Source organism: Callospermophilus lateralis, chromosome 7, assembly GCF_048772815.1.
Source record: "Callospermophilus lateralis isolate mCalLat2 chromosome 7, mCalLat2.hap1, whole genome shotgun sequence".
Taxonomy (NCBI): Eukaryota; Metazoa; Chordata; class Mammalia; order Rodentia; family Sciuridae; genus Callospermophilus; species Callospermophilus lateralis.
Genome location: NC_135311.1, coordinates 127,451,010 through 127,520,102, shown reverse-complemented (window position 1 = coordinate 127,520,102; position 69,093 = coordinate 127,451,010). Strand labels below are relative to the sequence as shown.

Genomic DNA, 69,093 nt, shown 5'->3' with positions numbered 1-69,093 from the left:
AGCAAAGAAAATAATTAATGCATACTTATTTAAAGTAATTACAGTCAGAAATGGGTTTAATTTTAAAAGGTAGCATGCATCCTTTAGCAGTTTAACCTAGACAGACTGGCTAAATCAGCGTGTTTTATTTCCATACTTGATTACGTTTAGTTTCTCTGGTTGAAAGGAAAATAACAAAAAGCTTTCAAAAGTCCTAAGGGTATAATAGGAAATGGATTATTTTGAATTTCCTTTCCTGTTATTTGGTGGATCTGGCCAGCCAATTAAAAGCTTTGGAGTTGGGGTGTATACATTAATGGGGGTGTGTATGACCAATGTGATTCTGCAAACTGTACAATCAGAAAAATGAGAAATTATACTCCATTTGATTCAAACGTATGAAATGTCAAGATCATTGTACTGTCACGTGTATCTAATAAAAATAAAATAAATAAAAAATAAATTAATGGGGGTGTTATTTTATACTACTTTGCATTGACTTGTAATGGATTTATGGGGGGAAAACCTCTTGAGCTGTGAACTTTGATTATAAACATAACGTCTATCCATTTCAAAAGCTTTCCTTGCTTTTAGCAGAGAGCCTGTGTACACTTACACGCGACGAACAATGGTTTAAAAGATTTATTTCAAAAAGTTATTGCATGTTTTCATGCAATTTGGAAAATTGTTTACTTCAAAACTACAGATTCACAAGGAAAAAAGACCCCATAAAAGTGTATGTTTCAGGATTTTCATAATCGCAATAAATATTCAGCATTTTTTCTAAGGAAAATGAATTTTGTTTATGAGTAAAAGTATGCATTTTTAAAAACTTCCAGATTAATGCTTCTTATGTGAAGCTGCTGAACTAAAAGTAAAAGGAAGGAACCAAGTCTAGGCAGTCCGGAGGGGTGGGGTCGAGGGAGGCAGTTAAGTACACTAAGTTACCTCCTCCAGAGGCTGCAGGCTCCCACAGTAGACGGTAAGCCCTTTGAGGACAGGCTATTGGATTTATCTTTGTATCTTCCCCAGCACTTAGCATAGTGCCTTGCACATGATAGGCACCCAATAAGTATTGATAATGAAAAAAAAATTACATTTAACAAGCCTATTTCTGTTAATAGAAATAACATTTTTTTGAAAAATACATTAATAGAAAATAACTCTGAATCTCTTTCTTGCCTGGCTTAGGAGAAGGCAGCTAGATTCTGCTTCTGCGTTCAACTCTTTTTTTTTCTTTTTTCTTTTTTTTAAAGACTGAAAGAGAATTTTTTTAATATTTATTTTTTAGTTCTCGGCGGACACAACATCTTTGTATGTGGTGCTGAGGATTGAACCGGGGCCGCATGCATGCCAGGCGAGCGCACTACCGCTTGAGGCACATCCCCAGCCCTGTGTTCGACTCTTGTTGTGGTTAAAGTATAAGAAGAAATTGAGTCTGCCACTGTGAGTAGGAGTTTCCTCTGTGACAGGTACCTCTGCAACATGCTTATTACACACTTTGTCTCTCTTCTCTCCTGTTCAAATCTATATTATATGTTCTTTAATTTTTTTAAAATTTTACTTGTAATTGATAAATGATAATTATCTCTCTGGAGTACCAGGTGATGTTATGATACGTTTATCAAAGTTGACAAAAGAGGACTGAGCACAGGTAGTTTATGAGTAAAAGTATGCATTTTAAAAATGCCTGAGCGGGGCTGGGGATGTGGCTCAAGCGGTAGCCCGCTCGCCTGGCATGCGTGCGGCCCGGGTTCGATCCTCAGCACCACATACAAACAAAGATGCTGTGTCCGCCGATAAATAAAAAATAAAATTCTCTTTAAAAAAAAAAAATGCCTGAGCGCAGGCTTAGCACACTCCAGACTCAATTCCCCAGGAAAAAAAAAAAAAAAGAATGCTCAAAGTTTTTAAAAATCTTTTTCTAGTTGTAGTTGGACACGATACCTTTATTTTATTTATTTTTATTCGGTGCTGAGGTTTGATCCCAGCCTCACATTAGCTGGGCAAGCACTCTACCGCTCAGCCCCAGCCCCAGCCCAGCGGTGGCCTTTCTTAATGGCCTGTGGTTTCCCTTCAGGCTGATCTGCCTCTTCCTGGCTTGGCCAGATCCCCACCTCAGTCACGATCCTGCTTTGTTGTAGGGTTGCAGGGGGAGGGGGAGGTTGTAAGTCAGGCTGGCTCCCCCCACAGAAGTGGACAGTGGGGAAGCCATGTGCAGAGCCCTGGAGGGAGACTCACCCTGAAACAGCCTGGTGACAATGACCTAGTAGCAGCTGGATGAGTGTTCACTGTGCACTAGCTCAAAATCTTCACTGCAGGACAGGGAGGGCTTGGCTATCACCTCCTATTCTCCCCCTAGTGAGGAATCAGGATCAGCGGAGGGGCTGGTTCGCTGGGCTCTGGGTAGCTAAGATCTAGGAGAGGTGATGACGGGGCAGCAAGGATGCTCCAGGTCGCTGGACGGAGGTTGATGGGTGAATTAAACCTCGAGTGGGTGCTCACACCTTGGGAAGATGAGCAAGGCATCTGGTGAGAGTCAGTCCTCCTGCATGTTCCACCTGCCCCTTCATCACAGAATTAATGTGCACTTGTGGATCTGTTTGGATTCTGGTTCTTGGGACCATGAAGAAGGAGCCTGTGACAATCTCTGGCCTGGGATTTGGGATCAGACCCAGCTGCATCACTACCTTGCAAGGTGGCCTGGTATGGGGCTCCAGCTTGACATGACTACAGCCATCTTGGCTGAAATGCCATTTTGTCTGTCAGGTGACCCTGGCACACATCCCAAACCCTATAGGACAAACAAAGCTGTTAAGCTAGTTCGCTGTTGGCTGGGGAGGTAGCTCAATGGTAGAACACAACCCCAGCACCATTAAAGCACACACACACACACACACACACACACACACACACACTGAAACCAAAACAAAAGATAGTCAACTGAGTGTTCTGTGCTGGCCATTCACACCTACACCGTTTTTTAATGGATGTTGGACCTGTTATTAACTTTTGAGAAAGGCCAGGTCCATTCCAGAGAGCTGTGGCTCACCTTCGTCAGGCTTAGAATATAAACCTATTCCTTCTGCCTTGGGGCGCAGGGATCCTATCTTGCCGGCACCCAAGACTCATGTCTGTCTGGAAGTCCCTAATAAACTGCACTGTGGGCCATCCTGGACCTGTCCACTTCTTTCCTCCGTCTTATGGCCCCTTCAGCCTTCTCTGACTGGCTCTCTACACCGAGATCTAGTTTTTCTGAAACACCTGGATCTCAATTTCCTGTTCCTCCTCCTGTTCTGTGGTTCATAGCTGAGCATCAACTAAGAATAAGAAAGACAGAAGTAGACAAGAGGTTTAAGAGGCGGCCTGGAACGTAGTTGTGAATTCTAATTCTGCCCCTTATTACTACTGCTGTGGCCTCTTGGACCATGGCCTTGCCTCCTTGAGCCTCAGTATCCTCATCTGCAAAATGGGCATAATGAAAGTACCTCTGCTCAGGGCTGTCGTGAGGATTAAATGGAATGGAAATGCAGAAATACAAAATGCAGAGCACTGTCCCTGACTGGCACTTCCATTAATAGTCATTAAGGGATATGCTGTTACGTTCTTGTCTATGAGTGCATTTTTCCTTTCTGGTTCCTTAGCATTTGTTTTAAACCTTAAAATCATATACATGCTCTATGAAGCATTTGGCCTCTCTGCATTTTACAGGTTCACGTGCGTTAGGTTTAGCTTAAACTCTTGACAGAAGAAAATACAGAGCTGCTCGACAAATTGTAAGGTGACATTTTATTTGGGACTAAACGTATACTACGGTGGACTGAAATATAACTCAGGAGAGAGGCCTCCTTCATGACACGAGGTTTGACAAAAAAAATTTTTTTGTATCTGTTGCTGAAAAAGTTTATTTATACCTTTTGAAAAAGAATTTTATGTTTGTTACAGGGAGAGATAAAGTCGGCTTTTGATTCCTAATTGTGAGCACCTCTGTGTGTGCCTTGAAAATATAGATCAATCCTGAAAATTGCACAAAGTACTAGAATTTCCCTGATATGTCCGGATACCAGGGATATGATATGATCAGAGAAATGCGACTCATGACTCTTGAGCGAATTTCCAAAGGAATCGCCATTTTCCCTCTCATTTCCTGGAATTCTCAACCTCAGAGTTCCTATGCTTCCTATGCTTCCTGCCTTTAATCATTGGCTCATTAAGGGTGTAAACTAAACAACTAAGAATAAAAACAATGGGAGGTCAAATTAAACCAAAGCCACTCCGGGTGCAAATCATTAGCACCTGGTTGAGTCATGAGGCAATGATTTGTTTGGTCACCTTTAACTGTGGCTTTTGTGAGTAATCTCTCACATTGACAAAACATCTTTCTTTTTTTTTTTCATCTTTTGATGGCAGGGCCCGTCACAGGCTAAGCAAGCACTTTACCACTGAGCTACACCCCCGCCCGGTCCCCCATGTTTTAAATATTAAAATAATGATTTATGATTTTTTAGGCATTGGCAATAGGTGCTGTGGTCTTCAAATGATATACACCTTACGGAGCATCTCTCTGTGGTGGGAAAGACGGGAGAAAGGGATTTGGGCTCCTCTGAGGTCCGTCATTACCTGTTGTTTCTGAGCCGAGTGTCCCCATCTGTCCAGTGGGTATTAAGATTGGCCACATGGGAGGGAGGACTGAGAGGCTGGGAGGCAGCTTCCTGTGCCTCCCTTGTAGGGCTCCGTCTTGACATGACTACAACCATCCGGGTTGTATTGGCCATTTTGTCCGCCAGGTAACCTTGGCACCCATCCCAAACCCTCTAGGACAAACGAAGTTGTTAAGACAGCCAGCCCAGCGTTTTGTGCTGGTCACTGCCACCTGGATTGTTTCTTAGTTTGCCTTGCTGACGCCCAAGCCAGGCTGCCGTAAGCACTTAATGAGTTGCACTCTGACAGTCCTGGATCTGTCCACCTCTTTCTTTGATCTCTTAGCTCCTCCCCCCTTTGGTGGCCATTTCTCATGCCCTCGTTTTTCCTGAAACATTCCTGGCTCTCAGCAAGGGTCTGATCCCACCTCCCCCACCCCCACCTGGCCTCCAGCCCTATCAGGTTGCCCAGGACCCAAACCCACCCACAGGGAAGCACAGAGGACAGACTCAGTGCATCCCACCAGAGGCAACACCACATATGCAGCTGCGGTTCTCAAAGAGGAACTATGGGGTGGCCATAACCCCTAGGGAGACGGGGGAGCCACTAAGAGCAGCAATTTTGGTGTGTGTGGGGGTTGTCTCTGGTACACTGGGCAAGCAGACTACCCCAGGCCTCCCCTGCAGTGGGAGCAAGTGGGAAGGGGAGGAGGGGAGAGGAGAAGCCACAATGCTCCCAGGACACCCAGCCCGTGAAGTCACGCCTCCCTGCAGCCTCCGCTCCCCCAGCTCCAGCACCACCAAGAGGCTCCTCCTGCTCTCATCCGCCCGCCCCGCTGATCCGCCCCGCCGATCCGCCCCACCGATCCGCCCCTGTCACTTTCTCTCTTTGGCATGGGGTAGGGACAGGGTACTTGGTGGAGCCTTTTTCTCCCCAGGATATGGAGGGAAAAGGAAGTGTTTTTGCCCCTTCTGGGCTCTGATGGCAGACGCTGGGACCCTGACCTTGGTAGGTCACTCCTGGGTTAGCTCCAGGGTGGAGGTGGGGGCTCCCTGTCCGGCTGAGCCAGGCCTCCCACTGTGTGCCCTAGCACTTTGGTCTTGGCAAAAAAGTCCCTCTGGCTAGTCCTCAACTCCGCTGTGTATGTCTGGGGCAGAAGGAAATGCCCTGGTAGGTCCTGGGGGAGGATGGAATAAGATAATGCCAGTCATCCCTGAGCACAGGCAGCCAGATGGAGGAAACATGGAATCTTCCAGTCAAATGACCAGAGCCTCGGGGCCTGGCCTGGAGCAGACCGCAGGTGCCTGGGGATGAGACTGTCCGGTGCTGGGAGGAGGACCAGTCACGTTCCTAGGCTAGGCTCCCCTCCCACCCCCAGCTCAGGGTCTCGGATGTCAGTGCTGTGGTGTCTGAAGGGACAGTAAAGACAGCGACTGCTCCTGGAACCTGAATGGCACCTTTAGCACCTGCCAGGTGTTCTCACCACGGTGCAGCAGGGCTCTGGATCCAGACCACCCACCAGCTGTGTGGCCCCGGATGAGGCTGAAGCCCCTGTGAGCTTCTCGCCTCGCAAGGGACGGGCTGCGGGGAAGGCCCGGTGAGACCCAGCATCCATAATCATGAAAGAAGAAAACGAGCCCTCCTCCCAGAGCTTCACTCTAGAGTTGGAGTCTCTGAGGCTCAGAATGTGATGTGACCTGCCCGAGGTCACCTGACTTAACTGGGGAGGGCATTGGGGTCTTGGAGTGACCCAGTGGTTGACAGCACAAGCCCTGGACCCTGGAAGCTGGTCTCCACTCACACTGGCTCCCCTCTTTTCTGTCCACGTGACACTGGCCAAGTCACCGCAGCTGCTGAGGCTGGCTTCCCTTATCTATGAGATAGGGCTGTCTCCCTCCCTTCAAAGAGTGCCCTCTGTATCTCTTGCCTCGGGGCATTTTTGTGGGTGTTGAGGTGAAAGCAGAAGCTATTTGAAAAATAACCCTCCTTCCTGTCCTTCCTGAGACCCAGCTCAGTGGGAGGGCCAAGCCAGCCTGCCAGTGGGCAGGGAGAGAAGAGCGACCAAAGAGAAAGGAGAGATCGCCCTGAGACCAGGGAGGGACCACTGGCCAGGGCCCCTTGAGTGTTGGGGACCAGGCTCTGCTCCCTGGAGAGAGAAGGAGACCTCGTCTTCCAGGAGGAGCTGCTGGGTGGCATAGCTCCAAGGTGAAGCACAAAGCAAGGTAGTCTCAAGTCTTGGCAAATAATAGGGGACCTCAGAAAGCCTGGGAAGTGGACACAGCCCCACTCAAGGGGATCAAGCCCAGGAGGACAATGGGCATCCACCAAGGGTCCGCATTTGATGCTGGGGCTGGGCAGAAGGAGGTCCGGTATAGACCCAGGCTCAGTTTCCCATTAGCCCAGTAGGATGAAATCCCAGAGTCCCACTGAACATGATTCCATTGGAATAAATAAAAGGTCTGATGTCCATTGAGGGCCCAGAGCAAGAGTAAGAAAGGAGGAGAGAGGGGAGGCTGGTGCGAGAGGCTCTGCTCGGCTGAGGCCAGCTGCCATCTCGCCCACATTGACTGGCCAAAGGGAAAAGGGACAGCTCACTGGCAAAGACCGAACCTGTGACTTGGGGCAGGTGAGGGGGCCACCTCCCTTGAGCCATGAAATGGTTACAGAGCTGGGACCAGGCCCTCTCCCTGGGCCCTGAGCTCCTCCTCAGCCCCTGTGCTGCCTCTGTCCTGGGCTTCGCGCCCTCAAGGTATCTACGTGCCACCCTTCTAGGGAAAGGTGGCTTCATCTTATCCTCACCCCTAATCCACAGCAAGGGCAGATGGGAGAGGTCAAAATCTCCACCACAGCCATCACCGAGTCCAGCACAGGTACCCACCCCACCGCCACCATCCCTTAACGTGCCCCACGTCTTGCTTGGGAGGGTTGTTCTCAGCTCCATCTTTCACAGAAGAGGAAACTGAGTGGGACAGTCGCAGAGTGACTTGCCTGAGACCATATTCACTGGTGGCGAGGTCAGGATTCAATCATGACCCTGGCCCCAAGGTGCACTCATCAGTACCCTTTTTTTTTTTTTGGTACTGGGAATTGAACCCGGGTGCTCTACCACTGAGTCATATCCCCAGTCCTTTTTTTTAAATAATAACTTTTTATTCTATTTATTTATTTTTATGTGGTGCTGAGTATCGAACCCAGTGCCTCATGTGTGCTAGGCAAGCCCTCGACCACTGAGCCACATCCCCAGCCCCCAGCCCTTTTTATTTTGAGACAGGATCTCACTAAGTTGCCTCAAGCTCGAAATTCTCCTGCCTCAGCCTCCCAGTAGCTGGGATCACATGACGTGCGCTGATGCTCTTATTTGATGCCTGTGTGACTTCAGGTAAGTGGCAGCCCTGCTCTGCAGCGTGGGCAGTGGGACAGTGCTCCCCATGGACAATCATGAGGCTCAAATGAACCCAACCACGACAGACCCTCGGAGGCCTGCCCAGCACGCCATACAGCTGTAGGGGAGGGTCTGGTGAGACAAAAGTCCGTGCTGACTCTTGATTTTGTCTGAAGAGGACCCACCAACCCTGTAGGTATCCTGAGGTGACCTCACCCCTGCCCCAGACAGGCCCACCCAGCTTCTTCTGATTCTGGAGGGAGTGGGCAAGGCAAGAACACAGGCTTTCTGGGATGAGAAAGATGTCTAAAATAAATCAGCTAAAAACGTGACTCACGTTTGCTGGTGGCTGAACCCTGGGAGCTTGTTTTTGCTCACCCCCAAGTCCTGGTCCTGGGTCCTGTCCGGAGGTCCTGTTGAGCTGCTGCCCTCAGCCAGGTTTTTCTTGCATTTGTGCTTCTCACAGATGAGTGAGTGTGAGGAGGTCCTTCCGTCCCTGTTACCACTTCCCCTCTGGGTCCCTGGTGCCACAATGCTCTTGCCCCAGTAGTTGAGTTCTTTTTCACAAGGAACTCTGGACGGGGTGGGGCCTGTGCCCACGCTGTGGAGTTGAGGGACTTGGGTTCCCATCTGGCCTGGAAGACATGACACTGAGCAGGTCACTTAGCCTGCCAGAGCTCAGTTTCTTCATCTGCAAAATGGGGATAATGGGCCAGCCTTACCTAATTCACCCAAAAGGACATTCCTTTCACTCCGGGACCTTCCCCCTATGAGGCCAGAGCTTAGAAGTGTGTATGCCTGCAGAGGCCAGGCAGATACCATAAATGGGAGATGGGTACCGGCATGGGACAAGAGGGAGTGGTGGGGACTGTGGGGAATAGTGGACGACAGGTGCCTAAGTGAGCAGGTACCTCAGCTCCTCCGCCTTGAAGTACCCAACTGCCAGATATTTCAAATTTAATTTTAGAACATCAGGTACTAAGTCAAATCTTTTAAAAATGCTATGTGAGGGGTTGGGAGGTGTTGCTCAGTGGTACAGCACATGCTTAGTATGTGTGAGGCCCTGGGTTCAATCCCCAGTGCCCCAAACCAAAAACAAAATGCTCTGCGATCAAATGAAAACCAAATTTCGCCGGGATCAGTGGTGCACACCTGTAATCTCGGGGGCTCAGGAGGCTGGGGCAGGAGGATCACAAGTTCAAAGCCAGCGTCAGCAACTTAACAAGACCCCCTGAGTGCAAGACCCTGTCTCAAAATAAAAAGAGCTGGGGATGTGGCTTAATGGTTAAGCGTCCCTGGATTCAATCCCCAGTGCCAAAAACAAAAACAAAAACCCCAAAGGAAAAGTTCTTCCTTGTTTATCTGAAATTGAAAGTTACTTGGTGACTCTACCCAGAGCATTTAGCCATGCTCAGAGACATTTTTGGTAGGGGGTTCTACTGCTGTCTAGTGGGCAGAGACCAAAAATGCTGCTAAATATCATTCAGTGTGCAGGGAACCCTGATACAGCCAGGACTCACCCAACTCAAAATGTTACTATGCCAAAGTTGAGAAGCCCTGCTCCAGACCTAGCCTTGGCCCCTTTGGTGCAAACCTAGTGCTAGGTGCACTTTTAATTCGATAAATTAACTCCCCTTGGGGGAGTGCATTATGATAGCCTCAGCTCTTGTGCCTCTACCAAGAGCAAGGAATTGAGGAATGGGATAGAGAGCCCTGGCGTGCCAAGAGAGAACAAAGAAGGCTGGGAGACACGGACTAGGGTCCTCCTGCAGCCCCCGTCTGACTTCTGTAGAAGCTGCACAGTGGAGACACCAGAATGAGTGGGATGAGATCTAACAGCCTCCAAGATCCTGCTCCTACACCCCAGCTGAGGAACAGTGTTGAGGAACAGTGTTGAGGACCCCCAACGCCCGCTCTCCATCACAGTCTGAAGTGTGCGCTGGCAGCCTGGGTGCAGGATGAGCAAAGGAAAGAACGAGGGAAGAAAGAAGGAACACAGCCAACCTGAGTCCTTGGATGGTCAAGTTTTCTTATGACAGTCATTTCTTTTTGTCTGGTCTCAGTTTCCCCATTCCTAGAATGGGGAAGTTGAAGATAAGAAGTGCTTCTCAAACTTCCATTAGCAACTGAATCAACCAGAGACTGACCAGTTAAAACACTCTGGGGGCCCTGCCCCCAGAGATTCTGATTGATGCTCTGGGATGAGACCAAAGAATCTGTATCCCTAACCAGGTCCTGGATGAGGCCACAGGTCTTGAGACCCACCTTGGGCAGCGCTAGACAGTGTGGCTGGTGAGGGTGCTGCAGGATCTCCAGGACCCTGAGCGCCCTGGCAGGGCTGATGGGCCCACACAGGAAGCCTCTTGACTTTTCCCTGGTCCATTCGCCAGTGAGGGTCCAGTAGTTGGTTGCGTCCACTGCAGGAAACCAGCCTCACTAGCCCTTGTGCTGGGAGACGCTGCCATCTAGTGGATGTGTCTGTACTGTGCGGGGCCCAGCGTGCGGCCAGTTCCTGGGAGGTCTACTTTACCTATCAGGAAGCAGCCTTGTTCATGTCTGGGCCATCTGACCCCTTGGAAGTCCGCTGTGGATATTGATGCCTGGATTATTTTGGGAAAATAAAACAAAAATGAGGCTGCAAGCCCTAGGGGATAGCTTGCTAGGGGAAACTTGGAATATAGCTGAGCATAGTGGCCACCCCTCTAATCCCAGTGATTTGGGAGGCTGAGGAAGGAGGATCGCAAATGTGAGGCCTGCCTCAGCACTTAGCAAGGCCCTAAGCAACTTAGCAAGATCCTGTCTCAAAATAAATAAATAAATAAATAAAAAGGGCTGGGGATGTGGTTCAGTGGTAGAACATGTGCTCAGCATACATGAGGTTCTGGCTTCAACCCCCAGGACCAAAACAAAACAAATGCCTGTTATACTGTTATCTCTTTTGAAAAACGAATTAATTTTTGTAATTACAATTTTATTTTAAGAAAGGAAGCATTGTGTACAGCATGATTTCTTGAAATAAATATACATTATGGAATGGCTAAATTAAGCTAATTAACATATGCATCTCCTCATGTACTTGCCATCCTTTTTTTTTTTTTTTTTTTTTTCCTTTTTGTAGTTGTAGATGGACAGCATGCTTTTATTTATTTTTATTCGGTGCTAAGAATCGAACCCAGTGCCTCACACATGCTAGGCAAGCGCTTTGCCACTGAGCCACATCCCCAGCCCACTTTTAAAAAATGTTTTAATTTTTAAATTTTTCAACATTTGAGACAGGGTCTCCCTAAATTGCTGAGGCTGGCTTTGACCTTGTGATCCTCCTTCCTCAGCCTCTCAAGCCATTGGGGAACTCCGGGTGATTTTCAAGAACATAACACACATTGTTTTTAACCCACAGTCACCATGTGTACAGTAGCTGTCTTGAACTAATTCCTGCTAACTGAAATGCTATGTCCCTTGACCAACTTCTTTCCATTCCATCTCCTAGTTATCTTGATTTACTAAACATAGATGTTCGTGGGGGTGTTTCTATGGAAAAGGATTTGTGTGTCTTTACATATTTTTGCTACAGATCCTCTCCAGGGGGCTCCATACGCCAATTTTGTGGTTGTTGTTTGTTTATGAGGCTGAGTCTCACTATGTTGCCCAGGCTGGCCTTGAACTTGCTATCCTCCTGTCTCAGCCTCCCAAGGAGCTGAGACAACAGGCACATACCACCACTAGGCCTGGCAAGGCACTTTGAAAATGTTGGTGATTCACTTATCCAATTAGGAAAAAAGGAAAAAGAAAACAATAAGAATATTGGCGAGTATGTGAGAGGGGAGAAAGACCCTGTGTGTGTGTGTGTGTGTGTGTGTGTGTGTCTATGTGTGTGTGTGTGTGACTGAGTTGCTGGAGCTGGCCTTGAACTCCTGGTGCAAGTGATCCTCTGCCTCAGCTTCCCAAGTAGCTGGGACCACAGGCACCCAGCAAGAAGAGGCCGGGTACATGCGTCCATGGGATGGGCCTCTGGGAGGGAACTCACCCTGCAGCCGCCCTGAGCTGGCTGGGGACAATCCAGCTTCGTTTCACTCTTCACTTCTTGGACCTTGAAAGAGGAACTTGGAGACTGTCAAGGGTTCTGAGTTCAACATCATCAAAATCACCTGGAGAACAAGGTGATTTTCAGTCACAGACTGAGCAAGGCCTGAGATGGGCCTGAAAGTCCCGTTTCTAACCAGCTCCCCTGTCCCTATGTGACATGTGCAACCTTGACCCCTCTGAGCCCCAGCTTCCTTGTCTGGGAAACTTCGAAGAGCAATGTAGGTGTCGTGTGATAAAATGTGTATAGTTATTGTCACTCTTGTGAATGGTTTTAAACATGTCCCTAGCATTGAATCAGTAATCGATGGGCAGAAATCTTCATTAAGAAATTCATTGTATGACCAAAGATGTTCACAGTGGTATTATTTATGATAATGAGAACCAGGAAACAGCCTAAATGCCCAATAAGAGAAGAATTACTTAATGTATTTAATAAGTCATGGTATACCTACGTGTTGGAATATAATAAAGTTATTAGAAATGGCATTTTTTTCAAAAGAGCTCTAATGACTTCAGAGAATGCTCACAGAACTTTTTTTTTTCTTTTTTTGGTACTTGGGTTTGAACCCAGGGGTGCTTTACCATTGAGCTATGTCCCCAGTCCTTTTTTTTTTTTTTTTTTTGAGACAGGATCTCACTAAATTGCTGAAGCCGGCCTTGAACTTGTGATCCTCCTGCCTCAGCATCCTAAGTCCCTGGGATTTCAGGCATGTGCCACCATGCCTGGCCCCAGCATATTTCTTAAGGATGTATTTATTTACTTATTTATTTCGCCATGCTGGGGATCGACCCAGGATGTTAAGGATCCTTATCAACCCAGAGGTTCCCCAAATGGGGTCAGCTGGGTTGGGGGTAGGAAGACAGCAGATTAAAGAAACAGTTCCCGGAGGGGAGGCCTGGCAGAGTGCCAAGATGGTGAGCCCTAGACTGAAGGGGTCTGCTTCAGAAAATAAAGGTTCCCCATAAGGAAGTAATAATTATAAACACTTTGGAAATTTCAAAATAATATAAGGAAGAAACCCAAACTGGCTCCTGTTGTCAGTCAGCACCGGGTGGGGAGGGGCGGTTAGCCACAGCCAGCTTTGTCAGTGTCTCTCTTGGCCAGAGCTCAGGCCCCAGGGCTCAGGGCTTAGTTTGCTGGTGGGGGCCCCAGGGCTCAGGGCTTAGTTTGCTGGTGGGGGCCGAGGAGAGAAGAGATGGTGGCGGAGATCCACTGGAGAGCTGAGCCATGGAACCCCAGTGTGGAGCCAGACTTTGGGCTTCCAGGATCTGAAACCTGCCCCGCCAGCCCTGCGGTCAGCTCCAGGGACAACACCGTGGGCTGATCTGAGCACAGACGGGGCTCTCAGCTTGGACTCTCACCACAGGGCTCAGACAGCAGGACAAAGCACCCTGCCCTCCAAAAGGGACTGTGGTTGGGTGTCTTCATTCCTGAGGTTAGTGAGACAAAGCACAGAAAACTCAGCCCAGGACAGAAAGATTGTTAACCTTGTTTTCCCAAAAGTTGGGGAGGAGGAGAGGGAAAAGGGGAAAGGAAAAAACAAAGTCAGTTTTAAAATAAGCCACTAGTGGGCTGGGGTTGTGGCTCAGTGGCAGAGCGCTTGCCTGGCCTGTGTGAGGCACTGGGTTGGATCCTCAGCACCACATCCAACCCAGTAAAAAATAAAGTAAATAAAATAAATGTGTATCAACAACTAAAAAAAAAAAAAAAAACTATTAAAAAAAAATATAAGCCGCTAGTGATCAAGCAAGGTTTATATTTAAAGCATGAAGTGGGGCTGGGGATGTGGCTCAAGTGGTAGCGCGCTCGCCTGGCATGCGTGCGTCCTGGGTTCGATCCTTAGCACCATATACAGACAAAGATGTTGTGTCCGCCAAAAAACTAAAAAATAAATATTAAAAAAAATAATAATAAAGCATGAAGTGGATCCCTGCAGAAGATTGGATTTGGATTTTCAAAATAGGTTCTGGCCATGAGAGTCCACACAGCCCAAGGGCTAAGAGTCTGGGCCTCTCTTCTGGGTTACTTAATGTCCTTAAAGAAAAGCTCAGTTTTCATAATACTTATACAGTCTAGCAATTAAATGTCAAAAAAAGCACCAGATAGATAACAGGGATTAATGTAAACACAAGATAAATAAGATAAGATGCAGACACTTCTACTTTGGTTAGGCTCCTTGTGTTTTCAACTGGGTGTGGACTTTGGCTCTGTCCTGTCGTGGTCTGCCCGGCCCCAGCCATCTTAGCAAAGAATCCTGCTAAACCATCTGGAACAGGGTCCGCTTCATGCTTTAAATAGAAACCTGCTGCTTGATCACTAGTGGCTTATTTTTAAAGTGATTTTTTTGTTTTTTCTTTCCCCTCTCCCCGTCTCTAACCTTTGGGGAAAGAGATTAACAATCTTTCTGTCCTGGGCTGAGTTATCTGTCCTTTGTCCCACTAACCTCAGGAATGAAGAAGTTCAGACCTGGGGGCTGGTACCAGCAGAGGCGACTCTCTAGATGACAATTATGACTCCTGATAGGCACACTTGGAGCTTTTTATCTTTGTATGTTTAAAAACCCACTGTTGTTCCAGAAAGAATCACAGCCTCTGAGACGTGAGCCTGCTGCCTTCTCCTTTGCTAGCAAATCAATAAAAACTTCCTTCTCTTTTTTTCCCCCCAAAACCTTGTCCTCGCTATTGGATCTGTACCAGGAACAAGGATTGCACTTTCTATACCAATCTCCCCACCATGTATCATGTTCTTCAAGCCCCTCCTTTGATGTAGAAATCCTTGGCCTGTCTTTAGCAAGAGTCCCCAACCCCTGATGTCTCCTGCTAGTGAATTCCATCCACTGATCCCTCACTCTGCTCCTTAGCTATGAACCCCCACTAGTTCCTTGCTGTATTCAAAATTGAGCCCCAATGTCTTTCTGCTACTACAACAGCCTTCCACAAAGTCTCTTCCTCCTCCTCCTCCTCCTCCTCCTCCTCTTCCTTCTTCTTTTTCCTCCTTTTCTTCTCCTTCTTATAATGCTGAGGAGCAAACCCAGGGCCTTGCACATGCTAGGCAAGCGCTCTACCACTGGGCTATGTTCCAAGTACTTCCTTATCATTAAAAAAAAAAAAAAAAAGAAAGTGAGAGTAATTTTTCCTTAGCATTCCCAATCTGAACAAAGACTTAATTAAACCAAATTAAATCAAAAGAATTAAAACCAAATTAAATAATTAAATACGTTAAATAAATTAAGTTAAATAATTAATGATTAAACCAAAGGAAAACTAAATGTCAGGCAGTAAGTCCTGTATCACTGTTGAAAGTTCCATCCTACCCAGTACGTGGCACAAATATCCAAACTTTGATAGGATCTCAGAACATATTTGTTGAATGAATAGATGCTGAGTATCCTTAAACAGTTAAAAAAAATAAGTAATAAAAGTCATAGTATTTAAGAGATCACTCTTATCTGTTCCCTTAGTGCAGAAAGGTGGGAGGGAATGGAGAGAGAATCCTGGGAGAGACCCAGGTGATCCTTGCCCTAGAGTTAGGCTTTCCTAACCCTGCCTCTGAGGCCCAGTCCCCTGTCTACAGAATGAACAGGCTGGGTTCAATAGGAAGTTAAGAAAATTTTCATCAAGGAAAAAAATTAAAATTTCAAAAAAATTTTATATGAAATTCATTTTAGTAATGATTTTATATATATATATATATATATATATATATATATATATATATACTGTCTGCAAAATTGTAACATCAATTTCATGAAACTGCAATAGTCTTACCATGTGGGATAGGCTATATTTTCCTTGCTATTTTTTTATTTTTAATATTTTTAGTTATAGATGGACACAATACCTTTATTTTATTTGTTTATTTTTATGTGGTGCTAGGATCAAATCCAGTGCCTCACATGTTCTAGACAAGCACTCTACCACTGAGCCACAACCCCAGCCCCCCTCCTTGCTATTTTTTTAAAATATATTTTTAGTTGTTGATGCACCTTTATTATTCATTTATTTATTTGCTTATTTATTGATATGTTATGCTGAGAATCAAACCCAGTGCCTCACACATACTAGGCAAGTGCTTTACCATTGAGCCATAACCCCAGTCCGCCCCCCCCCTTTTTTTTAAAGAGAGAGAGAGAGAGAGAGAGAGAATTTTAATATTTATTTTTTAGTTATCGGCGGACACAACATCTTTGTTTGTACGTGGTGCTGAGGATCGAACCTGGGCCGCAGGCATGCCAGGCGAGTGTGCTACCGCTTGAGCCACATCCCCAGCCCCTCCAGTCCCTTTCTTGATATTTTTATTCTTTCTTTCTTTCCTTCCTTCCTTTTCTGCTGGGGATTGAACCCAGGGGTGTTCTACCACTGAGCTACATCCCCAACCCTTTTTAAAAAAATTATTTTGAGACAGAGTCTCACTTATGTTGACCAGATTGGCATTAAATTTGTGATTCTCCTGCCTCAGTCTCCTGAGTCTGTGGGATTACAGGCCAAAGAAATAATTTTTATTATTCACCTAGGGTCACAAACTGGAATTTGGAAGTGCTTGTTGGAGGGCCTCCTCTCTAGGTCTGGGGTTCTGATCTGCCTTACTTCTACCTCCCCACCTTCCATTTGCAGTGCCCTCTGCCCTCTGCCCTCTGCCAATCTACTTGGCCTTGACTTCTTCCAGGCCTGACTGGTTCTGCCTCCCTCAGGAAGTCTGCCCTTCACACAGCCCACTTTTCAATCCGTTTTCACTGCTGCCCTTTAGCTGGGGGGTATTTATTTATGGCAGCTGGGGTGCTGGGGGGAGACAAAAAGGTGTAAGATGTGTTCGGAGGTTCAGGCATCTAGTTGGTACCATGAGCAGGACACAGAGAACTGGACAGGGGAAGGCAGCCCCCAAGGGGTGACCACCCCTGGACGTCGGGAGGGGTGGCTTTTCCTTATATCCCCCACATTGACCCCTGCAAGAACTCAGAGAAGTGGAGGGAGGATAAAGAGACTTAGGGCTGGGGACAAAAGTTGGCCCAAAGGGAAGGGAGTGGCAGAAAGAAACTTCTTGAACAGAGAGGCCAGAATCCAAGTCCCCACACAGTGCTGAGGGGAATGGGTCAGAGGGAGGCTTCCTGGGGCTGGACTGGCTGCGTCAGTGGTGACTAACAACCTGGACTCGGCAGCTACAGGTTCCACTCTGCACAGATGCCCAAGGGTCCAAGCGACTGGGCAATCCTGACCAGAGTTGGCTAGAGGAGCTGCAGACAGGTTTATCTTGAAGAGAAAAAAAAAAAAAAATCCAGGAAAAGAAAGTTGCTTGAATTAGTTCATGGTTTTACTTCATAGTCTACGAAGGGAAAAAGATTCTGTCCTCAACCAAACTGTCCTCAGAATACCGTGAACTTTTCCATCTAGGCCTGAGCTTCTGGAACTCTGTTTGTCTCCACCGCGGCCAAGATTACCCAAGAAGCTCAGGTTCTTCATCCTCCACCTCCGTGCCTGGGTGCTGTCTGGCACCCTGGCCTGCAGCAGGATCCTGAGAGACCAATTCAGCCAGAACCCCCTGCCCCCCGACATTAGTTTACCAACTTTCCATCCACTGACCCCCTACCCTGCTTCTTGGCTGTGAGTTCCTATTGCTGGTGCTGTTCTGGGGTTGAGCCCAGCCTCTCTCCTGCACTGCAAATCCCCAGTGCAGTGTGCCTGACCAAGGCAAAAGTTCTAACTCTGACTCTGCCTCGGTCCAGCCATGTGACCTTGGTTTGTTTTGTTTTGGGGACTGAACTCAGGGGAGCTCTACCAGGAAGAGATATCCCCAGCCCTTTTTTATCTTTTATTTTATTTTGAGACAGGCTCTTGCTAAGGTGCTGAGGCTCAGCCTCCCAAGTAGCTTGGGCCCACTGACTCTGGCTGTTTTAGTCATTTCTGTATCCTCTGGTGTCTAGAACTGTGCTTGGTACATAGCAGGTGCTCAGCTATTACTTGCTGAATGAATACATGAATGGATGAAGGAACGAAGTGAGTCTCAGAGAGGTTAAATAATGCAACTAACCCAATGCTGTTTGTTAGCACAAATGATGCACATGCGACCAAGGTGAGAGACAGGAAGCAAACCTCAGATCAGCAAGCTTTTCTTCATTCAGTGTTCAGGGGGGTGGAGGAGTCAATTCGTGGAACATCTGGCATGGCTCATTTTCAGGGCAGAAAATGGTGCAGGGCTGAAGCAAGGGTCTGGGTTATATAGGCTTCATTTAGGGTGGGACAGGAGAGTAGTTTGGGGGGTTCATTGAATTGGGGTGTGGGACAGGAATGCTCATAGGGAGTTTCCTGGGGCTATTATATTGGGGTCAGCTGCTCCATGGCGGGGGTGCTGGGGATCAGGTGCCGGTTCCTTTTTTCACTCTGGCTGAGACCTGGGATTTTAAATGATTTTATCCTAAGCTTTCAGCTTAGGAAAAATGTCCTTGGACTTATTTTCCATTATTCAGCCAGCAATTAGGAGATCTGAAATCCAAACCTAAGACTGGGAAATCCCTGGAGTTGATTCATTTACTTCTAAATTCTGTCTCTTTCAGTCAACAAATATTTACTGAGACCCTCCTCATTCCTGGTGGGCATTGTGCTAGGCGCTGGAGACAGAGCAGTGAGTACAGCAGACAAAATCCTGGTCCTCCGGGTGCTTGCCTCCCAGCATCCTCCCCTGTGAAAAGAGATGCAGCGTCACAGGACCGGGTGCCAGGCCCACATACTGACACTGCAGTTACCTGTCCATGGCAGACATAAGGAGTCAATCAAGGCCACACACTTTATCAAAGAGGAAGCTGCCCCAGAGATGCATCCTCTGAACAGCAGAGCTGGATTCAAACCTGGGCTGTGTCACCCTCCACACCACATGGCCCCAGCTCCAGTGTCGAAACTCCAAAGAGATTGTGCAAGTCCGGGAACAGGCTCTGTAGAGGAAAGCAGGGCCGTGTGCAGAGGCGAGGAAACATTTTTTGGTTACTCAGAATTTCCCATACAGTACTGGGCAGGGCCTATTTTGAATCCTTCTGGCAAAATTCCTTAAAGGCAAGGCCCATGTCTTTTTTTTTTTTTTTTTTTTTGTGGTGCTGGGGATTGAACAGAGGGCCTTGTGCTTGTGAGGCAAGCCCTCTACCTACTGAGCTATGTCCCCAGCCCCAAGACCCATGTCTTAATTCACCTCTGAACCTTGCTAACGTCTAACCCAGTGCTGAGAACTCAACTGGAGCTCAGGGAAAACATTTAAATGGACTAGATTCCTCTTTGAAGTTGAAGCACTAAGGCAATTATATCTGCTCATAAAAACATATTGAAAACAAGATCACCTTTAAAAAACACATTTAAAAAATTCCCAACATTCCCGACACACTTTTAATGCAAGCTTTCTATTTGGGGCTTTAAATCCAACTCAACATTTTCTTTCTTGAGAGTTTGCAGATGTGGTCACCAAAGAAGGAGGAGAAAGAGAAGCAAAGAGCCTTGACGCCTGCCTTGGACCCTCCCTGACACATTCCTGGGGAGGAAGGAGGCTTCCCACTTTCTAAGTGTCAGATTCTGACTGGAGGGGAGAGGGGGAGGGGAGAGTTATTTGAAACTTGTTTTCACAAAGTTCTCTTGTGTGACCTGACCCAGAAACTGTGGGGAAGTTTGAGTGAGATTTTGAAGTTAGGAGGCAGCTGCCCATGCAATTAGGTCCAGAAGCTTCCTTCAGACTGAGGCCCTTCTTATGGAAGCCCCTCCCCCACAACATAAATAGTTCCAGTGTGCTTGTGTGGGTGACTTTGTCTTCCTTTTCCACAGTGGGTAGCAACCTTCCAGAAGTTGACACTGAACCAAAGTAGAGGGATTTCTCCAATCCATTCGACTAACGTTCCCCAGAAGGAGCTCATTGTACTTTCGAGCAGTAAACTGAGACTTTTGCAAAAGGTATAGCAAAGCTCTAAATTATAACGAACCACCTTTCACATTCATCTGGCATATTGAACAGCAGCTATGTGTGCCATAGTTAAAAAGCAGAGTTTTTTGTTTTGTTTTTTTGGAGACAAGGTCTCCCTATGCTACCCAGGTTGGCCTTGAACTCCTGGGCTCCAGTGATCCTCCTGCCTCAGCCTTCTAAGCAGCTGAGTCTACTACAGTGCCCCGCTGTGCCTGGCAAAAATACAGCTTTGGAGTTGGGCAGACTGGGTTTGAACCCCAGTGTTATCATTTTGCAGGTGCAAGGCTGTAGGTAAATAGTCAAATCTCTTTAGGTTTCAATATCCTCTATGACTAACTAGGCATAACAATCGTTCCAGATTCATGGGGTTGTTGTGAGGATTACCTGAGTGTGTATCTATATGATTCAGTATGTTGAATCACCAGTAAATGTTAGCTCAGTGGTAGGTAGCCTCTGAAATGTCTCTCAGTGGTCCCCATCTCCTGGGACTCACATCCTTTGTGAAAGAAATCCCTTTTTGAGTATGGAGTGGACCTAGTGACTAACTTCTAGCAAATACAGTCTAGCAAAAGTGATAGAATGTCAGGGACTCCAAATTGCCAGAACAATCTTGAAAAAGAAGACCGAAGTTGGAGATCCCCTATTTCCTGATTTCAAAATTATTATAAACTACAATAATCAAAACAGTGTGGTACTGGCTAAAGATGGACATGCAGACCATAGTTATAGGCTCCCTTATCTTTTTTTTTTTGGTGGTACAGGGGATTGAACTCAGGGGTATTCTACCACTGAGCCATACCCCCAGTCTTTTTAATTTAACTTTTTAAAATTTTGAGACAGGATCTCATGAAGTTGCCCAGTCTGGTCTCCAACTTGTGATCTTCCTGCTGCAGCCTCCCAAATCATTGACGCGTGAGCCATGGGGACTGGCCTTTACTCCTTTCTGATTGCAATGACATACATGTGTACTGGGCTGATGAGAACCTGGACCCAGAGGACGGCTCGCTCATTCCAGAGCCAGCTGTGTTCTGGGCGTCTCTGAGCCATGTGACTCTGAAGATTGTGCTCAGGCAGCAGAAAGGTTAAAAATTTCAGTATCACAGCCGGGTACAGGGGCGTGTGTCTCTAGTCCCCGCTACTCATGAGGCTAAGGTGGGAGGATCCCTTGCGTCCAGGCTTCCAGGCTAGCCTGGGCAGCACAGTGAGACCCTGAATCAAGAGAAAAAAAAAAGAGAAGGAAAGAGAGAGAGGGGAAGAGAGAAAGGGTGATTTGGGGTGTTTTAGTCCGCTTTCTCACCATTGTGACCAAAAGAGCTGTCAAGGACAATTAGAGGAAGAAAAGTTTATTTTAGGGCTACAGTTTCAGAGATCTCAGTCCCTAGACAGCTGGCTCCATCCCTCGGCTCGAGGTGAGGCAGAACATCATGGCAAAAGAATGTGGTGGTGAGAAGTGGCTCACATGATGATCAGGAAGCAGAGAGAGAGACGAGAGAGACGGCTCCCTCTACCCAGACAAAATACGGGTACCCCAAAGGCCTGCCCCCAGGGACCCACCTCCTTCAGACACACCCTACCTGCCTTCTGTTTCCACTCAGTCTATCTCTCCCAGTGGATCAATTCACTGATTGGGTTAAGGTTCTCATAAACCAATCATTTCACCTCTGAGTGTTCTTCATCGTCTCACGAGGCTTTAGTGGACACCTCAGATCTAAACCATAACATTGGGTAAATCACTGAAACTACCACTCTGAACCTCAGTTTTGTCATCTGTTAAATGAGGAGAACAATACGGCTGAGCTCAGGGGGGTGTGGCGAGAATGAGGTAAGAATGCACACAAGTTGCTTAGTCTTGCCCCTAGTAAAGTGCTGGGTACTTACTGCTGTTATCTAACGAGCAGACTTTGTAATATGTGGAAGACGGTACTTATGAATTGCATAAATAACAGTTATAACAAAGTAAAGACATGCCGGTCAAAGGCAAAGAGACAGGTAAAACTCCTTCCCCAGTGAACTGGAATCAAGAGATCAGACTGTCCTTCACCTCCCGGTTTGTTAGAAGCTGTTGGCTGATGGAAACTCCCCAGGGTGGAGATCACACCATGGTGTCTACTAGACTGAGTGCTTTTAATCATCTACAAAGCTCCCTCAATATGTTTTGTTTTGTTTCTGCTATGACAAAATACAGGCCATTGGGCCATGAAAGCTTGATTCACAGCCTCTTCCCAAACGCAAGCAATGAGCCAGAGGACAAACACTGGCCTGCCTGAGTCAGTGGAAAATTCCAGATGTTTGTGGCTCATTAACTGCCAAATTGACAGCTATGAAAGCTGTCAACTGTGATAAGTAAGTAGCCATTATTAGCTCCATGTTACCCTGAAGAAAGATTTGTCCCACAGGCATATTTTATAAAAGGACCATGTATAACATGATCTTGTGAGTGTGTGTGGGGAGGGGGTGCTGGGGCTGACTATACACAGGGCCTTGCACAAGCACTGTTCCACCAAGCTACATCCCCAGCCCTTTTAAATTTTTATTTTGAGACAGGGTCTAAGTTGCCCAGGGTGACCTTGAATTTGAGATTCTCTGCCTCAGCCTCCCAAATAGCTGGGATTACAGGTATGCATCCCCACGCCGGGCTAACACGCATTCACCAACTTCTCTTACAGATCCAATGTCAGAGAAGCAGTAATAAATAACAAGGAGGGGAAAAGCATCCTCAAAGCCAGAAACGGGGACATGATTTATACCCAGATGATGGGGACCTCTGTGGATAGGTAGTCTCTAGAAGAAGACATATTTGGGTAATAGTTATCAAAATCCTACCTCCTTATCTACTTACCTTGTGACCTAGTAATGTCACCTTTGGGAATTTGTTTAAAGGAAATTTATTTTAAAAAATGAAGATTTCTACTTTGTGTAGAATCAGAGAAATGAAAAATTGTGCTCCATTTGTGTACTATGAATCGAAATGCATCTGCTGTCATGTATGACAAATTACAACAAAAAATTAACTAAAAATAAAATAATATAAAATAACAGCAACAACAAAAAGAAATGAAGATTTATCTACACGGATATTTCACTTAGCATGTAATAGCAAAAATTGGAATAGTGGAAGATAATAAAATGAATAACAGATAATCATAACAGAAAGTTCTGTGCACAACCACATACATATGTATACATGGAAACGTTCACAATACATTGAGCTTCAAAAGTGAACAAAAACAAGTAACAAACAATACATACCATTTATTATCTTCTTCTTCTTCTTTTTTTTTTTTTTTTTTTGGTACCGAAGATTGAACTCAGGGGCACTCGACCACTGAGTCACATCCCCAGCCTTATTTTGTGTTTTATTTAGAGACAGGGTCTCACTGAGTTGCTTAGTATCTTGCTTTTTTTTTTTTTTTTTTTTTTTTTTTTTTTTTTAAACAATTGACTTTATTTATTTATTAATATTTGGCGGACACAACACTTTGTTTGTATGTGGTGCTGAGGATCGAACCCGGGCCGCACGCATGCCAGGCGAGCGCGCTACCGCTTGAGCCACATCTCCAGCCCCAGTATCTTGCTTTTGCTGAGTCTGGCTTTGAACTTTCGATCCTCCTGCCTTGGCCTCCCAAGCCACGTTATTACAGGCAAGTGTCACCGCACCCAGCTCTTATCATTTTTGTAAAGAGAAAAAAAAATTCAGTAATCCAGGGATTTCTATGTGCTAGGCATCTTGTGAGTACTTAAGTGAGGTTGATTTAGTTCATCCTTACACTAAATGGTACTCAGTGCTAGGTATTGTTTTTATGCCCCCTTCACAGATAAGACAATTGAATCATAGAGAAGTTACATGTTAGGAAACTAGAGCTAAGACTGGATCCTGAACAGGCTTCAGAGTTCAATCAACACTTTTGATGCTGCCTCTCAGCATGTTGTTAGGGACAAACAAGGCAAGGCATAGAAGATAGCAGGAAACAACTTTTATTTGGCTGCAGCCAGGCTCAGAGGGCACAGCTTTTGCTGTAATCAATTAATCCCCTGAACCCTGAGTTCAGGTAGTTTCAGAGTTTTATTCCCAGCATGTAAGGGGAGGGGTTCAGAAGTTCACAGTCTGCAGAAGTTCACATAAAAGCAGCTTTTTCTTTCACTGTTCTGGGCAAGTTAACTCTTCAAGGACAACACCTGAGAAGGGGAGAGCTTCTTCTCCCCTTTCTTTCCTCCCCCTGCCAGCTATTACCATGGGCCCAGTTGTAACTTATCTTAAAAATGTAGACATCTCTGTGAAGCCCAGCTCAAGGCCAGAGGCCTTGTTTGCACATTTCTACAAAGTACTATACTGGATATGTTTGTGAAAAACTAGTAAGGGGGTGTCCAGCCCCTGGAGCGCTGGTATCTTCTCGGCCAGTGGCGACATGAAAATAGGAAGTTTATCTACATTGAACTCTTTCTCAGAGACTCTTTTGCTAACAGTCCTAAAATCAGCCATGGTGAAGCCGGCTTTTCTGTGGAGAAAGGGGGTGCCACTTCAAGCACAGAAAAAATGCTGGAGGAACATTACTTCAAATCACCAACAATGGGGCTAGAGGTGCATCTAGTGGTGGGGTTCATGATGAGGCCCTTGGATGGCTGTCCAGTATCCCTCTGTCACCCCCCCAACACCCAAAAGTTAACCATGGTTATATCTGGAAGATGATATGTTGAGTAAGTTTTATGTTATTTTTTATCTGCCTTTTTATAGTTAAAGTGTTATTTAACAAGGCAAAACTTTAATGAAAATGTTTAAAATACAAGATCTTGCTGCAGACTTCAACCAGAATCTCTGAGGAGCTGGGGTTGTGGAGCACTCGCTAGCACATGTGAGATCCTGGGTTCAATCCTTAGCACCGCACAAAAATAAATAAAAATAAAATGAAAGATATTGTGTTCATCTACAACTAAAATACAATAAAAAAAAAAAGAATCTCTGAGCCTCGGTTTCTTCATCTGTAGAATAGCAGTCATTCTATTGGGTAGAGTTACCAGTTGGACAGAATAAAATAATGGATATGAAAGCACTTTAAAGGTGTAGATTGAGAACAGATTAAAAGCACAGGGGATATTACAATATTAAGTAGAAAGTGATAAGCAAATATGTTTCCAAGAATTCAGAGATGGATGCTGAGCAAACACTGGTAGCTTGAGTGGTTTCGCATCTTCTTGATTCTCTTTGGTGCCTCCCATTTTTATTTTTCTTCTTTTCTTAATTTACCTTTTAAAATTTTCGGTGCTGGGGATGGAACCCAGGATCTCACATATGCTAGGCAAGTGTGTGTCACTGAGCTGCATACCCAGCCCTGCCCCTTTATTCCTGCGCTGGGGATTGCAGGTGTCCTCCTTCATGCCGTAGGTATGAACAGGTGGGAGACAGGCATTGTCACAGTCTTACACATAAGTAGATGACTCCTCTATTCCATTTTTGTCCCTTGGTATGTTCCAAATTTCATCTACCAACTTAGTTGCCAGTCTCAGTTTTTCTTGGTCATTCTTCTTAAGTTTACTGCCCAACTCTGGGCTCACCTAGCTTCTGGTCTGAAGGGCTAGATGCTCAGAATCAGAAGTGGGTCAAAAAATGAACAGCTGAGACAACAGACTAGCAAGGAGCCTGATGCAGAGCCTGGGAGTTCACCTCTGTGATTAACACTTTTCAATGCAAATCTAAACCAGGCTCGGTGGTTATCCCAGTGACCTGGGAGGCTGAGGCAAGAGGCCAGCCTGGGTAGTGACATTAGTGACATTCTGTCTAAAAAGGACTGGGGATATAGCTCAGGGGTAGAGTTCCCCTGTGATCAATTTCCAGCAAACGGGGTGGGGGATAGTCTAAATAACCCAGGATGTTCAGGAGCTATTTTGTCACTCTCTTGTTGTTTGAGAATTACAGAAGAGGTACTTTGTCATACATGCAGCACTGTACAAATTACCCTTAGAAAAGCTTAGAGTAGCAGTTTGCAACTAGAACAAAACATTGGGAGTAGTGACTTAAAATACCCATGCGCACATCCCCAAGGATTCTGATATTCTGGGATGGTGTTTGAGCCTCAGAATCCTTTGAAGATCTTGAATGTTGAACTCCTGGGTCAGAGTCACAGGAAGTATGGGAGGTGAACACAGACTTCCTGTGTCCCATGGAGTAATTGGACTGAGATGATTGTCATGGCCGACAACAGATTTGTAACTTCTCCAGTAAGTGAGCTTATAGAAGGGAGCCACAGATGCTTCCCCAGGAAACAAACTTGTAATGTGGGGAGGAATGTGTGTTTTGATACCAGTTTGGCAACAGAACCCAAGCCCTGAAGCTCATCCAAATATGGGGCAGGTGTTCCATTTTACCCTTTGGCAGATTCCAAGAATTTGCTGCTTCTAACTGAAATAAGCCATCAGCTGACAGACTTGCAATCATTCAAGTTGACACTCAAAATTCATAGATGAGTTTGAGGAAGAAAAAGGACCAAACCAGCCTTTATTTTGAAATAGACACACTCACAGGGAAATGACCTAGCCTGAAAGCTGGTTAGCCTGACCAGAGATCAGATACCAAGGTGTGACAACCTGGCACACGTGGTGTCTCAAATAACAAACATTGCAACTTGCTTCAGCCTGCAACTTGCCCATCCTCCAAAGCTGCACTTTTAGAAACAATTTCTTTGTGTCCGACTTTTTTGTTTTTCTTTCTTTCTTTTTCTTTTCTTTTCTTTCTTTCTTTCTTTCTTTCTTTCTTTCTTTCTTTCTTTCTTTCTTTCTCTTTCTTTCTTTCGTAGTTGGATGTAATACCTTCATTCTGTTTATTTATTTTTATGTGGTGCTGAGGATGGAACCCAGTGCCTTGCATGTTCAAGGCAAGTGCTCTTCCACTGAGCCCCAGCCCCAGCCCCAGCCCCTTTGAGTCCGGCTTCTACTTACAGACTAGGTAATGTTGATGTGATAGTTTCACTGATTTTGACTCCCACTGATACATAATCACAACAGATTCTCCTATGAAAAATTTTATCAAGTACGTGAGTCCCTTCCTTTTAACTCTGTTCCATGGGGGCAGAGGTCACAATGTCTATAACCTGCACCTCCTTAGCATTAGCAGGTTAACTTCTAATTCCAACCTGCTAACTCTAATTCCAAGTTAGCAGGTTGATTTCCGTGTTTACTGTTCGCATTGCCTGTGCTTGATTCTCAGGGAAGAATAGAGGAAATCAATTCCCAGGCCAGCTTCCCTCTCTGGTAAATAAGAGTTAAGGGAGCAGCTTTTGATCCCCTTTAGGACCCAGTGGAGCCTCATTTACTGTGGTGTCCCCAGGGCTTGGCAGAGGGCCTGGCACAAAGGAGGCTTGAGATAAATCTTTGCTAAATAAATGTTTTGTATTAAACATGCATATTTATTCTGCATTTAGCTCTCAGTATTGATGATCTACACCCCGAGGCTGTATGTTTTCCTATTTGAACTGAGAACCACTAATTGGATTGTGTTGGTGGAACTGATTTTAGAGAGCAGCAGGGGACAGGCAGAGGCTATATTGGATGTCCTGAAGAGGGTATTATTTTTCTGCCATCTCTTCAGCTCTGAGCTATTGTGGGTACCTGAAATATTAAAGAATGAGCTGGAGCTAATTGAGAAGATGCTAGGAAAGTGGGACATGTTAAAATCCTTGACAATGATCTCCTGAGGGCCATCTGACTTTGACCTTGTGGCAGAGCACCTGGTTCAGCCAGATGGCAGGATGGAGACTTCATTCTACCCAGTTGACTTTGGCTGCCAGGCAACTGTCAGTTCTTCTGGGCTGGCCACAAAGCACCTTTTAGGTGCTGGGAAGACAGATTCTACAGGGAATATGGAACCTGGGCTCTGGAGTCTTAGTGTGTGGCTTTCAGTTTTAAAGTGTCTGAGCCCCAGTTTCTTCTTATGTTATAGTGATCAAAACAGCACATACCTAAAAGTGAGAAGTGAAAGAAATGGCATAAACAAAAAAATCTGGCCAAGGACAGGAAGCAGAGTAAGTCTGATACGTGTTTATAAGATGCCAATGTGTTACACGTGTGTTCATGCATGTAATATTCAGAGGTGATTGAAGAGGTGATAGACTTATTCTGGATGGCAACAGACCTGAATAATTTTCTAAATGTTTAGGTTTTATTCTGTATTACAATTTGGAGTCACTCAGTATTTTAAAAAAGAATAGATCAATAGATCACAATCAGATCAATGGATGGTAGAAAGGGCAGGATTGTGTATATGGGGATACATTTGAGAGATACTTGAGTAAAAAAGACTTAGAAAAATAAAGTACTCACACTGAAACCAGACTAACCACTTTATAAAAAAATATTATGCTAAAAATGTTGTAAGGGCTTTTTATGATTTTTTTTTTTTTTCCCCCAATTTTGAGACAGGGTCTTGCTAAACTGCTGAGGCTGGCTTTGAATTTGGGATCCTGCTGCCTCAGCCTCCGGAGTCACTGGGATTACAGGTGTGCGCCTTCACAGCTGGCCAATGTTAGTCTTGAAACTATTTAAATATAAGCTGGTTATCTGGCCGGATGTCTAAGCAAGCTTCTTGAATTGGGGAGAAACAGATTACACTTTCACTAAAATAGTAGTTGCTTTGCGGTTTATATCTTATTTGAATATGATTAACACCAGAAATTCCCTTAAAATATCTCAAAAATATCTTGTCCTTACCAAATTACATTAATAAATTTCATCATTAGAGATGCAGTAACTTTTCTTAAAGGCCATGGCTAGAATATAGGGGTTTGGGTTAGATTGCGAGGTGGGGAGGAATTTATAAGTCAGTACCAATAAATTCTGTTAAAAAACAAAAAACAAAGCTGTAGTTCTATCTAGATACGCGTGTTCTCACATCCCCTCACAAACGAATTATAAGGTGGTGAGGTTAATTTTGGACCATTCACCCCAAAACTGTTCGTATTCGTGGAGATTAAGTGTTCACTTTGGGTTACTTATAAATTCATCACAAACAAGTTGCCCTCTGCCCTTCCCGGCACCTTGCTGGCATATCAACGTAATATTTTCTTTCTCCCTCTTTTTCACTACAAAAAAAGAGGCAGCGTAGGTCACGAGGGCGCAGCCGTCACCCTCCCACAGCTGGTGGCACTCTCAGTAACTTGGCCTCGGCGGTTTTCTGAGCGCAGTTCCAGCGCGGAGCTCAGAAGGACCCCCGGGGTCGCCCCAGATGAGTGCGGCGGGACAGCCGCGGGCCTCGCAGGGCAGTGAGACGAGGGCTCTGATCGGGCCGGACCCTCGGGGACCCGCGGGAGGAAGTGAAGGGCACAATTCCGCGTCACCAACGCCTCCGCACGCCCCGGCGCCGCGGGCTTCGGGACGCGCAGGAACCGCGGGACAGGAGGGGCGGTGGGTGCCGGCCGCAGGGGCCGGCTTTCTGAATGTCTCCCGCCTATGTTAGTCCCTCCGCGACGCGGGGACTCGGCTCCGGAGCAACATCCCTTCCCGCGGCCCTCCGGGAGGCGGCTGCGCCCGGGGGAAGCCAGCGGCCCGGGTCCCACGCGCGGAGGCCGCCGCGGCCGGGCAGTTACTCCCGACATGCTCCTCCCGGAGGATTTCAAACCCTCACAACAGCCTCCCCGCCTTCGCCCCCGGCCTGCCCCAGCAACAGGCGGCGGCCCGCTCCTCATTGGCCGGGCCCCGCGCCGCCGCGCGCCGATTGGCCGCAGAGCTCCGGCCCCGCTTCTGCGCTCGCCGCCACCTCCATTTTGTTGGTAGAGGCAGAAGGAGGTCGGCTCTCAGACGTAGGGTGGTCAGCAGCCAGCTCGTCGGCGCTCGTGGGCTTTGTTCGATCCTTGCCTCATATCTCCCTGGAAAGGGAGGGAGGCCTCGACGGCGAGAGGGACCCGCCGCAGTCCGAGCTTGAAGTCGGTGAGTGGCGGCGGCGCGGCCATGTTGGCCGCCGGGCTCCCCATTGTTGGGGACCGAGACGGGGAGCGAGCCGGGCGGCGCGGACCCTGAGGGGACCCGCGGGCTCGGGGGCAGCCCCCCGCCCGGCCGAGCGGGCCGCAGCCGGGAGTGACCCTGTCCGGAACTGTAGTTTATGTAGGTCATTAGAACTGGGAGGCCCTGGCACCCTGGTGGAACGAAGGGGCGGTTTGGTAACTTGGTTCCCGGACCGCCACACGGAAGTGAAGCGCGGGTCAGCTGTTGGTGGACTCGCGTGTGTACGTGTGTGAATTTACGTCGTGACTTGAAAACTAGTTATGGCAGTGATGGCCAAAGGAAGCACCTTGTTTGCATGGTGCGGACGGTGACGGAGGGGCGGCTGGGTGGTGTCAGGGACTGGGACTGGGACTGGGACTCGGTTATTTCCTGCGGTGCGGGGAGGGAGCCCGGGCCTCGCAGCGCCAGGCCAGCCCGAGGGAACTTCAGAAGCATGGTCTTGAGAAAAATCGCCCGTGAGCATGTCCTGCTGTGGCCAACGCCACTCTAAACATTTTGGTACAAATACGTGAGTGAATCTTCTCTGGGAAGATGATAAAAACAAAAGGTCGTGAACTTGCACCAACACTTATAAAATTTCTGAGTTTTTAAAATGAAGAAAACCATTTTCTGAGATTATTTTCTTGAAAACTTTTTGTTAACGAAGTAGCATTCTTTTAAACAATTTGTTTAGTGAATTTAAATGATCACGTTCTCTTGTTTTTTTGAATTGAAGTAATCAAGTAATCTTTACTTTTCTAGCTAGGACTTCTCTCAAACTTGTGTGCTGAGGAGACTCAGATGTTGGCCTCAGCTCCTAGGCTGAACTCAGCAGATTGGCCCATGAAAACTTCTGTATTGAGACAAAGGAAAGGATCCGTCAGAAAACAACACCTATTATCTTGGGCTTGGCAGCAAGGAAGAGGACAGGTAGTGGAAATCCTGCAATCGGAAAAGCAGACTGAAAGGTATAAAGCTCACATCATAATGGAGCAAACGTTTTATGATGAACCCATCCTAAACCATACTTTTTGAACAGGTTTTCATACTGATTTGTGGGTAAGCTCATCCTTCTTAGGAAAGGATGTGCATATAATAACGTGGTATTGCTTGCTTTAATTTTTGAGTTAAAAACAGTGGAAGTACAACCCAGAGGACCAATTAATGCAAAAGGTGTAATCTCTTTTGTAACATCCCCTTAAGCATGTTTTACCCATTTTCAATCCTTCCCAAGATTTCTGGAGTTAAAAGAGCTTGAAGATACTTCTTAGCGTTTGAACTTTTCTTACTGAACTTTGACTCGGTATTTGTTTTCACTTACAGGTGACAAAGAAGCTGAAGATGGGTGGTGGAGAGAGGTATAACATTCCAGCCCCCCAGTCTAGAAATGGTAGTAAGAACCAACAGCAGCTTAATAGACAGAAGACCAAGGATCAGAATTCCCAGATGAAAATTGTTCATAAGAAAAAAGAAAGAGGACATGGTTATAACTCATCAGCAGCTGCATGGCAGGCCATGCAAAATGGGGGGAAGAACAAAAATTTTCCAAGTAATCCAAATTGGAATGCTAGCTTATCAAGTCCCACCCTACTTTTTAAGTCTCAAGTTAATCAGAACTATGCTGGAGCCAAATTTAGCGAGCCACCATCACCAAGTGTTCTTCCTAAACCACCAAGCCACTGGGTTCCTGTGAACTTTAATCCTTCAGACAAGGAAATAATGACATTTCAACTTAAAACCTTACTTAAAGTCCAAGTGTAAAATACGATATAAAGTACTAATGTTTAAATTTAGTTTATAAAAAGTTGTCAGTTGGTCTGAAACAAATTACAGATTCACTAGGGAGTTAACCAATTTGTGTAAAACTACTTATTGATGTATGAATATTAATCAAATTTCATCTCAATTGTTTTACATATTGTGTGCACTGTAATATAATGGTGGTTATCAGTGCAACTTAAAATAATTGAACTTGATAAAAACTATTCAATCAAGTTTATAATGGTAAAGGAATCAACTTTTTATATTTTTATTCGGGGAATATTGTAAAAGATTCATGGATAATTTACTTGTAGTGAATCAGATTAAGCATCTAGCTGAGACAAGGATTGAAAACTAGGTGGACATTTGAAAGTTTAATGTCCCAAAAAGCCAAACTAGTAACACGCCAACAACATAATGCACTGCCAAGAGAGAATGTGAATTTTTAATAGTTGTATTTTACTAAATTGCACAGTGATGAATGTGTAAAGGGCACTTGGGGTTTATTAGAATGAAGCACAGTATAAGGTGCCCTGTTTCTTAAATCGCAATGGATAGGTGTCTGCCAATAGATGCAACCATTTTTTATAGAAAAAGTATTGAGCACTTGATAGCTTTCAAAAAATACTTTTTTTTTGTATTACAGAACTGCAAAGCTATTCTGACAGTGATCTGGCCTCATATGCCTGCAAAGCTTAAAGTGGGAGTTGTATAATGTGAAATTTCAAAGTACCTAGGGGAGAAGAGCCATGTAAATACATGTAATAAACTTGTAGCATATGTAAAGTCTTCTTGGCCTACAAAAATAGAATATTTTAGTATGAATTTGCTGAATGTAAGACCATGGACTGTTTTTTTATACTATGGCCTAATTTTAAAGGTCCAGAATTGTTTTTAAAGTTTGCCCTCATGCTAAAGTGCCAGTGTATGTGTCATGATTTGGTTGTAAACTATATTACAAAGTAAATCCTAATGTAATATAACTAAAAAAGTCTAAGCTGCTAAAAGATTTCCTACTTTTAGGAGTTGTAAAATGCAGTACAGGATTCCTCTACCCTGCAGTCTATAAACCCAAAGATTTATTTTGGCTTTCACCAGTTCTTGTAACCATTGATACAAATCTAAATTGTATTTGGTGCCAGTAAGTTTTTATTTTTATTATTTTTTTTGTCATAGTAAGTACAACCCAGGGGACCACTTAATGCAAAAGATGTGATCTCTTGCACAACACCCCTTTAGGCATGTTTTTACCAATCTTAAGGGAAAATGCTAAATATGACAGCCTAATACCAAGTTAGAAAAGTACATGCGCCAGTTAAAGTCCTGATAATGCCCTACTTTCTAATTTTGCATCTTTGATGTTTTAAATATAACAGGCTGTTATATTTCACTAAAAGAATTTAGATGTGTACTATTGCCCAAGTCAAATATTGAATATACTAAAGGCAAAATTTATGTACATGATACGAATTTGAAACATGAAATTAAAAAATAAAATTTTTCTCCCCAGTGGCTCGTTATTATTTTGAAAACTGTTATGACTGCTGAATCTTAGAATGTACATAACTGAAATGTGATAGGAATGTTGACTTGAAGAGACTACTGTTTAATAGCTGGTTTGACAGTTATGCAATTTTTGCTAGTTGGGCTCAAGCCCCCAAAACAGTATTTGCTGGAACTATGCAAAAATTTTGAAAGCCCAGTAAAATAGATCTTTCTATATTCTAAGATGTTTTCAGTTTCCAGAGTAAAATAGGACAAAAGAGCTCAAATTGGCAGGAATCCATGTGTTTTAAGTATGTGAAGGAACCCTTTGAATTGGCTTTCTAATGGACAAGCTCCCAACCTATATAGGGTGCCTTAAACTAGTTGAATAATCCCAGTAAAGGCACAGCTGTAAGTAAGGTACTCGAATTTTCTTTTTGTGCATAATTTCTGTGAAAAATAGTGCTAAGAACTGCCAAGTTCTCTGATGCAGCACTGCAAATGGGGTTAGCAGACTCAATAATGTGAGGGAACCTGAATAAAAAGTCAATGATAATATGAACATTTCATATTAGAGCTAGTTAGAAAATAGTAATTGTGGATAACCTTCAGAAAGTGTGCTGGCATGAAACCAATATCAAAGCTCATGTGAAAAAAACAAAAAACAGTTTACAGATTCAGTTATACTTCCAGTGGGCCTTTTAATACATGTAATTCCAGTTTGTCCTGTGTTTTGATAGTGGGCATGTAAATTTCAATGGAATTCAGGCCCATAACCTACCTTTAAACCCCAAGTAGTTTCTTCCCCCAAAGAAGCACAAAGTGGCAGTAGGGTGATAAAGGGTTTTAGGCAAGTTTCCCCCAGTGTGTTTTATTTGAATTCTCATAGGCAATTTCTTAAAACCCAAAAGAATGTATCTCCAAAACTTCTTAAAACAAATGAGGGGAACGTCTACCACTCTAGTTGTATCTGTAAGGCAGAGCAAAATCTAAAAAAAACAAGATTTGTTGGCTCCTAGACCAGTTTATTATTTCACTCTCCAGCATTCAAAGAAATGTGATCTGCAAAAACTAGATACAAAGGCCTTTTACTTCTTTACAAACTACTGTTATCAATGAAATGAATTTACATGCCTTACTTTTTATTCCAAAAGAAAAAAAAAAACTCCATCTTTTAACACAAGGGTGAAACTGCTTTACAAATACACAGAACATCATAAAGATAACCAACACTGTTGGAAGAATGGGTAGAGGAAAAGACCCCAAAAGGCACCTTTTCCAGGACTAGCAGAATATCTTACAGATGTCAACAGCCGAAGATAAACAGGTTGCTTACTTCACCTATTAAGTCATCACTATTTAAAAAATGAGTATTGTTCACACCTGGGATTCCTAAAAGCCCCGAAGGTCCTCTTAGTAGGATGTCATTAATTCCAAACTATTGCTCAAGTCACAGCGTTCCCATTTCAAAATATAATCCTGGGACTTCGTAAACAATAACATGGAAAAATAAAATACAATGAAAAAATCTCTTTTGAGACTGGAACTTGGAAGTCAGGCTATGGTGAGTCTGACCCACAGAGCCTGTCAGATATAGCAATCTATAAAAGTTACCATTATATTACAAAATTGAGAAATGAAGCAGGGTATGCAAAATTATCACATGGAAGGTATTCTGTAAATTGACAACTTTTTCTCACCTGCAAAATGGGAATAGTATTCATTTTCCAGGTATGTTTTTGGGATTAAACAGCAGTATATGAAAAGCATATGGTTTGGCAAATTAGGTGCTTGATGATATTGATAAGTTTTTAATATTATATGGGAACAATCACATATAACAATGCACTATAATTCAACAGGTGCCCAAACCACACGGACTTCTTTGTTTTACCACATTTAAAATGCTATTGAGTACTGTTATTACTTATAAACAAAACCAAAGACTAGTAAAATAAGAGAGGTTATGCGGCCACTAATTTTTTTTTTTTATAAAGGAAACTCTCAACCAAATATGCAACTTAATTCTACTCCCTGGAACCCATCAATTCAAAAGGAAATGGAGAGGGAGGTAGAGGACAAAACACGCAGGAACTACACAGATACTGTTTTGAAAGATCACACAGGACCTCTACCCTTAAGAATTACCAATTCAATGTTCAACACTAATGATAAAATTATGTAAGGGTATAAGAACTCAAATCTGTAATCTTTACTTGAAGCAGACATTCCATTATCACTTTTTATCTCCTTGAAAATAAAGCTGCTTTAAGAATATTTTCCAACAAAAAACAATCGAATCAGAATTTATGGACTCTAACCTGAAACTTAAGTTCCTGGGCAAGTTAAAACAAAATTTTTTATAGGGATAAAAATACCTCAATTTTAGACCTCCTTTCAGGCTTGTATATTCTACCATATTTTCAAAATTCTTCTAAATTTAAAGGCTTAAATTCCATTTCCAGATTTCAAGATGAAAATTAAATGTGAGAGAATCAATAAGATAAACTTTATATCCTAACAAGGAACTAAGGAATCCAAAACATTTTGTGACACTATAAAAGGTATTTATTCACTATACACAGAACATGTCCCCTGTAAGATGTACACGTAAATGACTAAGAAGTATAATTTGGTAACATTTTTTCAATTACAGAACATACTAAATCAGCTGGGGTAACAGCTGTCTGCCTCGGAATAATCTAATTATAGCACCCAGGATCTCCTTTATAGCTAATGCAAAATTAAATATTTATTTTTGGGATTACTTCCTTATGTGTGTGATTGAGGCAGAGTTAACAATTTAGTAACTAGTATATTACAGTCACTACACAATAAATCAGTTTATTACAAGTTAAAACATTTTTCATTATTTGTATTAATGGGATGCAAACAAATAGATACTTGTAAAAGGCAGAAAACCATAAAATTACTTATCTTTGATAGTATACTGGTTTTATAATTATATTAGGATATGAATGGTGTAAAATATTGTTATAATACACCTCAAAACAATGAGGCCATATTATAACAATTCACTAGATTGTGCTCAGTAGACATTTATTGAATAAAGGAATTATTATCCATTCTTTCCCCAATTATCCAGTACAATGCTTTGCCCATGATAAGGGCTCAATAAATATTTGCTGAACATTACTATGAAAGAGGTGAGAAGAGATGGGCCCTCTCAGTTGGATGTCAAGTATAATTGGAATTTACCTGGGAAAGAGAGTGGTTAAAGAAGATGTAAACTGCATGTGATACAAGTAAATAAACTCAGATGGCAACAAAGCAAACAAGCAGAAAACACTGGCACCAGAATAAACAAAGGCAAGACGTGCCAATAATGGCATAAATGGAACTGACTTTTAAGAGATAACCAAGAAAAAGTTTATATTGGACCATACCTTTTCCCACCCAATTCAGTTTGAGACAGACCAATAGAGGCACTGTAAGAGACTATGGCTGTCTTCCTTGATATTCAGACATCCTAGTTTCCAATAATTTATTATGGACCTGTTACCCATGAATCAATATAAACCTGTTCATATTTAGGGATTAGTTTCCACAAGTACAAAGTTGAATTTCCTTTTATTTGTCCTAAAATGCTTACTTTCAAACTCGAAGGGACTTCAATTATTCCATGTAGTTTTCGATAATTCTTTTATCTTTTCAGACCAGAGTCAAAATATTCGTACAGTATTCATACTGCAGCACCTTCCACCCACCCTTTGGTCGCTTGAACTGCCCTTCTTTGGTTCTTTTTCCGCTTTCAGATCTTTCTTGAAGTGTAGTAAGCAGAACTGTACTGGGTATTCCAGCTGCAGTTTGGTCTTAAATAAAAGAAGGATGTTTGTCAGTTTGGTTTTCTTTATTCTTCTCTGTGGTATACAGGATTTTGTTAGTTGAACTGGATGTAGCAGCTTACTGGGTCAAATTTTCAAGAGAATAGTACAGTAGTTCCCAGGTCTCTCCCCTAGGTTGTAACTTAAGAGCTCATACTCTATGTAGCACTATCTCTTTTCTTCTTGCTTACTTTGCTTAAAAAAATGCAGAGGGGTCTCAGGTAAAAAGAGGTGAAATGTTAGCCCTCACTTGTGTGTTGATATGACTATTCAATATTAAGCCCAGTGCCAGACACAGAAGATTCTCAATAACTGTGAAACCCATCAATGATGTGACCCAAAATTAGCTCACTGGTACGAAAGATCCTCACTACATATCAGTAAGATCCTAACTATCGTGAGTTCAAATGCAGTATAATCCTTGTGAAGCTGTTAGGTAAGCTATTTAATAAATAATATAAAAGCTTCTCAAGAAAATGGTGTTGAGTCTAAAAATAAATTAACAAAGGAAATTAAAACATTAGGCCTTCTAATTCTAAAGAGACTTAAAAATTTCATAGGCTCTAACCAACTTCTCTCAAATTATAGTCTGTTTAAATCTAATCCTGACTAGTCCTTTACTGCCTTTTCTTTGTGCCTCAGTTTCCTTATCTGTGACAGAGAAAATAAAAGCATTTTTCTTCTCATAGGGTTTTGTGGAGAGTGAATGAATCAACACACAGCCCCTTGAACAGTGTCTGGCACGTGGTAAATACTTAATAAATTACCTGCTATCAATGTAAAAGTAGCCAGAATTCAACCCACATAACACTTGCACTACTCCCCCACAGTGGTTATCACTTAATAAATGCTCACCAACATTCAATGAAAAAGAATTTAAAATCATGTCATAAACATAAGGCCCAATGTATCTTGTTTAGGAAGGGGGAAGAGAATTATTGATCCAGCTATCAGTGAAAGTATAAATTTAAAACTAGCAGGCCCAAATATAATTTTAATATGTATCTTAACATTATCAAATAACCTCTTAGGTTAAGAGGCTTAATGAGCAATCATGAATGACATACACAAGGAGGTCTTAAATACTATGTAAAAGATGTAGACTTCTGATAAGTCCTATCATTTCCAAAGTAAGTTATGCCTAGTGCAACACTGAATAAAAATATTCCTAAATCTACAAAGGACTGTTTTCATTATTTTAGAATCATATCCAATACTATAATAATTCCAGTTAATCATTATTTCCTTCATTTTGTTTTTATTATAGCATGTTTGCTTAATTTACAGCAAGCAGAAAATAAGCTGGGTCTTGTTTTGATCCAAACATTGATGTTTTTAAAGGTTGTACACAATATTTGTTAAAAAGAACATATAAAAATACCTTTTTAGAAGCTTCTATAAGAAAGAAAATACAAAGTTTAACCCCACAACTTTCCTCTTTGCTAGAACTGCAAACTACTGCTACAGTTTTAAATAGACTTTTTGTTGTTTAAACTATACATCCAGGAAAATCTAAAAAAATTAAAGAAACGTGCATATAAATGATTGCATAGCAGAACATGAACATTAACTGCAAACAGTAAAGAAATGAAAGTTAGAAATACTATCAAATATACAAAGGTTGTAGAATCAATCCTTTAAACACATTCCACAAACAGTATTTAAAAACCATCTCTTCTGTTCTTTACAGGCTAGGCCTAGATTTCTAAAACCAAAGTTGAAGAAAATAATCCTCTAAAGGAATTGTTTCCCCACAATACTTCTTACTTCTGCAAGCAAGCAAGCAATCTGAGATTTTAAAAGATGCTAGCTTTTTACTCTGAAATGAGACTGGACATTTTCAAGTCACTTTTAATTGCCTCCAAATGATCATTCAGAGAAATACTAGAAATTATAAATAGTTAATGATATTACTTCTCCATTTTTAGTCACGTATGACATTGATAATCAAAAACTCAAGAGGTGGCTCTTCTTAAAACTAACCCTTTTTCCAAAATTATTTTTAATTTCATGGCACCACAGAATCATCTGCCTAGAATGGGAGTGTTCTCTTTCAATTTGCCTCACATTAAACAAACCGAGGTGTGAAGAGCAAGCCTCCCTCATAAAGAGGTAAGCTAAATCTGATACAAATGCACAAGACGAGGGCTCTAAGCATCAAAATTCATTCTTTTACGCTATACACACGCACATGTACATACATACATACACACACACCCCCACACACCCCCACTTTGAAACAATTTACTTGCACCTAACAGCAGTAAGAAAACTAAGCAACAATGCCTCTTAAATTTTAGAGTAACTATATTAAGAACATTCTTTTCCCCTTAAAAATTATTTGTCATCATTGACCTGCTCAAATTTTAAGGGGAGCTTTTCTGATGTTTTCATGTTCCAAACCTTCATAGAAACCACAAAGGAAAAAAAAAAAGAAAAAAAAAAAAGCAGTGAAGGCTCCATGTTTCAGTCAAAAACTTAATCTCCCTGAAAATGTTACTTAACCAAGTTGGCATCATTCCCCAAGACAGTGGGGTTAACAAAAGAACTATTCCACACTGTATCATAAATAAACTATTATCACGGGCCTAGACATCTTGACAAGACATAAAGGTCCACCCTGAACCTAAATGTGTCTGAGCAGTCAGTGTTGTACTGTGGCTACAACTTCACTTTTGTATCATTCCATCTTATTAGCAAGCTACATTTCTAGGTTAACAGTTCTACCAAATATGGATATGAAAGTTTATTTTTAATAAGACAATGTTGCAAATTATGGTCAACCAACATCTTTCCACCAAATACTTCAAGCATAAAAAAATGAGAATCTTTACAAAAATATACAGACACACCACAAATTGGTAGCTGCCCATAACATTAAACAAACTGGACTCTTAAGAGTGGCTTCTCAACAGCATATCATTTTAATTATAACCATTGCCTGGTACAGGGAAAACTAACAAGTGTTTTTTACGCATCATTGCAACATTGTATTCCTGATAATTTAAGTATACCAAACTATGAGTAAATGAATGATACATGCCTAAAAATTATCATGGTTTATACTATCAGTGGCCACTGGACTTAGGACTAGTCCAAGACCTTGATCTAGATTTTGACCTAGACCTAGACTGTGATCTTGACTGAGATTTGGATCTAGGTGGTTCTTTTTTCCTTGATTCCTTTTCATATCTTGAGCCAGACTTATAATGTGTTTTGGAATCTGTTTTAGAAGTGCCTCTAGTTTTGGTGTGAGATGCAGACCTAGAACGTGATTTAGCCTTCATTTCTTTCTTGGGCTGGGACTTGGACCGTGATCTTGAATTGGATTTAGATCTTGAAAAAGATCGATTTCGGTGTTTGAATCTTTCAAAACAGAGGAGAGATACAATTAGAGTAAAAATTAGATTCTATATTAATCAAATTTGTTATTTTTAGAGCAAAAGTTCACTCTGAATTGAAAAACATGAGTCTTTTTTCAAAGCAAAGTTATTTACCTATCATTGTCGGAATGGCTTCTGCTACGCCGTGGTCTTCCAGTCGGTCTACTGCTAAAAAGCATATCAGAAAAAGCAAACAGTGACAAATGTCTACTTATAGGTCTTAAAACTTTTCAATCAAAACACTATTTTAGTCTCAACAAAGTATTCAACACATAAAGCATACAAAAAGATAAAAATGCTAACAAACACATCCTCTTTGTTTTTGAGACAGGATCTCATTATATTGCCCAGGATGGCCTTGAACTTCTGTATTCAAGCAATCCAACTGCCTCAGCCTCCCCAGTAGGTGGGACTACAGATCCATGCCCCCATTCCTGACCAGGAACACATCTTTTTATTAAAAACAGATCACTGTACAAACTTACTTTCTAGGACTATAAGATCTTCTATAGTTGTAATCAAAAGACCGACTTCTTGACCTCCTCCTTTCGTAACTTCGGCTTCTAGAACGTCTGTATCTGTCATAATCATCATAGCGCGAAGAACTGTATACATTCCTCCCTTCCTTGGCTTTCATTTGATTTGGTGCTAGGAAATAACAGAACACAAACATTCAGAAACATTTGGAATTTATTATTTACATCCTTAAATTGTGGTGGTGGGGGGAAACAAGCCCACATTCCCTTCTCTAATACCAAAACAAAGGAATAATGTGTTTTGCAATCTGTCTTAGAGATCCCTTTAGTTTTGGTAAGATGCAGGTCTGAAAAATGACTGATTGAGCCTTCTTTTCTTTCTTGGGTTTGGTCAAGGTTATAAATATTAATCTTGGGTACTTATTTTCAAAGATATGTATCACAAGACCACTTTATGCAAAAATGACACCATAATTTCCTTGGCTTATGCCTTATTTATACCTATTATCTTTGGCCCTCAACTCTTATCTCACTCAATTCTACATAGAAACTAACTTTATGTATAATTGTATATGTATATATAAAAAACAGGGAATATCTAGGAACCTATCACCCCATTCCAGAACAAGAGAATTAACAACTTATGTCTACCTAAGTGCTTTTTTTTTTCCTTCCAGTTTCAGGTAGACACAATACCTTTATTTTTTATTTTTATGTGGTGCTGAGGATCGAACCCAGAGCTTCATGCATGCCAGGCTAGCATTCTACCACTGAGCCACAACCCCAGCCCTTTAGCAGCTACCTTAATCTGTATCCTCTAGAATCTTCTCCAGGATCAAATAATGGTTCAGCCACAAGGAAGTCTACTTCACCCGAGTCTATACTCCTACCTCATTGAAATACAGCTAAAACCTGGTATATGCCTTGCATAATAATAAAAACAAATACTAAAATAAGATCTATTCTAGGTTTAATCTGGATAGCCCCTCCCAGTCTATCAGTTCACTTCCATAGCCATGCACTCACATAACAATTATACTTTGTAGATCTTTTTTTTTTAAAGCTTCATTTTTCGAAATACCTTTGGTACTGAGAATCAAACCCAGTGCCTTGCATGTGCTAGGCAAGCACTCTACCACTAAGCTACAACCTCAGCCCCCTTTGAAGATCTCTACAACGAAGAAAATGGCTCAAGAGATCCAAAATGTTATAAATTTTTATCTTTCTCAATTTCACTCCCAGTATATCACAGTTGATAGTATTGATCAACTTTTGATCTTTTGGGGTTGGAACAGAATATATTAATTGCAACAATGGTTTTGTAGAAATTATTTAAACTTATGTTAGGCATAATGGTACTTACTCTTTCGATCTCCCTGTGCAAACTGTATTTCGATTTGACGTCCACAAATCCATTTTCTGTCCAAATTATGTAAAGCATCTTCAGCATCACGAACATCCTCAAATGTGCTAAATGTTAAGGGGCTTGGGAAATTTTGCAAACTTTGATAATGAATCAAAGTTCAGTTGGCAGGTCTGGAACAATTCATAATGTCCTAATATTCTAAAAAAACCAACCAAATCTTACTTGTTACTTAGGCTGATTCAGCCATTAATATGCTTCACAACATAAAAGTACTTGTGATTTTCTAAAGCTAATCTTTTAGAAAAAACACACGAATACATGTTATCAGATCTGTTAGAGCTAAATCACCAAGTTATCCTATTAAAAAATTCCCAGAGTTTTAAGAACTAACTTTATAAAACAAGAAAGAGTAAGAAAAACAAGCCAGTGGATTCTATCCTGGGTGCCAAAAATTTCTTGAAACCAAAATAGCTTTCATATATTTGTTTTAAAGGAAAAAAAAAAAAAGGAAAAGGCCAATAGTTCTTGTGTAAGCAAGCACTATATGCCTTACCTTAGAAAAGATGAAAGCATAATTTCAAATGTATGTTGCTATTTTTTCCCCAGTTATATCTAATATTATTATTTCACATAGTTGTCTTCCTTGAGCTGCACTAGGAAGACAGGCTGCTAACCACTTGTGGGTATCGAGACAGTCAAAAAATGCATATTACATCCATGCAGATGATAAACAGAACATGATAAGGATTCCGAAACTGGAAAGCCCCAGCCATGATACTAAATATATAGCTTCCTGCAAAGTAGTTTTGTTTCCAACTTGATAATTTCAAGATAACATTTATGTGTCAAATAGGATCTGCTGGTATTCATTTTTGATCTGAGAAGCTAAGTTACTATGTCTTTCCCACTCATGTCAGCAGAACTCTAAGGGCTAGTTATTCTGTTCAAATGTAGCTCCTTTTCTAAAATCATTATTCTAACAGAAGTCAAATACACATTCAAGGCAGTGTTTGATATAAAAGGTTTGGAAAGGGAGCCAAGTTTTGATTCGGATTATCATTCTACCCCATCAACAAGTAATTAAGTAAATAAATAAATGTCCTTAAGTATGTCCATTTCTATTTCTTAGATTTGAAAACATTAGCACACAAGATTTCAAGAGCTTATTTAGAACTAAAACATTCCTGAAGTGACATTCAAGACTGATGAGTGTACTTTAATTTCAGATGAAATGGTCTGCCTCAGCCTTACTAGACTTCTCTGTGTTCTGAAAGGAATTAAGGACTGTAGTGGGTCCCCAGATCTCTCTTCCTGGCGCCATTGTATGTAAGTTAAATGGAAGGAGGTTTGCTTAATTTTTAAATAACCTGGCATTTCAAAATGAAAAGGCTGATGAAGAGACTCAGGACCTATAAATGAACACTCCTCAAGGTTAATGCAGTTGGGATCCAAACTAATCAAAAGAAATAAGTTCGCTAAGGGGTATTCTACTTCTACTTTGCCACCCCAAGAGAGAATACTTAACAACTTAAAAAGGGCTATAAAAAATTTTGGGCTGGATGGCAAGGTTCTACATTGCTCCTGTTAAGCCAAGGATAGGAAGAGAAGGCCAATTGGGAAGAGTCAGATAGGAGAGAGCATAGCAGGAGGGGTAGCCAAGTATCACTCTGATGCCAGTTATGAAGAAATTTGTACTTCAGGGTTTTTCCAAACATGAAACTGATAAGCCTGTGTTGTATTTCTTTTTTAACTATTTTAAGACCATAGTCAAGACTTACTGAACATGTATTTAAAAAATTATCATTCTTTTCTATTCCTTTGTATAACCACACTTTTCTAAAGTCTCAAATATCACCACTTGAGTCAAAAGTACTGCTGTTCTTGGTTTTCACACCATCCCAAGCCACGTAAAATCAGATCAAAATTATAAGTCAGAATGCATCACTGCCTTTATTTACCAAGCCATCCATATATAGATATATCTTCTCTATAACAGTTTTGCAACTAAGTTCCACACTTGCTAGCCCTGCAGGAGTAGCTTTGGCTTTTCCCTGTTAATACTTACTAGGACTCTAACTAGAAAGTTCTAAGGGACTTACTGAATATTTTAGTAGTTAGAATTCTTCCTGACCTCAAGTCCACAGCCCAAACCTTTGTTTTTGCAGGGAGATGATTTCACTGAAGGGAAGAAGCAAAGTCACCTGAAACTCTGGGTCAAGGATAGATTTCCCATACATCCCGGTTAGATATCCATACTAGGGAGAAGGCCTTCTGCAACCCCAAGGCTAACTGATCATATGTGCTAAAGCAATGCAGGGCCTGCAAGCTTCAGAGTTAAGCTCCAGAAGTTAGGAATTTGTATGTTCCCGGAAGCCATTTAAAAATCTATAAGGTGTTTCTAGTGGATCTGACAGTATATGACCACCAGAGCTGTTTCTAGGTAGTCCCCAATGCATGCACTTGTCTCCCTTCTAAGCAGGGCTCTGTGGCTTGAGCCCAGAAATTCATGCTACTTCAAAGAGCCTCTGACCACCTGGTCCAAAACCAAAATATGCCGAATTTAAGCTTAACAATGTTACATCCGATTACACTTTAACTTGATAAGCTAAGAGAGAGTGCATTTATACAAGACCACAATCACAACATCAAAGGCCCACACAAATCAAGTTACAGGTTTTGTCACTAGACCAAACCAAAATAACTTTTGAAAATTAACTGCTTATAAACCATTTAAAAAAAAAAAGAAAGAAAAAGAAAAGAAAAAGGAAAAGTTATTCTGTAGGATACATCAGGTATGACTCCTTTAATCTTGGCCATCATTCAACTTCATCTTGACCTTTAACTCTTTAAGTGCTTGTCAGAAGGACTTGTCATGAGATGCTTGGCCAAATATGACAGATGGCTTTATCTTTAACTTTGAAAAACAACCTTTTCCCCCTTTGTAGATAAAGCGAGGCTTTGTCTCCCATTAGGCTTGTCCTTCTTCCAGCTTTTCTGTATTTTTTCTTTTCCCAAACTCTCCCTTCTCTTCAAGCCTGATCCTTAAGAGGTCTTTGGCTTGTCTACTTGCCTTAAGTGTTGAATTCTACTCTAAAGGTTCTTTCATGCTTTCTCTTTGGGGTCGCCATAACTGTACAGCTTTACATTCTGAGGTAACAACAGAGGACAGCAAATTAGGGGACAATATTAAAGAAGTTTACCTCATTTTTATACAATTTGTTTTTGATCAAGTGATTCAAATTAACAAACAAGAATACTAAACTTTAATTGCTAAGCATAAGAACATATTAACTTTTAATTTGACTTACATTAAAGGTGGTAGCAACCAGAGTGAATTCAAATTTAAATCACACATTATAATCACTGATTTGAGTTTCAGCATCATGAATGGGAATTTAAATATTTAACTATTTTTGGATTAATAAGAAAATAGTAAGAGCAATGTGAGTCAGAATTAATTTTCAAAAATTTGAAGACATAAGACATTAGAGGACAAAAATAAACTGCTTTTTAGATGTTACCACTTACATAAACTTGAATTTCAAACTTCAACACCCCTCACTAATCAGCATCTGAAGAAAGGATATTGAACATAAGCAAATCCTCTTGGCCGTCGAGTGTAGAAATCAAGTGGAACATACACATCGACTATAGGACCATAACGACCAAATTCACGCCGTAAATCTTCAGACCTAAAACATCATGAAAAGAACTCAAATTTTTATGTTCATGCCCTTAAAAGAGTTTTTAAGTAGTAATTATTTGCCAATATTCTTAACAGAAGGAACTGTGATTAGCAACACTGTGTGACCTTTGGGTCTCAGTTGTATCCCTGCCCTAACTGACCTGAAATAGACAGGCATTCTAAATTTTGACATTAAGAGCCAATTGTAGGACCTGGGGACATAGCTCAGTTGGTAGAGTGCCTGCCTCACATGCACAAGGGCCTGGGTTCAATCCCCAGCACCACAAAAGAAGAAAAAAATGCCAACTGTAATACACAAAATGTAATGGCAATATCTTTTTGATAAAGGAAAGCCAGGATCCAAGCATTTGAAAGATAAATGCAGTTTATGAGTCCATTTATTATTTTACATCACAACAGAAAAGACATGTAAGGAAACAATCAGAATTCTTAAATCTACAGCCTTCATTTTTCACAAAAGGTAGAGCGGTAAGGCTCTGGGTTTTTGGTTTTCCTTTCTTTTTCTTTTCTTTCTCTCTTTTTTTTAAACGGTATCAAATCAACTCTAATACTCTGGAAAATACCGAACAAAATTACCCCCAAATTATAGTGAGTCAATTAATTAGTGGTAGATAAGGTGTGTGGGGGGCAGAAACAAAGCCTCAAATAAAAACAACTTTTAAACATTGTGAAAATGACAAAGGAGAGATTCTTCTAGATGCTAAAAGAATTATTGCTTTTCTCCCCTACATTGTTAAGACAGAAGTAAATCACAAAACGCTAACCGAAAAACACTTTGTTTGCAGGTTATTATCAAATATTAAACATCGTCATGTAATAATAGCTCCTCCAAAAAAATTCTTTAGGCAATTCGAAGCAATTAAGGGGGCTACTGAAAACAAAGCCTATTTAAGCCCAGTCTCTAAACACTACAAATACTTGTATAACAGCGGCGGGGGAAAAAGGATAGCAAATGCTTTCCTCTCCCTCAATCCCGTTATTTCAATGCAATTTTCTTTTTTAATTAAAATAAACCGACCCACCCGGCTGCTGAGCGAGGGGGCGTGCACCCCGCGGAACCGGGACTGAGCTCCCAGGCAGCGGGCAGGCCGCGCGGAGGGCGCCGGCAGAAGGCCGACCGCGGCGGGGGAGGGGCCGCGCCGCCACGCGGCCCGCACATCCCGCGCGCCCTGCGGCCGCCCGGCCGGACCCGACGGCGCAGGGCGCCGCCTCGCTCGGCGCGGCCTAGTTCGGGCGCCAAAGCGGGCGCGGGACCCGCCATCTTCACCCCGCCCTTCCCCCGGCCCGCCGCCGCTCGGTCCTCGGCGTGCGCCCGCGGCCTCCTCGCGCAGGCCCGGAATATCTACCCTGTACCTACCTGGTGTCGTCGGCCACGTTCCTGACGAACAGAGACGTGTTGGGGGGGCGCAGGTAGCGGGACATGACGGCGGCGCGAGTCTTGGCCAGGGGCAGTAACGGGCTCAGCAAACCGTCCGCGGCTCCGGCGGCGGCTCCTCAGACACAGACACAGACACACACACAGCCAGAGGACTCCGCTACGGCAACCAACCTCTTCTCGCGAGACTTCACTCCCGCCTCCACTCCCCTTTCCACCTCGGCGCAACGCCGGGCCCGGCAACGGTTCTTTCCCGCGAGATTACCAGGCGTGCGCCTGCGCATGCGGAGGGCTGGAGCGCGAGCTGCAGCCTCGGTCTCGTTTATTGGCTTCTAGCTCAGCCTCTTCCCCTCCGTTTCCAGCCCTCTCTTTCTTTCTTTCTTTAGTGATTCTTTTTCCCGCCTTTACTGGATTGCACCGCCTTCTCCTCCCCCAGGAAGCAAATGGCTTGGCCCCTAGGCCAAATTTTACAGTTATTACTAAATGGACAGAGGTTTTAGCATTAAAATTCGGAGAGACTGCCCTGTTATGCCTAGGCTTTTATTGGATTCCTGACCACCAAGATAGGAAATTTATCGCTTGTATTGAGTATGCAAACTAGGGAGGTGAATGCTGTTGTCAGCAGTCTTGGGCACACTCCCCGCGCAGCGGTGCTGGGTTGCCTGCAGCCCACACCTTTCTCGGTCGTCTCCACCTATCCCTGCAGTTTCCTCCTGACGTTAGGCCCGCCAGTCCTTACATTCTAATCTCTGTTATCATGTAGACTGTATTGGCTGCTAATGGCTTCCTGGGTGTGCAAAGTTCCTGTGTTGTAGTGGTTCTCCTTCACACCTGGAAGACCCCAAAGAGGTTTCTTTTTTGTTGTTGTTGTTTTTGTTTTCTGGTGGTTGGTTGTAGTTCTGGGACTTGCACCCAAGACAAGGGTTCTACTATTTAGCTACACCCCAGCAACCCTCCCCCCATGTTAAGGGTTTGTTGTATCTACAATTACCGAATTTGAATTTAAAATGAATATGTTAAGACATGGTAATACATTCCACTACCCTTCATCAAACATCATATGTAGCCTCTGAAAAACTCCATTCTGCATTTGTGGAGAATATGAACATGAAAAAGGCAAATAATATTTAGTCTACTTTTCACTTTGGAAAACTCCTGAGAATTATTCCTACTCTTATCAGACACTACGGGCCTCTAGAAAATCCCTGGCATGCCAGGACCAAGCAGATAACAGGGACTCAAGTTTTAACTAAATGAACTTTTGTTTTAGATAAAGGCCCATAAAAGAATTATTTTTGCATCAATCACTATCCAAGGCAATTAAGTGACACAGGTGGTATAGAGCTCTGTAGGAGAGCTATTGTTTCTACATTGATGTTTCCCCAGAAGCTTTGGGCACGTAATTTATTAAATATTTATTATTACCTTTTAATTGCCATATGTTATGTTAGACGCCAGAAATTCAGTGATAAACAGCATGCAACTTATGTTTCTAGGGGATAGATAACCGAAAATAAGCAGGTAAACAACTAAAGTAGTTGCAGATTGATATGAAGGAAATGGTAATGGGTTTGTTTGTTTTGTTTTTAACTTCTAAAACAGAGGGCTGTCAGGAAGGGCTTGCTGAGCTAATCTTCTCTGGTATTTCGTTACATGTTTTTTAGTGGCAAGGAAACAGACTTGTAGCTGGATGTGGTGGCGCATACCTGTAATGGCAGTGGCTCTGGAGACTGAGACAGCAGGATCTCAAGTTCAAAGCCAGCCTCAGCAACTTAGTGATGCTCTGAGTCTCAAAATAAGATTTTTCCTAGTTATAAGTATTATATGGTTATTGTTAAGATTTGGGGAATTAAAAACAATTTTTTTTTCCTCTGGTACTGGGAATTAAACCAGGGGTGCTTTACCCCAGAGCTACATCCCCAGCCCTTTATATTATTATTACTTTTAAATATTTTTTTGAGACAGGGTCTTGCTAAATTGCTGAGGGCCTATGCTAAGTTGCTGAGGCTGGCTTCGAATCTGCAATCCTGCTTCAGTCTCCTGAGTTCTGGCACTACAGGTGTGTGCCACTGTGCCCAGAAGGAATGAAAAATTTAAAGAAAAAGAAAATCACCTGTGATCATATTTGCAGAGCTAATTACCATTATGTGTTTTTGATGTATTTCTGTACACTTACATAATTGTTAAAATTCAAATCAAACTACATGTACAGTTTTATCGTTTTCCCCAACCATATTTATAAAAATTGTCTTCCCGTGCTTACTTCAGCAGTACATACACTAAAGTTGGAATATACAGAGAAGATTAGCATAGCTCCTACCCAAGGTTGATGGCAAATTCTAGAAGTGTCCCATATTTTTCAATAAAAAGATGAAAAGAAAAATATCTTCCCTGGCCATTAAATGGTTTAATAAATATAATTTTTAGCCCCTAAGTCCCAAGTTTTAAATTCTATGAATAGTTCAATGGCATTGATACAGGTAAATTAAAATACATTTGAAATTATAGCCTGCAGCTTATTGTATAATTCATCATCACTAATATTAATGATATAATGTTCATTGATATAATTATTAAGTAATCATTAATTATTAATATGACTATGGTTATCAATTTTATTGCTGTTATTAATTATCGCTAATCATTCACCTATTACTTTTTTCTAAACAACAGAATTCTAAAACCGAGGTTACTTCAAAGTAACCATAAGTGGTAAATTTGTTGCTTAATTTAAGTTTTTAGGTGTTCCTTAAATGGGACAATGGGAGATAATGGGTTCATAGTGGCTGTATCAACTATCAATTGAGTTCAATTGCTAGCAACAAAATCCTGGAATAATAATAGTCTTGATCCTGTTAGCTAACACGGAGAACTAAAGGACACAGCTCCTTCCAAGGGCGAATGCACCTCAGGACCTTAGCTACTAGCTGCCAGTTACTAAGAGAGAGGGGTACCCCTCCCTCCTGGAGTACCCCTCCCTCCCTTCTCACTCTCAGCCCATGAGCCTCAGAAGCCAGGTGCACCATGGAGGCCAGAATGCCCTTGCCATGACCCTCCAACGAACAACACAAAGGACAGAAAAAGGCCACCAACACAGCACATTCCTAGGGCCCTTCACTTCTTGATGGCACGACTTGCATTTTCTTCCTCGCCCCAACTATGTGTTCTCTTAGCAGTTGCAGCGACACATCCTTATCACAGGGCAAAGACAGACTATGCCCCTCCGGATGGACCCCCTCTCTCTCCATGCATACTAGACAAGTATGAAATTATACTTGCCTAGGACCTGCATTAGAAAACGTGCCCAAAGCCAATTAGAATCTCTAGACTCCAGCCCACCCCAGCAGTCCTCACACAGCAAGAAAAACCAGCTCCCTTCTTTGTCCAGAATTATCTAGACACGTTCAAGGTCAATGCTGTGTCTCTTTTCTCTAACAAACAAGAAATCCCAATGAAGAGTCTGTCCTATGGGGAATGGATCTTTATCCGATTCTTCTGATGAAGAACTTGAGAAACCACCCAGCCGGTAACATAGATGCCAGGCATTTTTCTACCAAAGGGCGAGGATGGCGATCCAAGATGTAGTGGGGGGCTATGGCTTTGGAGGCCATCCTGTTCATAGCTTTCAGTTATTGTTATTTTAAGAGGCAAGGATTGTAGCCCAGTGGTAGAGTGCTTGTCTAGTATGCATTGGGCCCTGGCTTCCATTCTCAGCACTCCAAAAAATAAGAAGGAGAATGTCTTGCTCTGCTGCCCAAGCTAGGTTTAACTCAAGTGATCCTCCTGCCTCAGCCTTCCAGGTCAATGGAACATAGACACGTACCACTGTGCTTGACCCTTCCTTATTTATTTACTTATTTGGTACTGGGGATTGAACCCAAGGGTACTTTACTACTGAGCCACATCCTCAGAACTTTTTTTTTTTTTTTTTTTTTTTAAGAGAGAGAGAGAGAGAGAGAGAGAGAGAGAATTTTAATATTTATTTTTTAAGTTTTCGGCGGACATAACATCTTTGTTTGTATGTGGTGCTGAGGATCGAACCTGGGCCGCACGCATGCCAGGCAAGCGCGCTACCGCTTGAGCCACATCTCCAGCCCATCATCCTCAGAACTTTATATTTTTTATTTCACCCTAAGTTGTTTAGGGCTTCACTAAGTTGCTGAGGCTGACCTCAAGCTTGAGATCCTCCTGCCTCAGCCTTCTGAGTTGCTGGAATTACAGGTGTGCACCACTGTACACGGCCTTGTTTTTTTTAAGTCACATATATTAGCCCATTTAATCCTCACAACAAATTTTAAGCTAGATTATTGTTATTCTTTTTATCTTATAGAAGAGAAAACAGGTCTAAATAAAATTAGGAGATAGATTTATTTGTTTGTTTGTTTGTTCATTTTTGAATAATGAGAAATCAGAAATAGAGTTCAAGACTGGTATGGCAGCACTAGTATATGGTAAGTGTCCAGTCTCCATCCAAGCTTCTGTTTTGTCTTCATCAGCTCTGTTCTGGCGTTTATATTCAGATTGCCTTGTTGTCACAAGATAGCTACTGGAGCTGCAAGTGTCACATCTATATCCCAGGAAAAGAGAAAGAATAGGAACAGGGTGCAAAAGGTACATGGTAGCTCAGTCACCATATACCCCTTATATATAAGGAACACCAACAATTCCTGCTTATACTTTATTGGCCAGAACTGAGCCTCATGACCCAGTTTATTCTCAAGAGAAGCTAACCACTGTTACCCTCAACAAAATCAAAGTTCTGCTTATTAGCAGGAGGAAAGAAGGGGAGGATTTTTTGAGCAGACTAAAAGGGTACATTTCATGCCATGCTTCTATAGTTGACTTACATAGAAATGGGGATGATGATGATAAAAGGTAACATTGAATAAGAACTAACAACATACCAAATACTGTGTTGACTATCTTATCTGCATTGTCTCATTTAATCTTCACTACTTTGCAGTAGGAACTATAACTTCATTATAAAGAAGAAAAAAAGTCTTCAAGACACTATGAAGCGGGGCTGGGGATGTGGCTCAGGCGGTGGCGCGCTCGCCTGGCATGTGTGCGGCCCGGGTTCGATCCTCAGCACCACATACAAAAACAAGGATATTGTGTCCACCAAAAACTAAAAAATAAATATTAAAAAAAAAATCTCTAAAAAAAAAAAAAAGACACTATGAAGCTTTCTGATAATATATAAGGTTCAGGGAATAAAAGATAAGAGATTTCCTGTGTTTTCAAGGTGTGTTCGCATCAGCAAAGAACCTGTTATTTGGGCTGGGATGTGGCTCAAGCGGTAGCGCGCTTGCCTGGCATGTGTGCGGCCCGGGGTTAGATTCTCAGCACCACATACAAACAAGGATGTTGTGTCCGCCGAAAACTAAGAAATACATATTAAAATTCTCTCTCTCTCTCTCTCTCTCTCTCTCTCTCTCTTTTTTTTTTTTTTTTAAAGAACGTGTTATTGGTAAACACGTTATTTAAATTAGGTTTCCATAGTTCATAGTTCACTTTGCCATTTTCCTCCCCAGTACTTGGAATTGAACCCAGGGATGCTCTTCCACAGAGGTAGATACATCTCAGTCCTTTTGATTTTTATTTATTTGGAGATAGAGTCTCACTAAGATGCTGAGGTTCTTGCTCAGTAGCTGAGGCTAGCCTCAGACCTGCAATCCTCCTTCCTCAGCTTCCTGAGTTGCTGGGATTACAGGTGGATGCCACTGTGCTCCACTCACTCACCAATTTTAATATGGTTAGTTTTAATACCGCTAAACTGCCTATGTGATTAGGATCCAACCTCAGAGGGTAACCACAGGTCAAATACAAAGGATTGTCTTGGGTTTACTGAAAGGCATCTGTTCCTTTTATGAGTGCCACTAGGCCCAAACAAACACAAACAAACACAAAAATTCAAGTTTCACTGACTTCCCCTTCCCTGACAGCAGGAGCAGGGAAGTCAAACTCAAGTGCTCACCTCCCTGGTATCCAGCTTAGACCGCAGGGGCCATGATGGCTTCCTAGCCAAGGTCCTGCACTCCCTGACTTCCCACGTCCCTGGGTGGCCCTGCCCCAGCAAAGCTTCATCCTGTCACACCACTGTCTTCCTGCCTGTCTCCAGCCTGAGAAAACCCACATCACAGGAACTGGCCTCTCACTTTTCAGCACAGCCGGAAGGTTCTGGGGCATTTCCCTAGTCCAATCACTCCTGTTTCCCTTTCTTTCTAGCCTCAGACTTCCAACACTCTCTGCATCCTCTTCATTCTCAGCTAAATTCATCAAGAAAATAGAAACAGGGGCAGAGGAGCTCCTGTTGCTGCCACCAACAGCACCCCCAGGGCCGGAGCCCCTCGTCCTCTGCCTGTCCATTTCTTGCAGAGAGGGACTGTCCCTGACATGGAAGGCCAACTGCTTCCCCAGCATTTGCCCCTTAAGCTACTCTTTCTTCTGCATCATTGATTTCCCTTCTCTTCTGGGTCACTTCCATGAGCAAAAAATACGCAGCCAGGCCAGGTGCTGGTGGGCACACCTATAATCCCAGCAGTTCAGGAGGATCCTGAGTTCAAAGCCAGCCTCAGCAATGGCAAGGCTCTAAGCAATTCAGTGAGACCCTGTCTCTAAATAAAACACAAAACAGGGCTGGGGATGTGGCTCAGTGGTCGAGAGCCCCTAAATGCAATCCCCAGGACTTTCCTGCCCCCCCCCCCAAAAAAAAAAACCCAAAAAAACCTAGAGCCATGGCTCCCAGCTCCAAAGTGCTAGAACCCAGGTGGAGCAAGATAATCTGATTTTGGAGCTTGATTCTGACTTGCCCTGAAAAGTCTCCCTGGTCTTCCTAAAAAGTGGATTAGGGAGGGTTTAGAGAATGGGCGGGGCTGGAAAAAAGGGCAAGAACTTTTGTCCTAAAAGATATTACAGAATTGCCAAGGGGTACTGTTCCTTTGAGGCTGGTTATCTAGGCTGACATGTAACAACTTGTATTGTGCAATAAAAGCCCAAGCCAACGGCAGAGAAGTCATAGAATGTGGCTTTAGAGGTCACCCTGTTTAGTCGTTTTCTAAGCCACAGAGCTTGTTTATATAAATTCTTATCAGAAACCAAATATATAAAGCCATCCCTGGGAAGCCTTCCTCCCATACCTGTTTGGGACCTTCTGTAGTCCAAAAGGCCAGGGATCTAGTTCAAGCCCCCCAACCCCCTTTATTTATTTATTTTTTTAGAGAGAGAGGGGGACAGAGAGAGAGAGAGAGAGAGAGAGAGAGAATTTTAATATTTATTTTTTAGTTTTCGGCGGACACAACATCTTTGTGGTGCTGAGGATTGAACCCGGGCCACATGCATGCCAGGCGAGCACGCTACCGCCTGAGCCACATCCCCGGCCCGCCCCCCCACCTTTAGAGACAAGGAAATAGGATCCCAGAAAAGGGAGGGACACACCCCAGCTCTACACCACTGTGTAGGAGAGTTTGTTCTGGGACAACTGGCAGCCAGTTGTTGGAACTACATATTCATGTTGACTTCAAACTACAGCTTCTTTGAAGAAAATTTGTAAAGGCCCTTAAACATTTTGTGATGAGTTTAGTTAAAATTAGATATTTTAACATTAAGTTTATTGAACTGTAGTTTGCATATGACAGCTTGCACACATTTCAAGCATACCTTTCAAAGAGTTTTGAAATTTCTATACCTGGGTAAAAGCTATCTTGATAAAAATAAGGATTTTTTTTCCCCTACACTGGGATTGGGCCGAGAGCCTCGAACATGCTAGGCAAGTGCTCCACCACTGAGTTATAACTTCAGTCCTTTGAAAAATTTTATTTTGAAACAGTGTCTCACTAAGTTGCACAAGCTGGCCTCCAATTTGTGATCCTCCTGCCTCAGTCTCCCCAGCAGCTGGGATTACAAACCAGTCCACCAAACCTAATGCAATGTGGGATATTCCTGTTGCCCCAGAAGTTGCTCTGTGTTATGTCCCACTCAATTTCCCTTCTACTTGTGGCCCCAAGGAACAACAAATATACTTTCATTTATTATGTTATTTTTTTTTTTTACCTTTCATGACATTTTGTATGTATGAAATCATACAGTATTTTTGTTCTTTTGAGTTTTGCTCAGCACATGCATAAGATCCATCCATTGATCTGCACATATCTGTAATTCATTTAATTTATTCCACTGCCAAGTGGTCCAATGTATAGAGAGGTGGTTAATTATATGTGTCAACTTGGCTGGCCCTGGGGTTCCCAGACATTTGGTGAAACATTTCTCTCTGTCTTTGAGGGTGTTTTTGGAGGACATTAACATTAGAATCAGTGGAAGAGAGTCACCCCCATCCAATCAGTGAAGACCTGAATAGAATAAAAGAGCTGAGAAAGGGGAACTCTGACTATCTGAGCTGAGAGTCTACTGTCCTTAGACAAGAACCACACCATGGTTCCCCTGGGTCTGTCTTCAGATCTCGGGAATTCTCTGCCTCCATAAATGCATGAGCCATTTCTTGTAATAAATCTTTTCCTTTCTCATGTTTTCTTCTGGTGTTGGGGATTGAACTCAGGAATACTTTACCACTGAGCTACATTGCCGACCCTTCTTATTTATTTTGAGACAAGGTCTAAGTTGCCCAGAGTCTCATTAAGTTGCTGAAGCTGGCCTCCAACTTAGGATCCTCTTGCCCCAGCCTCCCAAGTCTCTGGGATTACAGGTGTGCACCACTGAACCTGGCTTTATAATAAATCTCTTTATGTCTATCTCTACATTCTGCTGGTTCTGTTTCTCTGGGGAATCTGACTGATGCATTTGGCTGTGTTCCAGTTTGTTTATCCTCTCACCTCTTACTGGACATTTGGATTGTCTGCAGTTTGGGGCTGTGAATGAAGCTTCTCATTACGGCCTTGCAGTCTTTTTGTGGATTCCTACTTTCCTTTCTCCTGGGTAAATATCTAGAGGTGGAGTTACCAGGTTGTGTGGTGGTGAGTCCTCTGGGAAGCAGTTACCCAGAGGGAGCGAGAAATTCTGGAGACCTACTGAGGTTCGTGCCCATGAAAAAAAAGGGGAAAGGGAACAGGAGACAGGAGGGAAGATCTTCAGACCAGATGTGACCTGTGAGAGGAGGGGAGGAAGGAAGAGTGTGCAGGACGCTCAGGGTTTGGTACAGCTCTCAGGAGGTTTCACCAACTCAGAGGCAGCCCTCAGCGAAGCTCACCCAGTGAGGAGTCCTAGGCTGGGTAGGAATGCCAGGCCCAGTACCCCCTCAATCTTTGGCTGGGCTGCCTGACAGGAGCATAGCCCCAGTCCACATGTGCCCGGGGACCCCAAAGATGCTGCAGCAGTGCTCTTAGCTGACTACACACCTCCTGGTCAGGCTCTAATTGAAGGGAGACCTAAGAGGCAGCCAGAATTCACGCCTTGCTCCATGCAGGTCCACTTCTCTTTATGATTGGGGAGCAGTTCTTCCAGGGCTCCCATGAGTCTCTCCTGGAAGGGAGTCCCCATAGCTGCCCTTGGTCTCAGATCACAACTGGTATTCATCCTCTCAGTTCTCCATTATCCTCACTCTTCCTGTCACTCCTATGAATCTCTTTCTTGCGGGGAGGGGTACCGGGAATTGAACTCAGGAACACTCAGCCACTGAGCCACATCCCCAGCCCTGTTTTGTATTTTATTTAGAGACAGGGTCTCACTGAGTTGCTTAGGGCCTTATTAAGTTGCTGAGCCTGGCTTATGAACTCATGATCCTCCTGCCTCAGCCTCCTGAGCTGCTGGGATTACAGGTGTGGGCCACTGTGCCTGGCACTCCTGTGAATCTTGATGTCTTACTTGGTAGTGGTGGGAGCTCCTGGTCACCATGCCTTGGAAGTGGTAGGATATGCCACCCCAAAAATGTCTGTTTTGCATAAGGTTTATTTTGAGCTAAATGCCCTTGAAAAGCATCAGGTGCAGGTGGGGCTCTCTGACCTTCCCTCAAAGCCAGAGAGGAAACTCTGGTATGAAAGATGGCTTCCTGAAGTAGGAGGAAAGAAACATTCTTCTCACTTGAGGTGGGGGTCAAGGGTAGGAGAAATCTATATTGTGGAGGCGCCTATGTTTATGTAAAAAATTGTGTGCTTTTCTCCTATTTAGCTGTCTAATGTCAGTTTGATTTCTAGAACCAGCTGGACACCCTGAGAGAGAAGTTTTGCTTCCCTTATTTCCTTCTCAGGCCAGAGTTTCCGTCCTCATCCCCTGCTGTGCAGTTGGCCAAGGGTAAAGATAGTTCCCAAAATAGAACAATAATTCTACCTCTTTCTGGTGACAAGGGCCAGTTGCAACAGGTTATGAGGAATAGTATAGGGGCTCAGCATTGATTTTTTGTAGCAGCTAGACCAGTCTTGGTAAGTGGGAGTCTATACCAGGAGTCAGAAAAGTATAGCCAGGCCGAATCTGATGCAGCCTGCTTCTGTATGGTTTTAACGTTAAGAATGGGTTTTACATTTTTTAAGAAGTTAAAAAAAATCCAAAGATGAATCTTTCTTTTTTTGTTTTCATTACCTGACTTCTCCTGTTGAATATAAGTTTCTTTTTCTTTTTTGTGGTGCTGGGTTGGAACCCAGGGAGGGCCTCATGCATGCTAGGCAAGTCCTCTGTTAAGTGAGTTTAGTAGCAGCAGGGACTTTGTTTTATTCATGACGGGACAATCTGGCACAGCCAAAGTGGGCAACAACATTTTTTTCCCTTTGAGACAGGATCTTGCTGTGTTGCTCAGGCTGGTCTCTAACCCCTGGGTTCAAGGATCCTCCTGCCTCAGTCTCCTGAGTGCAGGGACAACAGGCACACCCTGTCTCACCAGGCATGTAATAATGTGTTGATCTACGGAACCCTCATGCATTGACAGTGGGAGGCAGGTCTTGAACACTGTTGGGCAGTTCCTCAAGAAGTGAAGCATAGAATTACCATATGACAAAGCCATTCCACTCCTGGGTGTGTCCCCCAAGGGATGGAAACAAGGGTTTGAATAAAAACTTGGACATAATATTTATGACAACACTATACACAAGAGTCTAAAGGTGAAAGCTGTCCAAAGGGCCATCAGTTAATTAATGGTGAAATAAAATACGGTGTAGTCATACAGTGGAGTATGATTCATCCACAAAGGAAACGAAGCTCTGTTACATGCTACAACAGGACGGAACCTTGAAAAAGTTATTCTAAGTGAAACAAAGTCAGACACCAAAGGACCTGTGTTATTTGACTTCATTCATATGAAGTATCCAGAACAGGAAAATCCACAGAGACAGAAAGCAGATTGGTGGTCACCAGAGGCTGGGGAGAAAGGAACACAGGGGCAAGAGGTTTTCTTTTGGGGTGACAAGAAAGTTCTGACCAGATGGTGGTGATGGTCGTGTAATACTCTAAAGATGACTGCCCCCTGAGAGTACACTTTAGGATGGTTCTAATAGTAAATTGTGTGTTATATGTACTTTACCAAAATTCTAAAAAACAATTTCTATAAAAATAGAAAAAAAAAAAAGATAATCTGTTATTGACTGTTCAATGCTTGACTGTTTCCAACTTTCAATATTAAAACTAAACTTGATACAGATGCAGTGGTGCATGCCTAAAATCCCAACACTCAGGAGGCTGAGGCAGAAGAATCACCAAGTTCAAAGCCAGCCTCAGTCAATGAGTGAGACCCTAAACAACAGGAGACCCTGTCTCAAAATAAAAAATTAAAAGGGCTAGGGATGAGGCTTAGTAGTCAAGTGCCCCTGGGTTTAATCCCCGGTACCAAACAAACAAACTAACCAAACTATGTTTACACAACTGCTCATGAATATGATGGCTTTTCTTGGCTTATCAACCATTTCTATTTCTTCTTTTGCTCATTTTTTGTAAATGTTTTTCTTAGGAGTCTGAAGATTCTTTTTATGGTAAGGATAACTATTCCAGTTATTTTCATGACAAATGTTTTGCTGGCTTGTAGTTTGCTTAAAAATCTTGTAGAACGTAGTTTCTTTTTCTTTTTCTTTTTTCCCCCCCTTTTTTGGTACCAAAGATTGAACACACTGGGTTCAATCTGGGTGCTTTACCACTGAGTGACATTCCTGGCCCTTTTAATTTTTTTATTTTGAGACAGGGTATCTCTAAATTGTTGAGGCTGGCTTTGAACTTTTGAACCTCCTGCCTCAGCATCCCAAGCTGCTGGGATCACAGGTGTGCACCACCACGCCTAGCAGTAGTTTCATCTTTGTTTGTAGAGATACAAGTTCAAGAAATAATGGGTATTAAAAAATAAAGATGAAACCTTACATGTGTATGAAATTGAGCTTAATCAGAACTGTTACCTACGGCTGTCTGGTTGTGCACAACACAGGAGTTTAGTTTATGTAGATTATACTGTGAATGGGACTTCTGGATTTGTCCAGTGCCCAACTCTAGTAGTTGTATGTGGTGACCCCTACTTTGATAGGCAATAAATGGTCTTCAGTGAAGAGTTGGATGTTTTGTAAAAGGAGAGCAGAAAGCCATTAAAGATGGTTTTGGATTTTATGATAGAAGGCCCCTTGGAGATTATCTATCTAGTTCAGACCTCTCATGTTTCAGTTAAGGAAACCGAAGATCTAGTGAGAGAAAGTGCCATGATTCATTCAGGACAGAATTAAAACCCCCAGGTTTATAGACTCTTTGCTAATTTCCTTTTTTGTTTAAGAATAATATTCACTGCTAGCAGGAGTTAGCACGGCAAATTGCTTTTTTTTTTTTTTAATGCTCAGGGCCAAACCCAGGGCCTCTCATCAACCAGACAAGTGCTATACCGTGGAGCTACACCCCAGCCCTGTAAATCACATCATAAAGCCTCTATAGAAAAGAAAAATGTACAACTATTTTGCTTCCTCTAATCTTTGTCAGGAACAATCCCAGGATGCCTATGCAGAAATTGTTTAGCTCTGGGTCTTTGCTTTTCAGCGTCTTCAATTTTTCTCAGGGTGAACAATTCCTGTTCAACGAAACCCTTGAAAGCATTTTGTTTGCTTCTGTCCTGACGTTAGCTGGCAAGCTGTGTGGTTTAGCGGGTCGTTAGCTTGGAAGTAATCTGAGAACAGTGTCTCTGGAGGCCTGCTGAAGTCCTTTGAAGTTTGCAATGGGGAAATGACATATTGCTTCAAATTATAATTCAGAATCAAGCAGAGCCTGCGTGGGCACTATGGGAGGCCACAGGAAGCCGTGGCTGGGAATTAAGTGCCTTGGGCTTCAAATTAATAGCCAGCTGCATATTGCGGATTCATTTTCCCCAGGCTCCACAGCCAGACAGTGGTCAGAAGATGGATATGCGGGAGAGGACGTGCGTGCCCCAGCGTGCTGTGCCCATGCCGGGAAGAAGCCAACCCAGGGAGCCTCGTGGAGAGGGCTGGCGACTCTGGGGGAGGGCAGTGTGGCAGAATCCAACCTGAGCCAGGCCTTGACAGCCGCGGATCTGGAGCAGAGGAGTCAAAAGAAGAGATGGGGAGGGCCTTGTGGGTGAAGAAGGTGACAAAGCCTAACGACCTAGAGGAAGAACCCTAGGAGGTGTGTCTGGGAAACACGATACGGAGCATGTCATTTCAGTAGTGAAAGTTACGAAAAGAAGTTCAGAATAGCTTGGTAGGTTCCTTGGTAGGTTCCTAGGTCTCCAACGACAGGGTTGTGTCCTTTTCTGTCTCTGTGACAAAAAAAAAAAAAAAAAACCAAAAACAAACAAACAACCCCCCCCCCCCTGATATTGTCAACATTTAAAGAGGCGAGGTTCATTGTAGCTCAGGGTTTAAGAGGTTTCAGCCCACGGTCCTTGGGGCCTGTGGCACACAGGACATCATGGCGAGAGCAGGTGAGGAAGGACCCCTCACCTAATGGTGGCTGGGTAGCAAAAAGAGAAAAGGGGCTAAGGTTGCAGATCCCCTTCGAGGGCACGCCCCCAGTGACCTCACTTCCAATTAGGCCCCGCCTCTTAAGGGCGCCACCGGCTTCCCGCAGTGCTGCAGGCTAGGGGCTTTTTTTTTTTTTTTTTTGGTGTAGTTGGACATAATACCTTTATTTTATTTATTTATTTATTTTATGTGGTGCTGAGGATCGAATCCAGCGCCTAACATGTGCTAGGCAAGTGCTCTATCGATGAGCCACAACCCCAGCTTGCCTGTGAGCTTTTGGAAACATTTTTGCTCTTATGTCCCAGGTTGATGGTGATTTCCTGAAGTTACTAATTTTTCTATCCTTTTACCTCCCCTCTTTTGTTCTTTCTAATATCCTTGTCACCAGTTCCATTATTAATCTGTTCTGTCTGAAATATTCACTCTTTTTTTTTTTTTTCTTTTCTTGATCCTGATTAGTCTGGTACCTACAGAATTTCTTCATTTGGCTTCTAGGATATTACCAGGCTTTCCTTCCCTCCTTCTGGATGTCCCTTTGCAGTCTCTTGCTAGATCCCACTCTTAAGTCTGACTCCAAATACTGGGCACGAATACTGTTAGTGATCTTTCATGTTAAAAGTTAGTTAACTTTCCAGTGATCCTAAAGATCTAAAGATCTAGTCTTAAGGGTTGATGATATAGCTCAACTGGTAGAGTACTTGCCTTGCATGCACAAGGCCCTGGGTTCAATCCCCAGCACCAAAAAAAAAAAAAAAAAAAAAAAAAATCTAGCCTTATCTGTAATCTTATGGGCCTATAATCTAGGCCCATAAGCATTAATCTCATTTTACATTCAGGAAAATTGAAGAATATTTTTTTCCCTACAGATTATTTCAATAATCCTATCATTGGTGAGAGAGAGAGAGAGAGAGAGAGAGAGAGAGAGAGAAAGTCGCACAGCCAAGGTTCTGGTTATCTCCTTTGTAGGTTCAATATATATATATATATATATATATATATTTTTTTTTTTTTTTTGTTGTTGTTGTTGTTGTTGAGCCCACCTAAAATCAATCAAATTCAAGAAGGTACAGTAAAATATTTATACTTTTCAAATGTTAAAATGAAATGTAAACCACCATTTGAAATAATAAGTTCCTGAGGAAGGGATTCGTGGTTTTAAGGTAACTAAAGAACTCCAATGATATTATTTGTGTCCATGAGCATGGTATATCTTCATTTGTTTAAGTCTTCTTTAAATTTTCTTAACAATATTCTGTTAGAGTTTCCAGAATTGAAGTATTGTAAATGTTTTTAAAATTTAAGGATATACTTTATTACTTGTGAAGTGGAGGCAGGAGGATTGCAGGCTTGAGGCCAACCTCAGCAATTTAGTGAGGCCCTCAACAATTTAGGAAGACCCTGTCTCAAAATAAAAAAGTAAAAAGGGCTGGGGATGTAGTTCAGTGGTAAAGCATCCCTGAGTTCAATCCCTAGGATGCCCCCCCAAAAGAATATACTTAAAATACTGTATTGGTGCATTATGATTATATATAATATTGGGATTCATTATGTCATACTCATACATGCACATAACATAATTTGATCAACCTCATTCCCCAGTACCAAAATAGACTTTCTTTTCTTTTTTCTTTTTGTACCAGGGATTGAACCCAGGGGTGCTAAACCACTGAGCCACATTCTTGGCCCTTTTTTACATTTTTATTTAGAGACAGGGTCTCTCTGAGTTGTTTAGGGCCTCATAAGTTGCTAAGGCTGATTTTGAACCAACAATCCTCCTGCCTCAGACTCCCAAGCTGCTGGAATTATAGGCATGCAGCACTGTGCTCAGTTAGAATATTATACAATTAAAAAAAAAATCTGGCTTTTCTTTGTCTTTCTTTTAGAATCACTTATAAAGCATCTTACCAAGTCTCTAAAGGATTTTATTAACACGAATAATGGCTGCATAATTCAGATGGCAACTTTTAAACTACTACTAATATTTAATAATTTTTACTTAATACTTTACCTTGATGATGATGTCTTCACTATGTTTTGTAGCATTTGCTTCATTGTGTTAAATAGAAGGTCTAGTATTTCACTGTGGGCCTTGGGGAATGTAGTTTAGAGTAACTGCAGACTGAGTTCCAAACCCAACACACCAAATAAAGAGGGTTTTCACTGAAAATGTCATTTTTCCTTGAATATTTCCCCATTATGTAAGCAGTCTTCATTTCTTCCCAACAGTCAATATATTATTCATTTGCCACCTCTTACCTCTTTTAGTTTTATTCCAAGGATTTTGGAGGGGAGTGGGGGTGACTATTGATCAGTCTTAAGGCAAATTTATTCTTGAATTTGATCACTCTATAATACTCCACATTGCTACATGGCTGTGCTAACTGCCATCACAAATAATATAAAACATACCTATCATTTATTCATTTATTTCAACAACAAACATTTTAGTGAGGTGACTTCTAGTATGTGCTGTAGGAATCTGATATATTCAGCTCAGTTTCAGAGCTGAGTAAACCTGGTTTCTCCTGCCCAGGGACTTTCAGGCTATGCGATTCCACTAGAAACAAATCTTTGCAGCCACTGCTGGCCCTTGCTGGATGTTCCTGGAGGGCTAGGTCATACCCACTTGCTTTTCTCAGCTTCCTGCTGTATCCAACTGCCAATAGAGTCCTGGAGACTAGAGAGGATGATCACTGGGCAGTTTACCTTGATGAAAGCATCTTCCAAAGCACGCCAACTTAGGACAAGACCAATTTCTTCCAGAATGTTCTGAACCTCTCCCCTTCCCACCAACATATTTCCTGGATTCTGTAGAAGCTTTGTGGCCAGTTGAGTCTGCCTTCCCCCACAACCCTCAGATCCTTGCTTTAATCTCCAAAACACAGGTCTCCCCGCCATCTATCTTCTTCCACACCCTCCTCTGCATTCTGCTTCATGTTGCCTCTTCCTGTTGCTTTGCTCCTCTCAAGTTTCCACTGCACCTGCTGCAGCCTCACCCCATACCAAGCGTATCAGGAATGCAAGCTCTCCCTAGAAGCTCCCCTCTACCTCCTTGTCCAGCAGACACCCAACTCCTCTGAGTTTCTCAACCGCTCTCTCATGAAGATGTGACGAGTTGCCCACTTCTCAAACGCCCAAGGTCAGGAGTTCTTTTCAGGGATGCTTCTGAACCATTTCTAAACAAATCCCCTTGGGAAGCTTTCTGTTGTTCTTCCGATCAACTTTCTCTTTCATCCTTTAAATCTTCTTCATTCTCAAATGTCCCATAGGACCTCCTATGTGTTAACCTAGTGTCCTGCCAATCCCCATTGGCCGGCATCTGGGTAGTAGGGGCCATCAGAGCCACGCCCAGGGCCCCTGGGATTCCTCCACAGTTTGGGGCACACAGTTCCTCTGTGCTTTCACTCTCTGCAGCCAGCACTCTGTCCCTGTCTGTGGATTGTCCTTAGGTCCCCAAACTCAGAGAACCAGAGTGGCTCCAATTTACCTCTTCCCTCTCCTCCAGGGCCGCTCTTCCCCTTTCACTGATGGGTTTAAGTACCTGGGCAATTGAGGCAGGAGACTCCCCTGAAGGATGAGCCCAAGTCAGTTACCCTTCAGGTGACTTTGCTGTCATTGTGTGCTTGCTTGACCTCTCTACCTTCCTGGTTTTTCATTCCACTTCACTACAGGTTTTTCCTAGGAGATATATATATATATATATATATATATATATATATATACATACATACATACATACATACATACTGGAGATTGGAACCAGAGCACTTTACCACTGAGCCACATCCTAGCCTTTTTTATTTTTTGAGACAGTGTCTTGCTAAATTGCTTAGGGTCTCACTAAATTGCTGACGCTGACCTCAAACTTGCAATCCTCCTGCCTCAGCTTCACAAATTGATGGGATTACAGCATGCGCCCAGCTTCTGGAATACTTTCTAATAATTCACTGTGCAGTATAATATTATTATTATACTCATCTAAGAGATGGCTTCTGAGACACCCAATCTCAGACAGTCAACACCTAGTCGTCTCCAATGAGGTCTCCCTCATTTCTTCTACTGTGGAAGAGACACTTTCCCTTCAATACATGACCCAGGTACTAGCCTTCCTCCCTCCTTTCCTGCCTCTTCTGTGTATCAACATGACCTTCCTAGGAAATCATATCTAATCTCATTGCTGCATGTGCCTTCTGTATTAGTTTCCTATGGCTGCTAAAACAAAATAACACAGACTGAGTGGCTTAAATAGAAGCTGATAGCCTGACAGTTCTGGAGGCTAGAAATCCATGATTAAGATGTCAGAGGGTTAGTCCTTCCGAAGGCTGTAAAAGAAAGTTCCATTACTCACTCTTAATTTCTGGTGCGCTGTTGGCAATTGGCATTCTCTCACTTGTAGATCTCTGCCATTGTCTTCATGTGACATTCTCCCTCTGTGTGTGTCTGAGTTCAAATTTCCTTTTATTATAAGGACACTAGTCATATTGAATGAGGCCTCACCCTAACAAACTCATTTTAATCAAATTATTTCTGTCAAGACCTTATTTCTAGCTGGGGGCCGGGGGAGTTGTACACCTGTAATCCCAGTGGCTCAGAAGGCTGTGAGGCAGGAGGATCGAGAGTTCAAAGTCAGCCTCAGCAACTTAGCAAGGCTATAAGCAACTCAGTGAGACACTGTCTCTAAATAAAATATGAAAATGGGCTGGGGATGTGGTTCAGTGGTTAAGCAACCCTATGTTTAGTCCCCAGTACAAAAAAAAAAAAAAAAAAAAAAAGACCTATTTCCATATATAGGTCACATTCTAAGGTACTGGTTTGAACACAACATACACATTTAAAGGGGGATATAATCCAAACTATATTATCCCTAGAGAGAAATTGAATAATTTTTCCCTGCCCCATGGGTCAAAATCCGAGAGAGGGGAAAATGGGGTTTTGGCATTGTACCTACTACCCATGAACCAGGTATTGGTTATTTGGAATTTGTTGGAGACTGTTTTGCCCAAACCTTGCTGCCTGTTTTTGTTTTGTAACACATAGCTCAGCCTCGTTCTGTCATGAGCTGTGTATAGTAACATTCAGCCTCTCCTAGGTTCCCACATGCTCAGGTTAATTATAATGATTCCAGCTTCTGTTTCACGTCCCCTCTCACCATGCAGATCCTGAACCTTGAGTCCCATTGGAACAAAAGTAAAGGGCAGGCCCACGAGAGGAGCTTGCTGTGGTTCAGCAGGAGAAAAGCACACAGATTTTACACACGCATGGGAGGTCCAGGTGAAAGGGACGACCCAGGACATTGGCCAGGCACTGGGCTGAACAAAAGGAAGCATTCCTGGGAATTTCATCTCCTGCTTTTAAGAAGAAAAGGGAATTGGGAGCACGTCTCTGGCATCTGCTGTTTCTCAAGAAGTATGTTCAGCTCAAAATAATCCTGAGGCCAAAGGCACATATTTTGAGGTAGCGTATTCTGCCACCCTGCAGTCACCTGCTAAGGTAGTGAGGGTTAGAATGTCAATAGGGGTGGGGGGAGTGGAGGAGGCTGGGGTTGTGGCTCAGAGGTACAGTGCTCACCTAGTGTGCTTGCCTAGCATGCGTGAGGCACTGGATTCAACCCTCAGCTCCACATAAAAATAAAATAAAGATATTGTGTCCACCTATAACTAAAAATAAATAAATAAATATATTTAAAAAAAAGAATGTCAACGCTGAAATTTCGGAGGTGCATGAGTCAGTCCATATCTGTTTCAGTCTTGGGCTTTTTTAAAAATTTTTGTTGTTGTTGATAGATTTTCATTTTATTTATTTATAGGCAGTGCTAAGAATTGAACCCAGGGCCTCACACATGCCTGGCAAGCGTGCTACTGCTGAGCCCTAGCCCCAGCCCCAAGGGTCTTCAGTTTCTGCAACTGAACAAATTCCTAAGTTGATTCACATCCAAGATTCATCTCCTTGAAATCTCCTTCCCTTCTGATGTTTCCCGGTCAGTGTGTTTGACCTTCATCTACTCAGAAACTGGAGAGTGTCTTCTCTAAGAAGCTAAAAATAATGTGTTTCTCAGCCTCCTTTGAAGTCAGAGGTGGCCAAATGACACATCAGCTTCGAGTTTCTGGGAATATTGACCTCTAGTCTTTAATCGTCCCTCCCCCCATACATAACCAATCTCTGAGTCTTCTTGATACTATTTCTTCTTTTTTTTTTTTATCTTCATTTTATTTATTTATTTATTTTTTAGTGTGGTGCTGAGAATCGAACCCAGTGCCTCACACATGCCAGGCGAGCACACCACCATTTGAGCCACATCTCCAGCCCCTTGATACTATTTCTTAAATCTTTCTGTTATGAGGTGAATTTTGGTTCCCAATTTTTACGTTGAAATCCTAACCCCCAGTATCTCACAAACGATTCTACTTGGAAGTAGCATTGCTGATGTAATTGGTTAAGATAAAGTCATCGTTATTATCTGAACATTTATACTCCCCAAATTCATATGTTGACGTCCCCCGTGAGGTGATGACCTTAGGAAGTCACTGGGTCGTGGGAGTGGAGCCCTCTTGAAAGGGTGAGTGCCCTTCCTAAGAGGCCCCTCCTCCACTGAGGACACAGTGGCCAGGTGCTGCCTATGAGAAGACGGACCCTCAGCAGACATCAAATCTGTTGATGCCTTGATCTTGAACTTCTCAGCCTGAGAAATGAATTCCTGTGTTTATAAGCCCCTCAGTGTCTATGGTATTTTGTTACCGTAGCCCGAACGGTCTGACAGCAAGACTGGAGCAGGGTGGACCTAAAATCCATTGTGCCTGTATCAGACATGTGAAGACCGGAGAAGGCCGTGTGCCCACAGGGGCAACACTGGAGTGAATGTGGATGCAGGGACGATGGCTCCTATCAGAAACTACACAGAGGGGACGAAGGATCCTACCCAGAGTCCCTTGGGAGCGTGGCCCCATTGACACCTTGACTTGGGAACGGTAACCTCTGGAACAGGGAGCGGATACCTTTCTTTTGTTTTAAGGTGCCTGGTTTGTGGTCCTCCGTTACTGCAGCCCAAGGAGAGCAGCACTCTCTAATCCACTGGCTCTCTCCCTGGTCGCCAGGCTCTTGTGATCCTGCAAGAGCCTCTAGAATGGTCTTCCTGTTTCCTGGGTTGTTTCCTTTCCATTCATTCTCCAGCAGTTTTCTTAAGCTCCAGTTACTCCCCTGTGTACCCACCTTCCAGGGGCCTCTCAGTACCCCCAAGTTGGATTCTGAAGTCTCTTACCCCATACATACAGCCCCCTGTGCCCTTATGGCTTCACCCTGTCCTAGAATTCTCTGGAACTCTCAATGACTGTAATGCCCATTGTTTCTACTGGCTGACCTCTGGCTTTAGTTTCCACTTGGGAGATGTTCCTTCTCCCAAGAAGCTGTCCCCAACTCCTCACATAGTGCCCATGCTGAATGCTTTCGTAAAGCCTGGCTCTTGCCCCTTCAGAGGATAGATGCCACTTACTGTGATGCTCGTCTATCTGCCTCCCTAGTCTGTGAGCTGCCCACAGGAAGGGGCTGGGTCATTTTAGTCTGTGACATCGGTGCCTTGTGGTGACTGGAGCATTTCGGGTGCTTGATCCATTGAGGAAAACAGAAGGCTTTTTGTCATCTTCTCCTCTGTGTTAGTCACCTTTCCCTCACTGTGACAGATTCCTGAGACAATTGACTTATAAAGAAGAAAGGTTTATTTTGGCTCACAGTTTTGGAGGGTTCAGTACGTGATCAGTTGGGCTGTTGCTTTGGGCCTTGTCAGGCCATCATGGTGGGAACTCATGGCACAGCAAAACTATTCACTCCTGGCCAGGAAACAA

At 43.0% G+C, this 69,093-nt stretch overlaps 2 protein-coding genes, 1 long non-coding RNA gene and 1 other non-coding gene across 10 annotated transcripts in view; 3 read left to right on the top strand and 1 right to left on the bottom strand.

The window, feature by feature from the left end:
* Positions 1-29,738: 29,738 nt before the first annotated feature.
* Positions 29,739-31,887, top strand: Pnrc2 (proline rich nuclear receptor coactivator 2). Its single transcript, XM_076861048.2, has 3 exons — positions 29,739-29,927; positions 30,744-30,949; positions 31,305-31,887. Exon 3 carries the CDS (start codon positions 31,323-31,325, stop codon positions 31,740-31,742), a length of 420 nt encoding a protein of 139 aa, XP_076717163.1. The 5' UTR covers positions 29,739-29,927; positions 30,744-30,949; positions 31,305-31,322; the 3' UTR covers positions 31,743-31,887.
* A 2,344-nt stretch (positions 31,888-34,231) lies between these two features.
* Positions 34,232-47,568, bottom strand: Srsf10 (serine and arginine rich splicing factor 10). 7 transcript variants are annotated; one of them, XM_076861042.2, is made up of 6 exons: positions 47,361-47,568; positions 45,885-45,989; positions 42,295-42,398; positions 40,941-41,103; positions 40,570-40,623; positions 34,232-40,438 (listed from the first exon to the last, which is right to left on the bottom strand). In XM_076861042.2, the coding sequence occupies exons 1-6, from the start codon at positions 47,423-47,425 to the stop codon at positions 40,141-40,143; spliced, it is 789 nt and encodes a 262-aa protein (XP_076717157.1). In that variant the 5' UTR covers positions 47,426-47,568; the 3' UTR covers positions 34,232-40,140. The 7 variants fall into 7 exon arrangements, with proteins under 7 accessions (XP_076717157.1, XP_076717160.1, XP_076717158.1 ...); XM_076861045.2 differs by having other exon boundaries at positions 34,232-37,060; XM_076861043.2 differs by having other exon boundaries at positions 40,570-40,620.
* Positions 47,569-49,633: 2,065 nt separating this feature from the next.
* On the top strand, positions 49,634-49,738 carry LOC143405287 (U6 spliceosomal RNA). The gene has a single exon (XR_013092008.1). It is a non-coding gene; the product is annotated as a U6 spliceosomal RNA (small nuclear RNA).
* A 16,752-nt stretch (positions 49,739-66,490) lies between these two features.
* LOC143404924 (uncharacterized) overlaps positions 66,491-69,093 on the top strand; it is an 8,020-nt gene continuing 5,417 nt past the window's right edge. The window contains exon 1 of the long non-coding RNA XR_013091937.2: positions 66,491-66,712. This is a non-coding gene — a long non-coding RNA (uncharacterized LOC143404924). The remainder of the gene's footprint in view (positions 66,713-69,093) is intronic.

Excerpts from the sequence above, each read along its gene's own strand:
- Pnrc2 (XM_076861048.2), top strand. The coding sequence starts at position 31,323 with ATGGGTGGTGGAGAGAGGTATAACATTCCAGCCCCCCAGTCTAGAAAT.
- Srsf10 (XM_076861042.2), bottom strand. The coding sequence starts at position 47,425 with ATGTCCCGCTACCTGCGCCCCCCCAACACGTCTCTGTTCGTCAGGAAC. Across the intron at positions 41,104-42,294 it reads TGCACAGGGAGATCGAAAGA|CACCAAATCAAATGAAAGCC; the intron begins GTAAGTACCATT and ends GTTATTTCCTAG. Across the intron at positions 40,439-40,569 it reads AGCCATTCCGACAATGATAG|ATTCAAACACCGAAATCGAT; the intron begins GTAAATAACTTT and ends CTGTTTTGAAAG.